Genomic DNA, 72,089 nt, shown 5'->3' with positions numbered 1-72,089 from the left:
GCGTCGTATCATCATGACAGTGACGTGCACAATGATGATCAGCTTTGCATCCAGCAATCTGGCATACTATTTAAACACCCTACATGTAGAGCTTATCTACCTCCTGAAAAAAAACTGCAGGTTGCGATGAAACAAACATCTCTTATTGCTCTATACTATCCACACCATGGCTAAATGTAATGATAAGAACTAGAACTTTGATCCTATGCTGTTTTAAATTAGATACGTGTCATTTCCTATTTAGCACCATGCATTACCACTTTGTAAATTCAATATAATATGTTACTATCTTTCACGTGGTGGTTACTTCTACATATTGGTTATTGTAATTAGAGACCTCCACATTTCATTGCAACTTTAATTTTGCAAATTGTCTCTTCAGAGAGAAAGAAGACCAGAACTCTAGTGCCACCTACAGAAAGTAGCATTCTTAAAAGTCAATAGTGATCCTTTAACAAGCCTCATCGCATGACTTAGGACATAAGCCAGAATCAGAAAATCAATTTGCAGACACTGTGTTTCAGAGTACTGCCCCTCGTCAGTGCAAATTGTGAGTTACGGTTTGGCTGGGTGAGAGGCGTCAGACCGATATCTAATATCTAAGGGGTAACATTTCTCCTTCCGGAGAGCAAAAAGTTAAGCATGTCACAGTGAGGAGACTTTTAATGCTGCAATGCTCCTCTGGGAAATATGCGATAACATGTGATAAGGCTCGTTAATGAGTCACTATTGACTTTTACGATTGCTATTTCCTGTAGGTGGCACTAGAGTTCTGGTCCTCTTCCTCTCTGAAGAGACAATTTGCATATTTCCCAGAAGAGCATTGCACCATTGCAGCTTTAAAAGTCTCCTCACCGTGACATGCTTAACATGTCGCTCTCCGCAAGGAGAAATGTTACCCCTTAGATACCGGTATGACGCCTCTCACCCAGCCAAACCAGAACTCACAATTTACACTGACAAGGGGCAGTACTCCAAAACACAGTGTCTGCAAATTGAGTTTCTGGTTCTGGCTTATATCCTAAGTCATGTGATAAGTCTCGTTAAAGGGTCACTATTGACTTTTACAATTGTTACTTCCGGTAGGTGGCACTAGAGTTCTGGTCCTCTTCCTCTCTGAAGAGACAATTAGCATATTTATCAGAGGAGCATTGCATCTTTAAAAGTCACCTCATAGTGACATGCTTAACATGTCGCTCTCCGCAAGGAGGAAATGTTACCCTTTAGATACAAACTTTAATTTTGAGTTACAATCTTCACATTTTGAGATTCTAATATTTCATTGGATAGTTATCTCTGGTCATACAGTATATGTTATTCATGCAATTGTTTGACTAAGGTCACGGCCCCAATATCTGTATTTGATTAGTATTCCGTCAGTATTCGGTCAGCAAGAGCGCAGCGATGACTCATCCAAGAGGTTACAAAGACCCCACAACAACATCCAAAGAACTGCAGGCCTCACTTGCCTTAGTTAAGGTCTGTGTTCATGATTCCACCATAAGAAAGAGACTGGGCAAAAATGGCATGCATGGCAGAGTTCCAAGATGAAAACCATGGCTGAGCAGAAAGCAAATAAAGACTTTACTTAGTTTAGCCAAAAAACATCTTGATGATCGCCAAGAATTTTGGGAGAATACTCTGAGGACTGACGAGACAAAAGTTTAACTTTTTGGAAGGTGGCCCATTGCATCTTGTGTAGAAGAAACATAGTATATCAGAAAAGGAACATCATACCAACAGTAAAATATGGTGGCGGTAGTTTGATGGTCTGGGTCTGTTTTGCTACTTCAGGACCTAGAAGACTTGCTGTGATAAATGGAACCAAAAATTCTGCTACCAAAAAATCCCGAAGGAGAATTTCCGGCCATCTGTTCATGACCTCAAGCTGAAGCACACTTGGGGTTATGCAGCAGGACAATGTTCAAAAACACACCTGCAAGTCCACCTCTGAATGGCTTAAAAAAAACAAAATTAAGACTTTGGAGTAGCCTAGTCAAAGTCCTGAACTTAATCCGATTGAGATTCTGTGGCATGACCTTAAAAAGGCGGAAACCCTCCAATGTGGCTGAATTACAATAATTTTGCAAAGATGAGTGGGCCAAAATTCCTCCAGAGCATTGTAAAAGACTCATTGCCAGTTATCGCAAATGCTTGATTGCAGTTGTTGCTGCTAAGGGTGACCCAACCAGTAGTTTTAGGGGGCAATGACTTTTTCACACAGGGCCCTGTAGGTTTGGATTTCTTTTTCCCTTAATAATAAAGACCTTCATTTAAAAACTGCATTGCATTATCTTTGCCTAATATTTAAATTTGTTTTGTGATCTGAAACACAAACATGTGACAAACATGCAAAAGAATAAGAAATCAGGAAGGGGGGAAACACTTTTTCACACCACTGTATATGTTATTAGTAAGGAGGAGATCTATATTTATTTGAAAGTTTTTTGCTTGTTTGTCCTTCTATGTCTCAATTGACTACAAAAACCAGTGTTTCTCAATTCTAGTCCTCAAAAGCACCAACAGATCATGTTTTCAGAAATATCCAGTGTTCCTCAACTCTAGTCCTCAAGAGCCACTAACAGATTTCCTGAAAACATGATCTGTTCATGGCTCTTGAGGACTGGAGTTGGGGAACACTGGTATAGACAAAAAAAGGAACTTGCTAAAATGCAATTAGTCTCATTTCACAGAGAATGCTGAAACCAGGTGAATTATTTGATTCAAGCACAATCACTGACAATTTTCTGTGTTGCAAGTCTATGCATTTTTTATATCAATTTAGAAGAGAAACAGAGGAAATGGCTGGTTGTGGTTCAGACTGTAAGTGTGCATTAAGGAAAAGTTGCTTAAATAGGTGATTCATATACTAGTCTTCAACTAAAATACATTGAAGTAAATAATATCAAATTAAGGAGCACAACTCAGTACATTTAGTAGCTGTCCATGTGCCAAGATATTGAAAATTTTGCCTGCTTTGAACCAGTGATTTTAACCGCCAATTACACCAAATTTATGGCATAAATACAATAATTTTTTCATAGTTCAAAGAACCAGAATGTCATAATCTTCTATTTACTTTATGTGAGCTTATTATTTGACACTCTATGCTCAGGTCTTTTCAAAAAATATCAGAGTCAGAACACAGTCTAAATCTTGTACAGTTAAATGATAAACTTTGTTTAAATAACTCTTCAAAAACGTCATTCAGGAATTATTTACAATACTACAATGCATTTGCAAATATATCGCATAAGTTAACACATACAATTGTGTCACAGTTCTTTTTTGTCTCTCACATTGTGGCAGATTAACAAAGATTTAGCCTAAACATAAGAAGTGAGTCTGTTCACTCTGTAACCATCTGTTTTTAATGAATATCTCGGGTCTGTTTCTCAGCTCAGAGTTTCTTATTGTGTTTCCGTGTTGCTTTTTTGGTGCTATCTGCATAATTGCTCAAAGATTTTTGTGCAAAATTAATATCCTGTGTATCAGGGAGTATAGCAGAGAGAAAGAAAAAACAGGGTGACAGAGTTTCTGAAATGAGGTGAAAGACAAATTCAATTTTTCCTATAGAAACATTGCCAGGAGGTGCATTATCTAGTAATCTACATTTAAACTTTAACCCATAGGGGGGCTTTTTGTGCTGGTTAATGACAATGGAAAAGGAGCAGAAGTCACTGTTCAGATTAATGAAATTTTGTTAAACTCAAAAGCTAAATTAAAGGAGCCTAGTATCTCAGTTACATATTGGGTATGAGAAATGATCTTTCGGTTTAAATGGATGCTATGCCATCAAGCTTTATTTGCATTTCGTACAATAATAGAGTTCCAGTATATGAAAATTTATACTATAAACTGGGAAAATTATTTTATTTTTTGAAGTTTAGTAGTGTTGAGCCACCCCCGTAGTGTTCGGGTTCGGTTCGTCGAACACCGGCATGTTCACCGAACGGTTCGTCGAACACCGTCGAACACCGTTAAAACCAATGGCAGGCAAAGAAAAACACATAGAAACACATAGAAAAATCATAGAAAACACCTTCAAAGGTGTGCAAAAGCTGACAAACTGCTCAGAAGACACAACTAACACATGGAAAAGTGACAAGTACATATAGTAATGCGAAAAGAAAAGAGGTGGAGGAGTAAAAGGAGGAGGAGACACAGATATAGGCATGTCATGCCCTTCTAAAATCAAGAAAGGCTGGAGTAAAAATCTAAAATCAGCCTACCAACACGCAGACGTCGTGACAAGAAAATTAAAAAAAGAAATATCTTTAGGTAGAATGGCGGTTCCATTCAGAACACATTCCTTACAAGACAAAGTGGTATCCCCGTTAGGAGTCGTGCCAAAAATGGAACCCAATACATTCGGACTAATCCACCATTTGTCATATCCAAGGGGCAGGTCAGTAAACGACAACATCGATGCGGAACCAAGTACTGTAGTATATACTGTACCTCCTTTGACAAGGCAATCAGGCGGGTCAAGAAGTTGGGAAGGGGCACCCTAAAGGCCAAAACAGACATTGAGGGGGCATTCCGGTTACTTACTACCTGTGCCTCCGAATAGTGTCCGCCTATTGGGCTGCTTCTCGGAAGGAGCATACTATATAGACCGCTGTTTGCCCATGGGGTGCTCCATATCCTTCTCACTATTTGAGGCATTTAGTTGCTTCCTCGAATGGGTCATCATGGACGTTTCTAAGGGGGCACATATTATCCATTACCTCGACGACTTCTTATGCCTGGGCCCAAAAGATTCGCCACAGTGTGAATACACACAGTAGTCCACCTGTGAGAAGGAGAGCGCTGGAGGGAGAGCGGACACCACAGAGCCGATGGGTTAGATGGAGAACGGAAGAAGGAAAGAGGGCGAGGGAGGTAAGCGAGTATGGTGGAAGGCTGACCTGAGCTAACCCACGTTCCTACTGGGCGGGGAACAGCCCTGGGAAGAAAAGCCGCTTGCTCATCCCTTTGAGGTTACGGGCGCGAGCGGGCAGAGGGACTATGCTGGAGTGCGGAGCCGACATGGCCAGGCCATTACTGCCCATGCGACCTCCGTGTTGCCGGGTTTGTGCCAGAGCTGCGGTGGACCCTGACGGCCAGCCCCCCCTCTCCCAATACTGGTGCCTGTCCGCTGGTGGGTCGAGACCCCCCCGCAGTGGAGGCAGGTCTAAGCTCTGTAATTTAAATTGGCTCTGTAATTTGAATGAGTACACTTTAAATCCTTTTACAAAGATCTATTGGAGGGCAAGTCTGGTGCCTGCAGCCACGGTAATTCCAGCTCCAGTAGCGTCCTCTAAAGCTGCTGCAGTTTAAAAGCTTTTATAAGGATCGAGCTTGGCGGTCATGCCGCAAGGCGTGCTACCGCCAGTCCCAGCCCCTCTGCCTTGGGGCGCCTCCCCGATGCTCTTGACTGAGTGTCCCGGGGGCCCAAAGCATTTCCTTTGAAAAAAATAAGTGTCCAAAGCACACTTGGTGTAGCTTGCTTAACAGCTGGGCTACTCTGCTGACTAGCAGACACTGCTACTAGGCCCAAAAGGATTTCCTGGGTTAGATGCAGTAAAAAATTAGAATTAGATACACAGGCGGTGTAGCTTCCTTCACAGGTGGGCTACTCTGCTGACTACCACACACTGCTACTAGGCCCAAAAAGATTTCTTGGGTTATATGCAGTAAAAATTTAGAATTAGATACACTGGCGATGTAGCTTCCTTCACAGGTGGGCTACTCCGCTGACTATGAGACACTGCTACTATGCCCAAAAGGATTTACTGGGTTAGATGCAGTAAAAAATTGTTATTAGATACACAGGTGGTGTAGCTTGCAACACAGATAGGCTACTCCAGTGACTAACAGACACTGCTACAGGCCCAAAAGGTTTGGCTGAGCTACAATTCACCAAATGCTGTGAAAAACACTTGCACAGCACTGGCACAGACCTGCCTGGCAAAAAGTGCTAAGAACTGCTGTAACCTAGCCCTCAAAAGGGCTTCAATTAGAACTAGTCCCTACTCCTTAAACCTATCTCTCTATGTAACTGGAAATTCGCTCGCAATTCACACAGTTATACTGTACAGCGCCCAGAGCAGCAGCAGTGCCGTCTAACACTCAGCTATAGCAGTGAGAAAATGGTGGCGACAGGGAAAATGGCTGGGTCCTATAGGGCAAGGACATGTGACATACACAGCCAATTAAAGATAGAAAACGCAGCACAACTGGACCAGGGTGCATGAGAGGAATCCAAGACCATGAAGTTAGTAGTAAAATCTCGGCACACCATTAGCTGAATATTAGTTAGTTTTTATTATAGCAGTCCACATCAAACGTTTCGGCCCTTTTACGGACCTTCGTCAGTGTACCAAATGCTAATGAGTTGGGGAGAGGAGGGAGGAATGAGGAGCACAGCGGTGGATACCGCATTTGTCTGTCTGGAGAGGACACTTCTATGTGCACAAGGACATCCCTCCAATGACACTGCGCTCCTCATTCCTCCCTCCTCTCCCCAACTCATTAGCATTTGGTACACTGACGAAGGTCCGTAAAAGGGCCGAAACGTTTGATTTGGACTGCTATAATAAAAACTAACTAATATTCAGCTAATGGTGTGCCGAGATACACAGCCAATGACACATGCCCATGCTTGTGTGAAAAAAAGCACTTTGCTGCGTGTGTGCGCTGCTGATAGGCTGACAGACTGCACCGCCCCACTGTAAATGCGGGAAAGAAAAAAAAATGGAGATCGGCATTATTTCTGCAGAGATCCATCCCCTGCCCCTCCCCCTGCCCACTCTACACTGAAACTGTCTATAAACATTGATTAACAGTAGTGATGAGCGAGCACTAAAATGCTCGGGTGCTCGAAGCTCGAGTCGAGCACATTGGAATACTCGGGTGCTCGACCCGAGCAACGAGCCCAATGTAAGTCCATGGGAAACTCGAGCATTTTTCTGGTGGTCCCCCCGGTGGTCTGCAGAAGGTCAAAAAATGCCCAAATCGATGGGGACAGTGCTCAATTAAACGTCAGGCAGGCAGAATATATAGGCAGACAGGCAGGCAGGGTATATAGGAGGGTGCATGAAAAACATAGCAGGGCACTTGGAACACACTAGTGCCCTCCAATCTTCATGCACCCTTCTCTTTAAAAAAGCCGGCCTGCAATTCAGCAGTGGCATACACCGGTACCTGACAATTTAGAACAGAAAGAATAGAGGATCACACATAGATTAGATAGATAGAAACATGTCAGTCACATATATAATAAGTACAGTGACAGTGTTGGTTACTGTACTTGTCATTTAGTGTTAAAATGAAGGATTAATTAAAAAAAAAATTGCCGTGGGGTTCCCCCTAATGGTAGTCTCTAGCGGAGGTTAAGTAGACGGCTGGGGCAGATGTTTGAAGCCTGGAATGGGGGTAATACCCACGGAGCTTCCCGGGCTACTAATATCAGCCCCCAGCTGAATACCTAGCCTTTACTAGTTATTAAAATGAGGGACCCAAAAAAAATGATGTGACGTCCCCCCTATTTTAATAGCTAGCAAAGGCTAGGCAGACAGCTGGGGGCTGATATTAATAGCTCAGGAAGGGTGCCATGAATACTGGCCCCCTCCCAGGCTAGAAACACCAGCTGTCAGCTGCCCCAGAAATGGCGCATCCATAGGATGTGCCAATTCTGGCACTTAGCCTCGCTCTTCCCACTGCCCTGTAGCGGTGGCAGTGGGGTAATAGGGTTGGGGTTGATGTCAGCTTATAATGCCAGCTGACATCAAGCCCAGGTTAGTAATGGAGAGGCGTCTATAAGACAACCCCATTACTAACCCCATAGTCAAAGTTAAAAAAACACAAACACCCAGAATAAAGTCCTTTAATTGAAAGAAAGACACATTCCGTTAATGTTCTAAATTAAACCCTACTTACCGAATCGCCCATTCCAGCTGAAGCCAACGATCTCCTGCAATAAAAATAAAATAATAAACTAACCTCATTATTACCTTTCCATGGTTCCCAGGACAGCTTCAGCTCTGCTACATTGACATGACAGGCTGGAGCACAGCAGAACACTGCCATCCAGCTTGACATGCCGCAGACACTGAGAAGCTCCTCAGTGAAGCTCCTCAGTGTCTGGCTGTGACGGCATCCAGATGAGCCGAGTTCATGTCCAATGAACTCAGCTCATCTCATGCATGTCACTGACATGGGAATCTCCGTGGGTATTACCCCCTTCTCAGGCTTCAAACATCTGCCCCAGCCATCTGCTTAACCTCCGCTAGAGACTAAAATTACGGGGAACCCCACGCCAATATTTTTTTAAAATAAATCCTTTATTTTAACACTAAATGACATGTACAGTAACCAACACTGTCACTGTACTTATTATATATGTGTCTGACATGTTTCTATCTATCTAATCTATGTGTGATGCTCTATTCTTTCTGTTCTAAATTGTCGGTACCGGTGTATGCCACTGCTGAATTGCCGGCTTTTCATGTTTCACTGTGAGCACTGTTCCCATCGATTTGGGCAACCACTGTAGTGCCACAACCACCATGGCTGTGGCATTACAGTGAGTGGCAGACAATCCCTCCATGATTGGTGCTCTAAATAGCGCCAGACATGCAGGACGGGGACCCGAGCTCCCGCCCGAGCATCTCGAAAGTACTCGGCGAGCTCCGAGCATCTCGAGTACTGAGATGCTTGGGCGAGTACCGAGCAGTGGCGAGCATGCTCGCTCTTCACTAATTAACAGTATTACTGTGAAAAAATCCAGTTACGCTTTTGGTGCACGAACAGTTATCGAACACAACCTCGAACAGCCGAATTTTTTGCAAATCATTTGAGATCGTTGAACGACTCAAACACCTCCCAAAACAGCTCGAATTTGAGATTGGCGAACAGTTCGAGTCGAACACTGCTCATCTCTAAAGTTTAGTAGGAAAATCAAAAGCGTCAAGTAATCTTATGCTCCCGCACAAAAATCTAAATTATACCCTTTTTACCATAACTAAGGATGAGCGAATCAATTCTAAAAAAATCAAATGTATTTAGACTTTCCAAAAATTTGCGGAGTCTAGCAAATCTCAATTTTTGGAAATTCGATTCATGCAAATGCAGAAAAATGGTGGCTAGTTATCCATCATTTTGTTGGGATTTATATTTGCCAAAAAGGGATTTATGTGGCATCCCGGTACCAGTTCTACTACTGCTAAATGAGACAGTTGTAGTGTTGTATTAGATTTGTTCCATTTTGTGCACTGAATTAGGGGATATAATACATTGCATTGTAAATTGTACTTCCTTACATTGTAAATTGTACTTTCCTGCCATCTACTGGCCAATGTGTGTATATGAAGTAATGATTATTCTCCTCACAACAAGTGGTGGCCAGAGCAACGGCTGGGAGGAGTCTCTCAGCTCAGGGCTCTCTCTCTGACTAGAACACTTGTACAAACCAGTTGTAAGTGGTTCCTTCTGCCTCAGGAAGATTGAGGAGAGACATTATTCTCTCATAGAAGAGTTTTCAATGCCAGTCTATGCTGAGGGGACAATTTTCCTCATATAATCTCCTTCACAAAAAGATTGAAGTGTCTTCCAGTCAGGAGAGATAACGCTGTATATGGACTCTCCTCCTCTCTGGTTATCCTGATCACTTCTAGCCAGGACCAGATCCATGTGGCTGCCACGCCACTGACTTTGCTTAAACCTACCCCCTGCAAGAGGGAATGTTGGGATAAAAACTGTGAGTACATCCACACTTTAGTGTGCTTTCCACAGAGAGCCAATCTGTGAAGGTCCCTCCATCAGTTTAATATTTCCTGGACTGTGCATAGCATTTCCTGTACAAGCAAGTGAAGAGAACTTTGCTCCAGCCGCCCTGGACAATAACAATACTTGTCTCATGAGGAGATAACCATAACTTGTTTATGCACAATATACTGTGAACTTTGCCTGTAAAAGAGACTGTACCTTGTTACCTCATTCAGTAAAATTGTTATGTTTACAAGTTCACCTGCGTGTTTGGCTGCTGGAGATTGCACAAACATCACAGACACTACAAAACCTGCACCCAGAAACCACCACTACAGGATTGCCCTCGGGGCGTCCTATGCCATCAACAAGTGCCAACTCCCACTTTTTAAATGGTTGTGGACACGTGGGAAGCGTTGAGGGGTCCAGCGACCCACTTCAGCTACCATGACATCATTATCTGCTGCCAGTGAGGCTAAATATCCTAGCTGGCCCTTCTGCAACATCTGGCGCCTCCCTAGTGGCCCACCACATTTATATGTGCCAAAAATGGATTAAAAACAATAAAATAACATACTTACCTCACCCTATGCCTGTCCATGCAGCTAAAGCTCCCTGCCGGTTCTCCTGTCATGCTGTAAGGCACCCAGAATTATGACTAGGAGTGGGTGACTTACAAAGTGAGCTAATTCTTGGTGTTATCCACTTGTTTTTCACTTGCACCTAATGTTTTTTTTCACATGTGCCTTTTTTAAAGTTTATTATATGTGTTCGCTTATTTTTTCTCATGTTAACCATTATGGGTGGAGTTTAGGTTTTCCAGATGTTTTTGATTAATTCAACAGTTTAAAATTTTTTCACAATTGTATTCCTGTATTCCACCTGGAGTGATAGTCATTTTTTTATGTCAGTTATTTTGTGCCATTTTGCACAACATATGAAAAAAGATCTCAAAACAGTCAAATACAAAAATAACAACCATTTTTTACATTGTACCAAATTCATAACCTACTAGCAACATTTTCAATAATTAAAAAAAAGGGAAGGAGACAAGCACACATAGAGTGATATTGAAAGGTACAGACGAGAAGGGAGTTATGAAGTTGCTCACCTGAAAGGGTTGTGATTATCACAACAGCAATAATTGCCCATGAATATTACAGCTGCTTGAAAAAGAGCTTGGTGCGAGCACGAAACGCGTAAAAATAAAAACTATGAAATTGCTAGTCCACTTTGAAACTGTTTCCTTTATACAGCAGCGCAGTCTACTATGAAACGTCAATCTCTCTAATAATTTTGATCAATTTGACGCAATAACATTAATGAATATCATAAAACTAGAAAGAAAAGTGACATAAAACATAAAAATGCAGTTGATGAATCAGGGTCTATATACTTATTGATGTAAAAAATACAAATACAGTGCCTTGAAAAAGCATTCATACCCAGTTAACTTAAATAGATTTTATTTAGATTTTAAGTCATAAACACAAAGTAGCAAGTATTTGTGAAGTGTAAAGGAAATAATACATGGTTTTTAAAAATATAAATCTGAAAATTGTGACATGCTTTTGTATTCATCCCCCTGTAGACTGATACCCATAAAAAATCACGAGTAACCAATTGCCTCCAGAAGTCGCATAATTAGTAAATTGAGTCCACCTGTGTATAACTTATTTTGAGTATAACTACAGCTGTTCTGTGAAGGTCTTAGAAAATTGTTTGAGAACATTAGGAATCAAATAGCATCTTAAAAACCAAGGAACACACCAGATAGGTTAGGAATAAAGTTGTGGAGAAGAGTAAATCATGGATAGGCTGCATTCACACATTGCGTATTTCCCTGCGTTTTTTTACGCTGCATATTTTCCTGATTTTTTACCTGCGTTTTTTTACGCAGGTAAAAAAGCACCTCCATTCACACACTGCGTAAAAAAGCGCAGCAAAAAACGCAGTGTGAAATGAAGTGTGACATGTGTAATATTTGTGTCTGTGTGTCCTGTGTGTACTGTGCGTCTATTTGTCGTATGTGTGAGTGTCCGCCTAGCAGTGTATGTACAGACAGCTTCTGGCTGCAGTACATACACTGCTTTAAAAGAAATAAACTATGGATACTCACCTATCCGATGGATGGGAGTGGCGTTCGCTCTGGTCCCGCGGCTTCCAGCATCTGCCGTGAAGCGATCAGCTGACTGTCAGCTGAACGGCTTGTAAATCAGCTGACCGGAAGCCGGTTACAAGCCGGTTAGCTTACAGCTGATCGCTTCACCGGCAGATGCTGGAAGCGCGGGACCGGACCAGACACCTCTCCCATCCATCGGGTAGGTGAGTATCCATAGTTTCTCCTGCGCCTCCATAAAAAAGCGCTGGAATTACACAGTGTGTGAACACCGCTGCGCAATTCCATCGCTTATAATGGGCACAATAGGAGAAAGCGCGGGACGCAGCAGCGTAAAGAATTGACATGTCAGTTCTTTACGCAGCTGTGCTTTCGCGCTGCGTAAAATCACACAGTGTCTGAACGGCAAAGTGAATTTCCCATTCACTTTGCTGGCAGACACAAGGCACATTGCGTATTTTGAAAAAGCGCGCGCGAAAATACGCAATGTGTGAACGCAGCCATAGGTTGTAAGAAAATAGTCCAAAGTCTGAACATCTTATAAAGCACTGTTCAATCCATAATCCAAAAATGGAAGGCGTATGGCACAAGTGCAAACCTACCAAGACATGGCCATCCACATAAACTGGCATCCCAAGCAAGAAGGGCACTAATTAGAGACACAGCCAAAAGGCCCATGGTCACTCTTGAGGAGCTGCAAAGACCCACATCTCAGGTGGGAAAATCTGTCCACCGGACAACTATTAGCATTATACTCCACAAATCTGGCCTTTATTAAAGAGTGAAAAGAAAACAGCCATTTTTGAAACCAAACTATCACGTGAAAAAAGGTGCTCTGGTCAGATGAGGCCAGAATAGAACTTTCTGGGCAAAATGCAAAAGACTGTGGGTGGCAGAAAACTAACACTGCACATCACCCTGGAAACATAACCCCCAAAGTCAAATATGGTGGTGGTAGTATTATGGTGTAGGGATGATTTTATTCAACAGGGACAAGGAAGCTAATCAGTGTTGATGGGAACATATATAGAGCTAAATACATTGCAATCATGGAGAAAAACCTGTTAACGGCTGCAAAAGACTTGAGACTTGGGCATATATTCACCTTCCAGTAGGACAACGACCCTAAACATACTGCCAGAGCTACAATGGAATGGTTAAAATCAAAGCGTCTAAGCATATTCATATGTTTGAATGGCCCAAAGCCCAGACCTAAATCACATTGAGAATTTGTGGCAATACTTGAAAGTTGCCATTCACAGACGCTTTTCATCCAATCTTACTGAGCTGAAGCTAGTTTGAAAAGAATAATGGGCAAAAATTTTAGACTCTATAAGTTCAAAGCTGGTAGAGACATACCCCACAAGGTCTGCAGCAATAAATGCAACGAAAGGTGGTCCTACAAATAATTGACTCAGGGGGGCTGAATATATGTCACAATTTTCAGATTTATATTTTGAAAATAGTTAGAAAACCATGTATCTTTTTTTTACATGTCACTAATGTTTTCTATTTTGTATAGGTTTATCACATAAAATCCCAATAACATACATTTAGGCTTGTGCGTATAACTTGAAAAAATATGGAAAAGTTCACAAGGTATGAATACTTTTTCAAGGCACTATAACACAAAAAATAATCCTGGGAAAATGTAAAGGTAACGTACAAGGTAACCTAACAGTACAGACATTTTAGTTACTTGTTCTTATAGTGCTATAAGCTCATTTACCCATTTCATCAGTGATGGTCATCACTAACTGCATCTTGCATCTAAATGGAGGTGAATCCCAATTACTTGACAGTTAAAAATTAAGTAGTTCTTTCATAAGCAAAGGATAGATAATGCAGATTAGACAACATTCAAATTCACCTGTTCACATGGCTTTTTCCAGAAAATGTGATTTTCAGAGAAGTTGTTCTCTGTGAATTAAATGTCCCTTATTATGTTTTGGGATCTCAGAAGACCCAAGAGCTTTCTAAATGTAGGATGTAGAAATTAAAAAAATCCTTACCCTTTTCTCACTGTTCACCACTTCGGCCTCTACACTCTCTGCCATCACCGATAGCAGAGAGATAGGTAAGTCATAATAACACGATATCATCATGATATCATACGCAGATTTAACTGGGGATTTCAGCTTGTGCAGCAGTCATAGAAGATTTGGTGAGGACTGGTATGGTGACTGTGAGGAGCAGAGGGGTCAGAGAGGTGAGCACTGAGGTTAGTATAAGGATTTATCTATTTTTTAAAATCTTTTAGTGGCTTTTTTAAGTACAGAAAATGGCAGCCAGTGGCTGAATCCACACAAAAGTGAAAAATATAAAAATCTGCATTTTGGCGAATGTGCATTTTTTTGTAAAATTTGAGTAGAATTCAATTCCACTGTAATATATTCACTCATCTCTAGCGTAGGAGAGTTGTTACCCACCTGCCCAGCACATGGCTTTGTTTCTTCCTTCCTCAGTGGTCGGGTGAGCCCATCATAAGATTGCTCTTGTATTATGTTTTTATCCTAAGTTTGCTGATTCTCAATTTCCTCTTCTATCATGTTTTCAGAGAACCAGCTTGTCTTCCCATAGTGTGAGGGATTCTCATAAGATTGCAATAGAATCATAAAATAAGACAACAGCAAGCTTTAATTTAGTGTATGTCCAGTGGAGAATGATGATATTTCTACCCATTACTCCACTTCCATCTGTTAAATGTTATTACTTAGAGTATGTTATTTTTCAAAATTAAAGCAAAGCAACACAGAGTATATGGTCCTGCCCTTATTGTTATACAGAATTCTATGCTGGTATTGTACAGTGAACACAAATTTTCTTTGTCTAGTATTTATTCTGTAAACCAGCTCATTATTATAAGGCAATGCAAACAATGAGAACTGCAACCCAAATAATTCCTTGTTTTGTGAAAAATGTGCAAACTGTGCTAAAAAAATATATATAAACACAAATTGAAGAAAAAAAAAGAAACTGTTCTACTTTTCCATTTTGCAGGAAAAAAAATCAATAGCAGTTTGGGACAGTAATGCCTTGGCAATTTTCACACGACATACTTTCCAGTCAGTCTGTACTTTGTGGTGCTGTAAACCAGCTGCATAAAATTGCTCCATCTCAGGACAGTGCTATTTAAGTGTGCATTGACGACTAATAACCGTGTTATTTTACCCAGTACTACCAAGTGGAATACAAAAAATAAATGCTGAAATCATTTGGGTTAATAGGGTTTATTGTGACTTGTTAAAAATGAACAGATATTGTGACACAGAAAAAAAAAGAAAAGAACCATAAAATGCTCTAGTAAATATATTTACCAAAATTATGTTACCAAAAGCTGGAATGCTACGTTTTGTGGCTATTAAAAGTTAAAGTGGGCTTGTGAGATTAGTTTTTCTTCCAGAAATGATGACGCTCTATGCCATAGGCTGTGTTAGGCATTTCATTTCAGTTCCATTCTTGCCTAGCGCCTACCAGACAAGACTTAATCAAAACTTGAATTGGGGAAGAGGCAGCACTGGACCTGGAGAGGGTGAGTATAGATTTGTTTGGTGTTCCCGATGTTTATAAACCTATAGGGAAATAAAATGAATCTCAGATTAAACCTTTAATTTCTTACAACAATGGCAATATCCCATTTGGATTTGGACCACCATATCGCATTTGCAGAGACATTTAGGTACCTGTATTTTCAAACCATCTGTGAACTAACTTAGTTTTATCAAGTAAACCTCTCAGATTTTGTCAGGCTGTAGTGAGAATTTTTATCCTAACAATTTTTCATCTAATTTTTTTACAATTTACTTGAGCAAAGTGGAAAAATTTGAATTGACCCGATAACAATTAGTTTTAGCCCAGAAATTTTTCATTTTCATACGGGGTAATAGGACCAATAGGTTCATACAATTCAATAGGTAATTTCTCAAGATTGTTGTATTAAACTGCTATTTAGACACATGACAGGCTGCGACAAGAAGGAGCACTATTTAACTTTCTTGTTCCATGAATTTAGCAGAAATATTTTATGGCCTACATGTAACATTTTACTGAACTTCTTCAAAGGGAATCTGTCACCCCGTGGGACTTATATGACCTACTAATATGGGCATACAGGTTATAGAAATGTAAATCTATTCCTACCTGTATGCCTCATATTAATGGTCTTGTTTTGTGAAATTTAATATTTTATCTTTATGGTAATGATCCCTTGTGCGCAGGCGCCAGCGAGTCACTGTGACTTCCACTACAGTGACCTCCGGTGTGCGCAACACTAAGGTTCTCTCCCCATTTCCTCTCTCTATGTCATCGCCAGGAACCATGTGTATGTATGGTTCCTGGTGGTGACATAGAGGGAGGAAGTGGGGAGAGAACCTAAGTGTTGCGCACGCTGGAAGTCACTGGAGTGAAAGTCACAGTGACGTGCCTGCGCACAAGATCCCTGCAGTACAATGCGCATAGACAGAAGGAAGAAGTGCACCTTGTGTAAAGAGTGAAGTGTGCAGGCACGGGATTTGGCTGCCGCAACTGAACGTCACAGGGCACTGTGAAGTGCAGGGTATGGGGAAGCCATTATAATTAACACAGGAGGCGGGGATTCCTTATGGTCCAGGGTGCGCAAGGGATCATTACCATAAAGATAAAACATGAAATTTCACAAACCAAGACCATTAATATGAGGCATACAGGTAGGAATAGATTTACATTTCTATCACCAGTATGCCAACATTAGTAGGTCATATAAGTCCCACTGGGTGACAGATTCCCTCTAAAATGGCTATCCAGCCTTTAGGCTACAAGTCTGCAGTCAAAACAAAGCAGAAAAAAAGGCTATAGAGAATCCAGACCAAGCCATAATAAGTTTATGGTCTACCCAATCCATCCATACAGCTTACCAAAAAACAATTACCAACACAAATAGAACTTGTTCAAAGTACACAAAAATACCAATACTTGTTATGCATATATAACATGTAAATTAAACCAATGACTACCCAAAAAATGGACCAAGACCTACAGTACGGTCAGGTACAGTCATGGCCAAAAGTGTTGACACCTTTGAAATTGTTTCAGGAAATTAAGTATTTCTCTGAGAAAATTATTGTAATTACAGATGTTTTGTTATACACATGTTGTTTTCCTTTGTGTGTATTGGAAGAACACAAAACAAACAGAGAGAAAAAGCTAATTTGGACATAATTTCACACAAAGCTTCAAAAATGGGCTGGAAAAAAATGTTGGTACCTTTCCAAAATTGTGGGTAAACAACTTTGTTTCAAGCATGTGTTGCTCATTCAAACTCGCCTGTGGCAAGTAAGAGATACTGTCAATATGAAAATAACACCTGAAACCAGATAAAAAGGGGAGAAGTTAACTCAGTGTTTTCATTATGTGTCTGTGTGCCACACTAAGCATGGAGAACAGAAATAAGAGAAGAAAACTGTCTGAGGACTTGAGAACCAAAATTGTTGAACAATATCACCAATCTCAGGGTTACAAGTCCATCTTCAGAGATCTTGATGTTGCTTTTTCCACTGTATGCAACCTAATCAATAAATTTACAAACTATGGCACTATAGCTAGATGTGGACGGCCGAGAAAAATTGATGAATGCTTGCAACAGAACTTTTTCCCATGTTCCAGTACACAATATAGTAAAACCAATAATGTTATTCAAAAGTACAAGTCCCCACATGGCCATATTGGCCAAAAATAAAAAGTTATGGCTCTGGGAAGACAGGGAGCAATAAATGAAAATGCAAAAATGGAAAAACGCAAGGTTATTATTATTATTATTATTTATTATAGGCAAGGTTGCAAAGGAGTTAAAAGCTATCAGGATATATTGCTTCCCAAATTATTGTCTGGCTGTGAAGAATCTATTAGGGAGGGTCGCCTACCAGATTCAATGAAGAAGGCTGTGGTGGTACTGGTGTTAAAACCTGTGAAGGATCCATGTTTACCAGATTCTTATAGGCCCATTTCCCTTCTTCCAACTGACATTAAACTATTGTCAAGATTCTAGCCAATAGGCTATCTAAGAAAATCACTAAAGTAATCCATGAAGATCAAACCGGCTTCATGTTAAATAAATCCACATCAGTTAATTTGAGACGGTTATATATGGGTTTACAGCTAAGCTCTGGCCCTACCAGACTACAGCGGTTCTTTGTCTTGACGCTGCTAAAGCTTTTGACAGCTTTGAGTAGAAATTCTCTCTGGTCTGTATTGAAAGGGATGGGATGAAGTGAAACATTTATTTCATTATTTAAGTTGTTATACGAGTCTCCTATAGAAAGGGCAGACAAATCAGGGTTGTCCCTTGCCGCCCCTTATCTTCGCGATAGCGATAGAACCACTGGCCTTGCTGGTACATGCTTCATCTGACATTACTGGCTTCCGATGTGGGTCTCTAGAAATTAAGATATCCCTGTATGCAGATGACATGTTCCTCTTTTTTGTGAAATTTGGGCACTTCCATTGATCCAGTGATGGATTTGATAAAAACATTTGGTAAATGGAGAGGTTTACTAATTAATTGGAACAAGTCAATCCTCATGCTCATTTGCAGCATCCCAGTACACTACTCTTTAGGTCAAACAAAAATTCAAATTGTTAAAATTTTTAAATACTTGAGAGTCATGATTTCCGCTAGGCTGCAAGATTTTTATTCACTTAATTTAGCTCCATTGTTGCTGAAATTCAGATCCAAAATAGACACTTTGTGCCATCTTCCATTATCATCAGCTGGGAGTAGAAATCATATAAAAATAATTCTTAAGCCGCAGCTTTTATATTTTTTGTATAATACCCCGGTTTGAGTTAATATGTTCTTTTTCTGTAAGATACATGGTATGTTTCGGGAACTCATGGAAAAAGAAGCTAGAATTAGACTTTAGACCTTACAGAGGGGAAAGGATGATGGTGGCCTTGCAGTCTCTAATGCATGGATTTATTTATTGGCCTCACAGTTGCAGCAGTTGCATGGTTGGAGTACAGCTGAGAGATGTGAGGCATCGGGATTATTATTCAAGGATGGAGCAAACTGGTACCTTCTCCTATATGTATTGGAGGCTGGACCCCCTAAAGTTAGTGATCCTGTATGTCCTACTCTAAATATGATATATAATGCTTGGGGTAGAGGGAAACATACAGAGGTGTGAAAAAGTGTTTGCCCCTATATCACACAGGACCCTATAGGTTTGGATTTCTTTTTCCCTTAAAGATCTTCATTTAAAAACTGCATTTTGTGTTTACTTGTGTTATTTTTGTTTTCATATTTAAATTTGTTTTGTGATCTGAAACATTTAAGTGTGACAAACATGCAAAAGAATAAGAAATCGTGAAGGTGGGCAAACACTTTTTTCACACCATTGTATTTTAGGTTTCAATGTTTAGAAGGAGTATACGCCATTGTGGCATAAATATAGTCTATCTGAAATGCATACACTATAGCGATGAGCGAGTGTATTCGTTACTATTCGCTATTTGCACAAATAGTACGGTATTGGGGATAATCGTTATTCGGCGAGTATTTGTGTACTTGCCTCGCAATATTCGGATGTCCCACCCTGCAGTTTTGGCAACTCCTTTGCAGCCACTAAGCATGCTGGGCTTCTTAACTAATCACAGTAATGCTGCAGACATCTTGATTACTGTGGGATTACTGTGATTGACTGCCGCCCAGCATCATAGGGTCTATTTAAGCCCTCCCCGCCGCCATTTTGTGCAAATTGCGTCTGGAGCCTGCGTTCTATAAGCATAGGGAGAGATCGCTGAGCTGCTAGGGAGAGTGTTTAGGCCTCGTGATCAAACAAAAGCCCTTGTAAGGGCTACTTGCAGTGTGTACTAGTTCAGTGTTTAAAGGTGCTGCTCACTAGCTCCATAATACCACCAAAAAATAGCTCTTTTCAGAGCTGAAGACTCACAACAAACTCAGAGTACAGGAGAGAGCTTGTGTATTAGCTAGGGAGAGGATAAAGTATTCTTCCAGTGTCCATCTTAAAACAGCTCTTGTCAGAGGCAAAGCAATATTTTTCCTGCACACACAGAATTAGCATTGTGTGCTGCCTTTTTTTTCTTTAAGCACTGGTCTATTTTCCCTGCTGTTTAAGGGGTCAGAGCCTGCTTTCTGTCCATATTAGTGTACGTTAAAAATCTTTGATTGCCCTGCACAAAGCAGTAGTCCAAACATTTCCTACTGCTTGCTACAAACAAGCACCAGGCCATTTTAACCACTATTTTGGGGTGTCAGCCTGCCTTCTGTCCATATTAGTCCACTTAAAAAATCTTTTATTGCCCTACACAAAACAGTAGTCCAAACATTTCCTACTGCCTGCTACAAACAAGCACCAGGCTATTTTAACCACTATTTTTGGGTGTCAGCCTGCCTTCTGTCTGTATTAGTCTACATAAAAAAATCTTTGATTGCCATACACTAAGCTGTAGTCCAAATATGTCCTACTGCCTACAAAGCAGGTACCAGGTCATTTTACTCACTATTTTGGCTGTGACAGCTAGCTTGGCTTGTGCCATCAACATCTGAAAATCTGTCAACAAAACTCAAAATGCCAAAAAAGCCTGTTGTTAAGGGACGTGGACGTGGAAGTGATGTTGTCCGTGGTGCACAAGAAGGCACTCAGTCTGTGACAAGTCAGAAGAAGCTTGATGCATCCACTATGTTCCTGGAAAAAATTCCCGGTCTGCAATGTAAACGTGTGTGGAAGCCAGTAGAGCGAGAGCAGATTCTGTCTTGAATAGTAGACAAGGCCTCTATGCATTTGTCATGCAGCAAGAAACCTTCCAGGACCAAACTGTCTACTCTGGATACACAGAAGGCTGGCTCATCCAATCCTGAAGCTGGTTCTCCTTCCTACTGCCATTATCAGTCGCAGGAGACATATGACCCCAAGCTTGACCACTCCGAGGATCTTTTTGGTATGTATCCATTGGTTGGCTCTGGCCTATCACCGTGCAGCATTGAAGAGGAACAAGAGGAGGTGGCATGCCTTGATGCTCAAGTATTTGAGGATCTACGGTCAGAAGAAACCAACTTGGAGGAACGTCATTTACTGTCTCCAGAGGTGGAAGCTGATGATGATGAGACACAGTTGCCATCAGGTCAGTCTTCAATGTCAACTGGGACTGACGATGAGATGGAAGACGAGGTGGTCGATGATGAGTTCACTGATCCGACCAGGACCGTTGGCATGCATAGCCATGACAGCAACACAGAGGAAGATGGATATGTAGCACCAACACAGGCACCAAGGGGTCGTGGTTTGCCCAGAGTGAGAACTGGGTCAACTGTTCCCAAGAGAACACCCACTGTGCACCAAGTCAGGGCAAGGGGGCGTTCAGCTGCTGTATGGAATTTTTTTTCTGAAAATCCTTCACAGAAAAACATTATAGTCTGTAGCATCTGCCATACCAAGTTGAGCAGAGGCCAGGGCAAAGGCAACTTAAGCACCATCAGTATGTGAAACCACATGGCAGCCAAGCACCCCAGAAGGTGGGCGGAACAACAGGGTACCAAATCTGCATCTGCGGGTCAAACCAATGCTGTGTCGCCTGGGCTATGTCCTTCAGAATCTGCTGTTCAGGAAGCAGGCACTCATACCTTCTGCCCACAAGCTGCGGTTGCTCATGCACAACAAACATCAACCACATCCACCGCCTTGTCCCAGCAAAGCATCCAATTGTCCATGCCTGAGAGCTTGGAAAGAAAGCGTAAATACCCAGCCACTCACCGACAGGCACAAATACTAAGTTTGAAGATTGTCAAAGTGCAAACTGTGGAGATATTGTCGTTTAGGCTTGTGGGAACTCAGTTTTTCCGTGATCTCTTGGCTGTGGCTGCCCCACTATACAGTGTTCCCATCCGCCACTATTTTGCCCAGTGTGTCGGCCCTGCGTTACACAAGCACGTGTTAAACAATCTGAACCGTGCTCTCACCAATGCCGTAACTGTCACGGCACACTGGGTGAACCTGGTAAAGGGTGGGACAAAGGCGCAAATGGGAACAACACACATCCTACCCACGCCAAGAATAGGGGGCCCAACTTCTGTCAGGGTTTCTGCCTCTTCATATTCCACTTCCTCTCTCCCCTCCTCCTGCTCCTCATCCTCTGCTGAATTACCCTCTCCATCACTGCCATGCTGGGACCTGTGCAGCAGCGCATCGGCAAAGCGGCAACATGCTCTGCTGAAGATGATCTGTTTAGGTTTGGAAAGCACACACTGCAGCAGAGCTGTGGCAAGATTTAAAACAACAGACCGATCAGTGGCTCTCCCCGCTGCACCTCCAACCCAGTCTGGTCATCTGAGATAATGGGCGTAACCTGGTGGCGACTTTAAAGGTCGGCAAGCTGGTACACATGCCATGCATGGCTCACGTGCTGAACCTAGTTGTTCCAAAATTTCTAAAACTTAACATGACTTTCTGTACCTACTTGAGAAGGTGCATCGTATTAGCGCCCAATTCCAGCATTCCTCTACCGCTTTTGCTGCTCTTACAGCGGTGCAAAAGAGCTTGAATTTGCCTAGTCACTGATTCATTTGTGACCTACCCACGCGGTGGAGCTCCACCTATCATATGTTGGTGAGAATTAGTGAACATCAGAGGGCAGTAGCTGAATACCAGCTTCAGCATGCCCATCAGACTTGAAGTCAGCCACCACACATAACAACTGTGGAGTGGGTGTGGATCGCTGAAATTTGGGAGGTTCTTGACAACCTTGAGTACTGCACCAACCTCGTGAGCGGTGATCAAGCTATTATCAGCGTAACCATCCCGCTGCTGTGTCTCTTGAAGCAATCACTGCAGAATCTCAAAGAGGAAGCTTTGAGTGCCCAGCATGTTGGTATGGAGCCAGGTTTCCCAATGGGTGTTACTACTCAGCCCAGACAATATTCTGAGGTAACAATGGGTGATAAGGAGGAAGATGAGGAGGGAGAGGACTTTTTTTTCTGTGCTACTGAGGGGACTCGTAATGCTACAGAGGGGACACCCAACCCAAGCTTCATGTCTGTCCAGCCTGGATGGGCTGGAGAGGAGGAGGTGAAGGAGGAGGAGTCCAGTCAGTGTGAGGAGAGGATGGGTAATGTTTCTACTGTTGGGGACACAGAACATTTGCCTTTTTGCAGCTTTACCCACATGGCACAGTTCTGTAGCAAAACCCTCTCGTGATACACATTTTATCCAACAACCTATACTGGTTGGCCACCTTTCTCGATCCACGGTACAAGGAAAAATTTCCTTCTCTCCTTTTGAAGTCACCAAAGAGTTTTACAATGGAATTGTTCAAGAGGACCGTTGTAGATCAGTTGCTGAAAACATCACCCTCAGACAATGCTGGTGACAGAGGTATCGGCTCTTTTCAACACCAAGGGATAATGGGGAGGGACATGAACAGAGGTGGGGGGAAAATGTGCAGAAGTTGGACAGTTTTCAATTAACCAGCACAACAGCAAGGGCTATCTGTGCCTGTAGCAATGCCGAGGGATAAGTTGCAGAACATGGTCAAGGGGTATTTAAGTGACCATACGTGCGTCCTTTCTGACTCTTCAGTTCCCTTTAATTATTGGGTGTCTAAGCTGATCACTTGGCCCGACCTCTCCTTATATGCCTTGGAAGTGCTGGCCTGCCAGGCTGCTAGTGTGGTGTCTGAGCATGTTTTCAGTTCTGCTGGGGCAATCACCATGGAAAATGCAGACAGACTTACACTAATTAAATTCAACAAGGACTGGATATCTCCACAGTTTCTAATTCGTACAGATGACAGCAAGCCAACCTAAATTCACCAAAAATGCAGATTAATGCTACTGCTGTCAACATCAACCCCTTCCCATAAAAAAAGTTTCCTTCCTTCGTCAACCATGACTCAGTACAGAGGGCTAATTTTTAGAAACCCTATGCAAATTGTGCAGTGGACAAACAAGGACAGTATTCTTACTCCAGCCTAACTACTATTTGTGATTGGAGGCCCTTGTGATAATGGCTTCCTGCTTCAACCATGACTCAGCACAGAGGGCTAATTTTTTGAACACTTATGCACATTGTACAGTGGACAAACCAGTCCAGGACAGTATTCCTACTCCAGCCAACTACTATTTGTTTTTTTTAACCATTATTCACATTTTATTAAGAGACAAATACAATCATTTGCATATATAAGTCTAAGTTAAAATTTTTAACCTTCTTGAAAGCACAAAAAGGAATTTATTTACACAAAGCAAAAAACTCACATAAAGGCCTAAAGTTTATAGCTAAAGAAAACGTTTTTTTCTCATGCTAAACTGTCCCTTTGTGCCTGGCCACAATCCCAAAGAGTCCAATTCAATACGAAAAAATCCGGCACCAAAGAGATATATTCCAAACCTTTATTCCAAAAAATTCTTGAATTTAAAAACACAGGCAAACCTTGCTGTATCAAGCCCTCCACCTCCAAAATATTTGCCTGTGTTTTAACATCTAAGAATTTTTTGGAATAAAGCTTTGGAACTAGTGATAAGCGAGCATGTTCGCAACTGCTTGGTGCCCGCCCGAGCATCTCACTGATCAACATGCTCGGCGCTCGCCGAGTATTTCCGGGGTTGATCGGCGGGAGCTCGGGTCTCCTTCCTGCATGTTTGGCACACTTTAGAGCGCCAATAAACATGCAGGGATTGCTTGCCACTCACTGTAATGCTGTAGCAATGTTGGTTGTGGCATTACATTGATTGGCTGGCCGCACAGCATCATCAGGACTATATCAGACCTAACGCCGCCATGCTCGTCACAGTCACTCTGGAATCAGACAGTGTAGGGAGAGGTGCTGCTGAGCTAGGGAGAGATTTGCTTGTTTCTAGTTAGTTGAGGTGTACCAAACTATATTAGAGACACATATCCATCTCAACAAACAGTCCTTCTGAGGACTAATCCCTCTGCAGAGTTATCAGGCAGGCAGTGTATATAGGTAGGCAGGCAGGGTATATAGCAGACTGCAGTGCACATAGGACAAGAGGCTCCATTCCAGTTTTGTCTGCTGCTGCTGTTAGATATTTCAAGAAATAGGCCCAGGTCTCAGGGGCCAGGAATAATTTTTTTTTTTTATCTTAATCCTCATTACTTGCTTTAAAAGCAATCCAGAGAACACAGTTTTTCTGCGCCATTTGCTTCTTGGTACTGCAGAATACAGTCAGGTCCTTTCCATATTACAGCGCTAAAAATCGAGCAACTTAAAACTGTGCTTTCTCTGTCACATGGATCACATATACATTTTCAGAAAATACTGCCATTTCTGGCCTCCATTAAAATTTGTTTCAGTGTGTCAGTGAAGCAATTGACACCAGTTTGCTGTTCAAAATAGTTACCTATAGACCATGTATCTAAAACTGTGGTTTGTCCGTCACACGAATCACATATAAGTTCGCTCTAAATTCAGTCATTTGTTGTGAGTGTGGAAGATATTGTCCTCCATTTAAAATGGGTAAGGCACGTGGCAAGGGACGGGGAACTGGACGTGATGGTGATGATGATGCATGCAGTGGCCGAGCCCGTGGGCAAGCTGAAATTGTACCACAACAAACACCCACATCTTGTCGCTCGACCTTCCTGTCTCAATTTAATAGGGGACCGCAGAACACCACTAATGAACACAGAGCAGTGTGAAAAGGTTATTGGTTGGATAGCAGATAATGCTTCCAGTCACTTAGCCGCCACCACCACCACCACCTTGTCTTCACCACGGTCAAGTCTCAGTAGCCGTGAGTCTGGACATGCCGAGAGCCCAGAGACAACTGATCCCACACTTGAACACTCCGAAGAGCTGTTCACTTTTCCATTTATAGATTCGGGCCTCTCGCCCGGTCCACTTGCAGCGGGGCAAGAGGAGATCGCATATAGCGATGCCCAAATATTTGCGCAGCCACGGTCATATTAAGGCGACGGTGAGAAAGTGTCACCAGAGGTGGACGATGAGAGACAATTGCCAGAAAGTCAGGAGGAGGACCAGGGTGTGGAAGTGGAAGACGAGGTGGTGGATGATATAGTAACTGAACCAACCTGGCAGGAGGACATGCAGAGCGAGAACAGCAGCACACAGGAGGGGGGGGCAGAGCACCCCAACAGGCAGGAAGAAGCAGCTTGGTTGCCGCAGATAGAAGGCAGGCAACCGTTCCCCATAACACCAACATGAAGGAAGTTGCCAGTACAACTGTTAGGTCTTCCCGAGTCCGGTTGTTTTTTAAAGACTCTGCCAATAACCCCAAAAAGGCCATTTGCAACACCTGCCAGGCCAGCATCAGCACGGGTGGCAAAACTAGCAGTCTGACCACCACCAACATGATCAGGCACATGGCAGCAAAGCACACGACTTTAAGGGCCGAACCCCAGGGTCCAGCAACAGTGTCTGCGGGTGGCACCATTGCTTCTTCCGCTGTTGTGCAAGCAAGCCAATCCCCTGTCCATGGTGCATGCGAAGATGCCTCCTGCCCTGCACCTGTCGTTGCTCATTCTCAAGTAGCAGCATCATGAAGCACGTCCTTGTCCCAGCGCAGCGCTCAGTTGTCCATAACCCAGTCCTTGGAACGCAAGCGCAAATACGCAGCCAACGTCCCACAGGCCACAGTACTAAATTCCCACATTTTACGACAATCCCCCAATTCGGTACTCGGTCCCCAGCCGCCACTATTTCTCCCGGTGTGCCGTCCCCGCATTACACAAGCACGTGTTCCAAAACATTAGCTGTGCCCTCAACAACGCAGTTACCGGGAAAGTACACCTAACCACGAACACATGGACAAGTGCTTGTGGGCAGGGATGGTACATATCGCCGACGGCACAATGGGTTATCATACTGGAAGACGGGACCCAGTCGGACCTTGGGACGGAACACATCCTCCCAGCACCAAGGATTGCGGGCCCTAGGTCAATCAGGGTTGCCCCCAAAGTCTACAGCTCCTGCACCTCATCCTCCTCAGCATCCTCATCCTCTTCAGCCTCCATCTCCGAAATGACCTCATCAGTCAGAAGCTGGAAGCACTGCAGTACTGCCTCGGCCAAGCGGCAACAGGCTGTGCTGAAGCTAATATGCTTAGGTGACAAACCGCACAATTCTGAAGAGTTGTGGACAGCTCTGAAAGAGCAGGCAGATCGGTGGCTCACACTGCTGAACCTACAGCCAGGCATGGTCGTGTGTGACAATGGCTGAAACCTGGTGGCGGCTCTGAGGCGAGGCGAGCTCACACACGTACCATGCCTGGCCCATGTGCTTACATCGTGGTTCAGCAGTTTCTCAAATCCTACCCGAAGCTGCCGGATCTGCTTGTTAAAGTACGCCACCTGTGTGCCCATTTTAGAAAGTCATCTACAGCTTCCGCCACCCTTGCCGTGTTTCAGCAGCGTTTGCATTTTCTGACTCACAGACTGGTATGTGATGTCCCCACGCATTGGAACGCTACACTGCAGATTTTGGGTAGGATTTGTGAGCAGAAGAGGGCAGTTGTTGAGCACCAGCATCAACAACGCTTTCGGTATTCAGTTCAGACTTCACACATAAGACCTCAGGAGTGGACATGGATGTCAGACATATGTACCATCCTCCAAAACTTTGAGGACTCCAACAAGATGGTGAGCGGCGATGACGCCATAATTTGCGTCACTATCCCATTTCCCTGTCTTCTGAAATGCTCTCTGCTCACAATCAAAGAGGATGCATTGCAGGCGGAGCATGATGAGATGAAGCAAGGAACCATACAGGGTGATTACACACAGCCCAGCCTCATCTCATCCCAACATGGATTGGGTGACAATGAGGAAGAGGAGGAGGAAGAACAGGAGCTAGTTTCATCCTCTATAGACGGTACTACCTGCACTGCTGTCACACCGTCTGTTCAGCGTGGATGGCCAGAGGACAGAGAGGAGGAGGAGAGCATGGTCAGTCATCCTCTTGGTGAGGACACTGAAGTCTTGCCTTTTAGCAGTCTGGCACGCATGGCTGAGTTTATGTTACGCTGCCTTTCCTATGACCCTCTCGTTCTCAAAATTTTGGGTGACAGTAATTACTGGTTGGTGACACTTCTAGACCCACGCTTCAAGGAGAACTTCATATCTCTTATTCCTGAGGTGGACAGGTCTACAAAAATGGGGCAGTACCAGAAGTCCCTTGTTGCGGAACTATTAAAAAAATTCCCATCTGAAAACGATGGCGGCAAAGGTCACACTTCGTTGGACAACCAAGGAGTACAGGCGAGAGAGTCACAACTTCAATCCAGCAGAGGCAGGGGAACACTGTCAAAGTTCTGGGAGAATTTTCTCAGCCCCTCCCATCTCACAAGCCCTGAGGTGAGGGGTAGTCTCACAAGGAGTGCAAAGTTTGGGAAGATGCTGAGGGAGAAACCTGGCCAACCGTACCAACGTCCTCCGTGATTCCTCTGTGCCTTATAATTATTGGGTATCCAAGCTGGATATGTGGAATGAATTTGCTCTCTATGCCTTGGAGGTCCTGGCCTGCCCTGTCGCCATCGTTTTATCACAGCGGGTTTTTAGTGCCGCTGATGGAATTATAACTGATAAGTGCATCCGCCTGTCAACTGAAAATGTTGACAGGCTGAGTCTTATAAAAATGAACAAGGGCTGGATTGGGCCAGACTTCTCAACACCACGGAATGATAGCAGTGCAACATAAACTCAAATCCAGTGTCTTTTTTGGGAGGTGTATTCCCATGCACCTCTTCACACCCATACATGGGTATACGCTTCCTGATTTTGTCTATTTGCTCTTGTCTTCCTCCTTCTCCTCATCCTCCACCACCATATCACCAGGGTGACCGTGGTCAGTGATGCAACACCCATATAATTTTTTAAAGGGTGTTTATGATGCCGTTAAAAGAAAATTTTTTATACAGTATGTTCATGTATACCCCTCAGGGGTAAATGTTTGTCAGCCCATACACTTACTTCATGGGCATTACAAGTTTAGGAGACCCGCTCCTTTCTAATAGGAACATTTTCTTATGAGGCCCTCCTCCACATCTCTTCCAAGGGGCATTGGAGTGCCTTCCAATTTTTGGCAGCCCTTGCATTCACTTCATAGGCAAACACAATGGGAGACCGACTTCCTAATAATGGTAACATTGTTTTCAGGAGGCCCTCTGACCTCAACGTCTCTTACAAGGGGCATTGGAGTGCCTCCAAATTTTTGGCAACCCATGCATTCACTGCGTAGGCAAACACAATGGGAGACCCACTTCCTAATAATGGGAACATTGTTTTCAGGAGGCCCTCTGACCTCCACATCTCTTCCAAAGGGGCATTGGAGTGCCTACAAATTTTTGGCAACCCTTGCATTCACTGCATAGGCAAACAGAATGGAGACCCACTTCCTAATAATGTAAACATTGTTTTAAGGAGGCCCTCTGACCTCCACGTCTCTTCAAAAGGGCATTGGAGTGCCTCCAAATTTTAAGCAACCCTTGCATTCACTGCATAGGCAAACACAATGGGAGATCTACTTCCTAATAATGGGAACATTGTTTTCAGGAGGTCCTCCTCTAAGTCTCTTCAAAGGGTTATTGGGGTGTATCCAAAATTTCAAACTGGTATTGGGGTGCGTCCAAATTTTGGGCTGCCCTGCCACTCACTGCATACGCAATAACAGTATAGGAGACCCACTCTTTAGTAATGGGAACAATAAAACATAGCCGGCTGATGGCTCTCTAAGAAAAGTGAGGGCCGACTGCTGGCACTTTAAGAATAGTAAAGGTCGCCTGATGGCCCTATAAAAATAGGTTTTGTGACTTTCAGAGTCCCTCCTTCATAAATGAAACATGATGTGTCTGATGATATCTCACACACCACATGGCCAGAAAAGGTTGTAAAATATTAAAATGACATTTCCTGGTGAATGCATTTGTCACGGTTGAAAGCAATGCAAAAGTGAAAAAATGCATCAAAAACGCTACGTGTGAACATAGCCCAAGATGTGGGGGATCATTTTTGTTTTTGGTTATTTATTTTGCTTTGTATACAAGTCATTACCCTGGAAAGGATGCTCCTTAACATATTTCCCAGGAAAATCCATTTTGGTTTCGTTTTTGTATGTTTTATTGTGAGTCTATAAAAGTGGCGTATTACCTCTAACAACGTTGTTGACAGAAGTGACCTGGGAGTCAGAAATGCTTCCAGGGGTCTTCCCCATGCTGTCCCCATGTCATTTGAGCACTGTTCCTATCGATTTGGGCAATTTTTAGACCCTCTGCAGACCGCCGGGGAGAGCCGTCTGAAAAATGCTCGAGTTTCCTATAGACTTACATTGGACTCGAAGCTCGGGTCGAGCACCTGAGTATTCCAATGTGCTCAACCCGAGCATCGAGCACCCAAGCATTTTAGTCCTCGCCCATCACTATTTTGAACATATCGCTTTGGTGCCGGATTTTTTCGTATTGAATTAAAGTTTATAGCCCCTGCGCTGCAGCTACAGGTAAAGTGAAATCTGCAAAATCCACAATATACTCATTTTACAAATGACCTACACTAAAGAGCAAGTGTCTGGCATTGCCATTTAATTCTTAAGGAGTAGAAACAGCATCTGCAATGGTCAAAAATACTGACAGCCGCCACACAGGAGCTTATAACTTTTTTTTTTCACCTGGGCTACCAGGTTACCCGGTAGCCCAAATAAAAAAAATATAGGACCGTTTGAGACTGCAGAGCATGAAAATACTATGCAGGCCAAAAATTTGCTTCTACAGTGATGGAAAATTCAACAAAAATAAATTACATAAACTGTGTCCCTAAAAGAAATTTGAGAATCCAGATTACAGATTCAAACACATTGGAATATTGAGCTTAAATGTAGAGATCCCGGATATGAAGAAAGGTGTGTGTGGAGGTCAGAGACACCAATTTTTATGTCACATAACAATTCTGCAAAATAATTCACAACAAAAATTACATGACGCTGCAACAGGAAAACACCAAATCAGGACTGCTAAATACATATTAGTAGTTGAAGCATCCAGAGAATCGCAAAATTCCTTTCTTGATTTCTTTCAACTTTGCCAAAAAAAATTAACATTGTACCTAATTCTGTCATAGGAAATTGAACAAAAATAGTTTCCTATCTGTAATTTGTCTTCAATCAGTAAAAAACTGATTTGTAAATGAGGACTCCGCTAGGTTATGAGAGCATCTTAGTGTGGTACACTGATTATTCTTCAACAGTCAGGATCCATATCTGTGACGTAAAAAGGCACAGTTATTCTAAGGCCCCAGGGACATGAATCAACAAATTAATGGGAATCCTGCAGAGCCAGAGGATTGAGAGAAGAAAGATACATATAGTTAAAACATGAGTATATTAGGATGTTGGGCAAAAGGAAACGGTAAGGTGAAGGGCAACACTGTTTCAGGAATTAATGGGTCCTTTCTGCCATTTTATCAATGATTTCCAGTGCAACAATCCCCTCATCACAAAAAAAAGTCCATTCTCGTCCTTATTTTATCGCCGAGAACACCGGTTCTTGAAAGCTTTTATTGTTTCGGCCATCATGGGAGCAACCTTTTTCATTTGTGGTTTACGTGGATCATGTCCGGGCTGGACAACACAGCTTGGTGTGGACACTGTACTACTAGTACTTGGTCTGTCAAATGAGGTTCCTCAGATGGCACACTGATATAACTGCTAGTGACTGGCATGAAGGGTTAAATCCTTGCTTTTTTACTGACAACTGCTGCTCCTGTTCCAAAAGTTTCTTGCGTTCTACGTACATCACGTGGGGGTTTCACTTCTGTATTCACAAATGCCATCTTGGCTTGTCGGACATTAGGCTTGTTTGCATGTGATGAGCCGATATTCTGAGTTAGCATGACCAGCCTGTGCTCTCGAGCTTCGTGGAGATGGAGATACAATTCTCTTCAGCTCTCATACTCATCTGGAATCTTATTTCTGAAATCTCTTTGACAGTGATTTCTCCAGAGTTGATCTGAGTCCTCAATCAGTACATGATTACAATCTTCTATCCGGTACAAGTGGTCTGGTGTGCATTTCTCCAAAACTGGCTTGAATAAGGTACACCTCCTACCTCATAGAGCAAGTCTATGTTGTTAGCCAGGACTCGGAGGCACTGCTTGTAGGGGGACATCATCTTTGGCAAGTAAGTGGATTTAGATCCAGAATACACCTGCAGCTTGGAGCTTAATCTGCGTCCAGTAAATCCGTTACCTTCATCCTCCTCTTGAGAGTACAGTGGAGCTCTCCTCCTATGAGGCATGGAGGGAACAGTGTCAATAGATGGAAGAGGTCGATAATTTGGCTGGATAGTTGGCAATGGTATATCAGGTAGAACAGAGACTTAGTCTATCTTGGACTCTTTCTTTTCCTTTTTTTCAGGCATTTGCTGTTTCGCTTTGCTTTTCTCTTTACGATCTACTTTACTCTCACTCTCTTTCTTGTTGCTCTCTTCAGGTGTAGAAGTCGATGTAGATGTTTTCTTTACAGTAGGTTTCAACTTTTTCTTATGGTTCTGGGGCTGGTCATAGCTGAGATAGGGCTCAAAAGACATTGTTGGCTGCTCAAATTCAGCTTCATCAGGTTCAGTTTCAGGAGGTGGCAGAGAGATCTTAATAGATTTCTTATCTTGTGTTCCTGAGTCATTTGAATGAGTTTTGCTCTTGACTTTTTCTGATTTTTCCTTGGTTACCAGTTTTTTTAAGATATCTTTGCCTTCTCCACAGGATCCAAGCCTATTTTATGTATGTCAGGTTTTGATTTCTAACTACTATTTGTGATAGGAGGCCCTTGTTATGATGGCTTCCTGCTTCAACCATGACTCAGCCCATAGGGCTAATTTTTAGAAACCCTATGCACATTGTGCAGTGGACAAGCCAGGACAGTATTCCTACTCCAGCCTAACTACTATTTGTGATTGGAGGCCCTTGTGATGATGGCTTCCTGCGTCAACCATGACTCAGCCCATAGGGCTAATTTTTAGAAACCCTATGCACATTGTGCAGTGGACAAACTAGTACAGTATTCCTACTCCAGCCTAACTACTATTTGTGATTGAAGGCTCTTGTGATGATGGCTTTCTGTTTCAACCATGAATCAGCCCAGAGGGCTAATTTTTAGAAGCCCTATGCACATTGTGCAGTGGACAAATCTGAAATGTACAGTGGTCCTACCAAACCAATATTTGTCATTGGAAGCTCTTGTCACAGGTTGTGCCACATTGTGACTGAGATAAGGGATACATATTCAATAGAAATTTACACTGACTGTTGATGACCGACTGATGGCCCTCTAAAAACTTGATTTGAGGTCCACAACTACTACAGTCCTCCATTGACTTGCACAAGTGATAAATTTGATATTGCATTTTTGGCCTGTTACATACAATTTACGTTAGGCTTGGTAGTTGTTCTTGTGTGTCTGTAAAAGTGGCATAACACTGCAACAAACATATTCCCAGAAACCATATGTGAGTCAGAAATGCATGCAGGCACATTCTCCAGGCTCTTCCCATTCTGTTTCATCACTTTCCCATCCATTTCAGCCTTTTCCTCAGGCCCCCAGACTCCTTTGCAGGGTCCAGCAGAAAATTACTCACATTTCCCATTGACTTACATTGTACTCACTATTCGGAACGAATACGCGATTATTATAAAGTACTCGTAATGAGTATACGATTACGAATATTACGGTAATCGGTCATCACTAGTGTTGAGCAAGCACTAAAATGCTCTGGTGCTCGAAGCTCGGGCCGAGCTCACTGGGATACTCGGGTGCTCGACCCGAGCAACGAGCCCAATGTTAGTCTATGGGAGACCCGAACATTTTTGCGGCGGCTCCCCCGGCAGTCTGTAGAAAGCCTAAAAAGTGCCCAAAACGATAGTGACAGTGCTCAAATGACATGGGGACAGCATGGGGATCGCCCCAGGAAGCATTTCTGACCCCCAGGTCACTGCTGTCAACAACGTGGTCAGAGGTATTAAGCCACTTTTACAGGCTCACAATAAAACGTTCAAAAACGAAAGTGAAAGTGCTTTCCTGTGAAATATGTTAACCCCTTAACGACCATGGGTCTTTCTGTTTTTGTGTTTTCCTTTTTTGCTCCCCTTCTTCCCAGAGCCAGAACTTTTTTAATTTTCATTCAATATGGCCATGTGAGGGCTTATTTTTTGCGGGACGAGTTGTACTTTTAAACACCGTCACTGGTTTTACCATATCATGTGCTGGAAAATTGGAAAAAAATTCCAAGTGCAGTGAAACTGCAAAAAAATGCAATTCCACAGTTGTTTTTTGGGTCCTTTTTTTACCACGTTCACAGATTGCTAAAACTGACCTGCCATCATTATTTTCCAGGTCGTTACGAGTTCATAGACACCAAACATGTATAGGTTCTTTTTTATTTAAGTGGTGAAAAAAAAATCCAAAGCTTGTTAAAAAAACAAAAAAAAATGACGCCATTTTCCGAGACCCTTAGCTTCTCCATTTTTCCGGATCTGGGGCCAGGTGAGGGCTTATTTTTTGCGTGCCGGGCTGATGTTTTTATTGATACCATTTTGGGGTAGATCCGATGTTTTGATCGCCCATTATTGCATTTTATTGCAAAGTTGTAGCGACCAAAAAAACTTAATTCTGGCGTTTAAATTTTTTTTCTCGTTACGCCGTTTACTGATTGTATTAATTCTTCTTTTATATTGATAGATCGGGCGATTCTGAACGCGGCGATACCAAATATGTGTATGTGTTTTTTTTTTATATATATATATATATTTTATTTTGAATGGGGCGAAAGGGGGGTGACTTAAACTTTTATATATTTTTTATTTTTTTTATTTTTTTAAAAACTTTTTTTTTACACTTTATGCTTGCTTCTATAGTCTCCAGAGGAGACTAGAAGCAGCAGTTGTTTGATTGCTTCTACTGCATACAAGCAATGAGCAGATCGCTTGTATGCAGGAGAAATGCTCACTTGCTATGAGCGCTGACCACTAGGTGGCGCTCATAGCAATTGAGACATGACAACCACAGGCGTCTGCTGCAGACCCTGAGTTGTCATGCCCACCCATTGGTGACCCGCGATCACGTGACGGGGTCACTGATGGGCGGGGCTTAGGACTCCCGGAAGTGCGAGTTAAATGCCACTGTCAGAGATTTAACATGTTAACAGCCGCGGGTGGATTGCGATTCCAATAATCAGCTGACATGTGGTCGCTTCAGTGCGGGCTCACCGCCGGAGCCCCCGCTGAACCAGCCTTCCCGACCTGGTGCGTACTATTACTGACCAGGTCGGAAAGGGGTTAAGGAACATCCTTTCCAGGGTAAAGACTTGTGTATAAGGTAAAATAAATAACCAAAAACAAAAATACTCCTCCACACCTTGGGCTATGTTCACAAGTAGCATTTTTTATGCGTTTTTGCACGTTTGTATTGCTTTCAACCGTGACAAATGCATTCACCGGGAAATGTCATTTTAACATTTTACAACCTTATCTGGCCATGTGCTGTGTGACACATGCATACAGTGCTAAAAATACATGGGAACAGCATGGGGAAGACCCTTGGAAGCATCTCTGACACACAGGTCACTGCCTAAAAGTGTGCCCATCAGAAGTGATCCTTGCCGCATCAGAAGGTGCAGACTTGCAACTATCCCCGTGCAAGTCCTTGTCCCAGGGCACTGTTCAATTGTACCTCCCCCATAACTTGCAATAATAGCGCAAGTATGCAGCCTGCCACCCACCCACCCCCAGGCTGCAATACCATACTGCTAGCTTGCTTGCACTTGAAATTGGGCCTTTTAGGCATGTGGAGGTGGAATCTGGCCACCACGTCATGGCTGCGTCGGTAGCCTGGTATTCATACTCAGTCCCCAGCCGCCCGGCGGCCGGGTGTCCACGCTTGGTCCCCAGCCGCCAGGGGGCGGCCGGGTGTCCATACTCAGTCCCCAGCCGCCCCGCGGCCGGGTGCCCACTCACAGTCCCCAGCCGCGTGGGGGTGGCCGGGAGTCCATAAACGGTCCCCAGCCACCCCTATTTGTCCCGGTGCGCCTTATACACAAGCGCGCATACCAAAACATTACCTGTGCCCTCCCCAGTGCATTTAGTGGGAAGGACAGCCTAACCACAAACACGTGGACAAGTGAATGTGGCCAGGAATGGTCCATCTCACTGACGCCTTCACACTGGGTTAATATTGTGGAAGCCGGGACACAGTTGGACACTGGGATGCAACACGTCCTCCAGACATAGAGGATTGTGGGTCCTGGGTCAATCAGGCTTCAACACAAAGTTCAGAAGGTAGACAGCAGCAGTGGTCGGCCTCCTACACAACGAGTAAATTATTCATGATCATGAGGCCATCCACTTCCTTAGCTTTCTGTTCCTTGGAATGCAAGTGCATGTATGTAGTAGCAGCTAGGCCTGAGGTGGTCAGCGTTTTGGCGCATATTCTACCTTCTTCGAGGATTGCTGGATGTTTTCCTGCTACTATCCCAGTTCTATGACTCCCGTTAAAACAAAGCTTCAGGTGATGAATGATGGATGAGGTGGTGGCAAAGGAGAAAGAGCAGGAGGAACAGGGACCATTCACATCAATATCAGGCCAGTCAACCACACATGTCTTGTAGGATATGTTTCTGTACCAAAAGGAGCGGTTCAGATACACAGTTATAAGGCATACAGTGAATGCAATGCCTACCAAAAATTTCGAGGCACTCCAATGCCCCTTGAAAGTGACATGGAGGTCAGAGGGCCTTAACTAAACCGTTTTTTCCATTTATAGCAACTGGGTCTCCTGTACACTGTTGGCCTAAGCAGGGAATGGAAGGCTTTCCGAAAATTATTAGGCACTGCAATGCCCCTTGAAACAGACGTGGATTACAGCGTATTAAAAACCTTCTGCCCATTATTGGGGAGTGGGTCTCCCTTAGTGTTCGCCTATGCATTGAAAAGCAAAAGCTGACAAAAATTAGGAGGAAATGCAATGCCCATTGCAAGAGTCGTGGAGGTTAGAGGTAAATAAAAACAACATGTCAATGCCCCTTGGAAGAGCTGTGGAGTTCAGAGTGGTTTAACAAGACGGTTTTAATGCCCCTTAGAAGAGACGTGGAGTTCAGAGTGGTTTAACAAGACAGTTTTAATGCCACTTGGAAGAGATGTGGAGGTCACAGTAGCTTAACAAGATGGTTTTAATGCCCCTTGGAAGAGATGTGGAGTTCAGAGTGGTTTAACAAGACAGTTTTAATGCCCCTTGGAAGAGTGGTGGAGGTTACAGTGGAATAAAAAGACAATAATAATGCCCCATGGAAGAGACGTGGAGGTCACAGTAGCTTAACAAGACGGTTTTAATGCCCCTTGGAAGAGTGGTGGAGGTCGCAGTGGAATAAAAAGACAATATCAATGCCCCTTGGAAGAGTGGTGGAGGTTACAGTGGAATAAAAAGACAATATCAACGCCCTGTGGAAGAGACGTGGAGGTCACAGTAGCTTAACAAGATGCTTTTAATGCCTCTTGGAAGAGTGGTGGAGGTCGCAGTGGAATAAAAAGACAATATTAACGACCCTTGGAAGAGATGTGGAGATCACAGTAGCTTAACAAGACGATTTTAATGCCCCTTACAAGAGCCATGCAGTACAGCATATTAAAAACATTATTCCCATTATTGGGGAGTGGGTCTCCCATAGTCTTTGCCTATGCCTTCCAAGCAAAAGCTGCCAAAAATTAGGACAGAGGAACTTGCAATGCTGGCAACATGGACTACGGTCAACCTGGTGGTATAGTGGTCGTGGAGGCTGAGGATAAGGAGAAGAGCAAAAAACAGCCGAAATGAGGAAGCGTATACCCATGTGTGGGTGTGAAGCGATGCATGGGAATACACCTCCTGAAATAACACAGTGGATTTGACTTTATGTTACTCTGCTGTCATTTGGTGGTGATGAGAAGTCTGGCCCAATCCAGCCCTTGTTCATTTTGATAAGGGTCAGCTTGTCAGCATTGTCAGTTGACAGGCGAGTGCGCTTATCAGTTATAATTCCCCCAGCGGCACTAAAAACACGCTCCGATAACACGCTAGCGGCAGGGCAGGCCAGGACCTCCAAGGCATACAGAGTGAGTTCATTCCAAGTGTACAGCTTGGATACCCAATAATTAAAAGGCACAGAGGAATCACGGAGGATGCTGGTACTCCCTCACCATCTTTTGAAACTTTCCACTCCTTGTGAGAGTACCCTGCGCCTCAGGGCCTGTAAGCTGGGCAGGTCTCAGAAAACTGTCCTAGAACATTAACAGTGTTCCCCTGCCTCTGCTGGATTGGAGTTGCGTCTCTCTCGCCTGTATGCCTTAGTTGGGCAGCGAACTGTGACCTCTGCCGCTACCGTGTTCAGATGGGAATTTTTTTAATAGTTCTGCAGCAAGGGCCTTCTGGTACTGCCCCATTTTTGTAGACCTCTCCAACTCAGGAATAAGAGAGTGAAAGTTCTCCTTGTAGAGGGGGTCTAAAAGTGTCATCAACCAGTAATGACTGTCACCCAACATTTTGACAATGCGAGGGTCACGGTTAAGGCAGCGTAAAATAAAGTCAGCCATGGGTGCCAGACTGGTAACGGGCAAGACTTCCGTGTCCTCACCAAGATGACAACTGATAGTGTTGAGCGATCACTAAAATGCTCGGGTGCTCGAAGCTCGAGCCGAGCTTACTGTGATACTCGGGTGCTCGACCCGAGCAAAGAGCCCAATGTTAGTCTATGAGAGACCCGAGCATTTTTGCGGCAGCACCCCCGGCAGTCTGTAGAAAGCCTAAAAAGTGCACAAAACGATAGTGATAGTGCTCAAAAGACATGGGGGCAGCATGGGGATCGCCCCTGGAAGCATTTCTGACCCCCAGGTCACTGCTGTCAACAACGTGGTCAGAGGTATTAAGCCACTTTTGCGGGCTCACAATAAAACGTTCAAAAACGAAACTGAAACGGTTTTCCTGTGAAATATGTTAAGGAATTTCCTTTCCAGGGTAAAAACTTGTGTATAAGGTAAAATAAATAACCAAAAACAAAAATACTCCTCCACACCTTGGGCTATGTTCACAAGTAGCATTTATCATGCGTTTTTGCACTTTTGTATTGCTTTCAACCGTGACAAATGCGTTCACCGGGAAATGTCATTTTAACATTTTACAACCTTATCTGGCCATGTGCTGTGTGACACATACATACAGTGCTGAAAAGACAAGGGATCAGCATGGGGAAGACCCCTGTAAGCATCTCTGACCCCCAGGTCACTGTCTAAAAGTGTGCCCATTAGATGTGATCCTTGCCGCATCAGAAGATGCAGACTTGCAACTATCCCCGTGCAAGTCCTTGTCCCAGGGCAGTGTTCAATTGTACCTCCCCCATTCCTTGCAATGCAAGCGAAAATATACAGCCAACCACCCACCCACCCGCAGGCTGCAATACCATACTGCTAGCTTTCACTTGAAATGGGGCCTTTTAGTTTGGAGGAGGCCGAAGCTGGCCACTACCTCATTGCCGCTTCAGCAGCGAGGTATCCATACTCTGTCCCCAGCCGCCCGGCGGCCGGGTGTCCACGCTCGGTCCCCAGCCACCAGGTGGCGGCCAGGTGTCCATACTCGGTCCCCAGCCGCCCTGATTTCTCCTGTCACCTTACCCCACACTTTTCTTAGCCTGGCCTGCTTTAGGGCAGCATTGGACGAGCCCACCAGAGAACAAGGCTCCTCCGGTGGGCCCTGGCTTCTCCATCAGGGGAGTTGAGAGTGCCTAGGTGAGGAGCATGATGATGATGATAGAAGTTAGCATCTGCTTTGTTTTCTTGGAATGCAAGCGCATGTATGTAGTAGCGGCTAGGCCTGAGGTGGTCTGCGTTTTGGCGCATATCCTACCTCCTCCGAGTATTGCTGGATGTTTTCCTGCTACTATCCCAGTTCTATGACTCCCGTTAAAACAAAGCTTCAGGTGATAAATGATGGATGAGGTGGTGGCAAAGGAGAAAGAGCAGGAGGAACAGGGACCATTCACATCAATATCAGGCCAGTCAACCAGATATGTCTTGTAGGATATGTTTCTGTAACAAAAGGAGCGGTTCGGCTACACAGTTATAGGGCATACAGTGAGTGCAATGCCTACCAAAAATTTTGAGCCACTCCAATGCCCCTTGAAAATGACATGGAGGTCAGAGGGCGTTAACTAAACCTTTTTTTCGATTTATAGCAACTGGGTCTCCCGTGCACTGTTGGCCTAAGCAGTGAATGGAAGGCATTCCAAAAATTATGAGAAACTGCAATGCCCCTTACAAGAGCCATGTGTGGCACCCCAGGGGTCTGGTCACCACAGTAATAGAGATATTACGTCGGAGAGCAAGTGGGAGGTTTCCTGGTCAGGATCCCTTAAACATGCAACATCCTCCTGCCCCAGTCCTGGGAGGGGAGAATTCTGCGCTTATAAACTGGATCTGGGGCGGGGTTGAGTGAGTCAGAGAACAGTCAGAGTCAGAGTGAGAGCAAGGTAAAGTAACAGCAAGGAGCTCTGTAGGAGCTAGGAGCTAAAGACCAGGGGCTGGAAGCTGAGCAGAGCTCGCCCTGGCAGAAGACAATAGGAACCGGACACAGGAGTCCGAAGCTGTGAGGACTTATATATCCAGCAGCAGAAACCAGCCGGCAGGGGGTTTCAGGTCCTCTGGCCATAGAAGCCCGGAGGCTCAGTCACAAGCAAGGGACCAGCACCGCCGTCGTGGAGCGGAGGCTAACAGAAGGCCCCAAGTCACCAGCCATACGGGTGAGCACTACACAGTACACTCAGGGACGTAGGCTACTTCTACCCGCTTACAGCAAGGTAGCCAGGAAGAGTGCAGACAGATGGGGAGGCCTACAACTCCACATGGCCAGGGGAACTCCTGCTTGCTCACAGACTGACCAGGCCTCTTATGCTAGCCAGTACTCCCGGGAGGGTCTACCTTATAATCATCAGTAAAGACCCTGAACTGCACTGCAAAGACTCTGAATCGTTCCTGCTGCGCTCGTGCACCATCACCCCCATCATCCACACTCGCTGCCCTGAGGCTATACTCCTCCCGAGGGGAGTTATCCCATTCTATGCTGCGCACACAACACCAGCCTCAGCGGTCTGCCTCGCAGCGGTGGTACTCCCTGACCGCAATCCACGGGTGGCGCAGTCGGACAATTAACCTCAAAACCTAAGAAAGACTGCCACTGGTTTGACCAGCCTGAGTCACGGGACCGGGTCACCGCCACGGAGACTACAGACCCCAGAGACCCGGCACCAGGTATCCCACACACGTGTACACACGGCCCAGGGGGCGCGTCACATGCAGTACAGCATATTACAAACATAAGTCCCATTATTGGGGAGTGGGTGTCCCATAGTATTTGCTTATGCCTTGCAAGCAAAAGCTGCCAAAAATTAGGACGGAGCAACTTGCAATGCCCCTTACAAGAGCCATGCAGTACAGCATATTACAAACATAAGTCCCATTATTGGGGAGTGGGTCTCCCATAGTATTTGCTTATGCTTTCCCAGCAAAAGCTGCCAAAAATTAGGACGGAGCAACTTGCAATGCCCCTTACAAGAGCCATGCAGTACAGCATATTACAAACATAAGTCCCATTATTGGGGAGTGGGTCTCCCATAGTATTTGCTTATGCTTTCCCAGCAAAAGCTGCCAAAAATTAGGACGGAGCAACTTGCAATGCCCCTTACAAGAGCCATGCAGTACAGCATATTACAAACATAAGTCCCATTTTTGGGGAGTGGGTGTCCCATGGTATTTGCTTATGCTTTCCCAGCAAAAGCTGCCAAAAATTAGGACGGAGCAACTTGCAATGCCCCTTACAAGAGCCATGCAGTACAGCATATTACAAACATAAGTCCCATTATTGGGGAGTGGGTGTCCCATAGTATTTGCTTATGGAACTGCAAAACCACACTTGTATTTCTCGGGCCTACACCAGACTATTTTCAAAAGATATATTTGTGTCTGAAAAATCAGGGAGACACTATTTTTTTTTTTTTACAGCAAAAAATGCAAAAAGCAAGATAATAGAGATTTTTTACCGTGGAACAGCAAAAGCAAACTTCTGTCTCTCTGGCCTACACCAGACTATTTTCAACAGATATATTTGTGTCTGAAAAATCAGGGAGACACTATTATTATTTTTATACAGCAAAAAATGCCAAAAACAGGATAATAGAGATGTTTTACCGTGGAACATCAAAACCACAGTAATAATTTACTGGTGTATAGCAGGCTTTTTAAAATATATATATATTTGCGGCTGAACAGTGAGCGACACACTCAAACTGTTTTTTTTAGATACAAATGGCCCAAAAGAGGATAATACAGATGTTTGTACCGTGGAACTGCAAAACCACACTTGTATTTCTCGGGCCTACACCAGACTATTTTCAACAGACATATTTGTGTCTGAAAAATCAGGGAGACACTATTTTTTTTTTTTTACAGCAAAAAATGCAAAAAGCAGGATAATAGAGATTTTTTACTGTGGAACAGCAAAAGCACACTTCTGTCTCTCTGGCCTACACCAGACTATTTTCAACAGATATATTTGTGTCTGAAAAATCAGGGAGACACTATTATTATTTTTATACAGCAAAAAATGCCAAAAACAGGATAATAGAGATGTTTTACCGTGGAACATCAAAACCACAGTAATAATTTACTGGTGTATACCAGGCTTTTTAAAATATCTATATATTTGTGGCTGAACAGTGAGCGACACACTCAAACTGTTTTTTTTAGATACAAATGGCCCATGGAACTGCAAAACCACACTTCTATTTCTCTGGCCTACACCAGACTATTTTCAACAGATATATTTGTGTCTGAAAAATCAGAGGCACACTTTTTTTTTTGGGGAGGGGGGGCACCAAAAGGTTAATAAGATGGGTATTTGTACATTGTGAAGGAGGAAAAAAAAAAGAGGATTTAGATGAAAAAAAAGGATTTTTCCTGGCCCCCGGGACCTGGAGCTAAGTCCAGGTGTTTCAGCAACAGGAGCAGCACACAGGACTGTAATGCAGCGTTTGCTGGTATAACCACTGCGTCTCCTATACAGCCTGCCTGCCTACCTGCCTGATATACCTGGGATGGATATTAGTCCTGAGAAGGACTGTTTGTTTCATCTGGCAGCCTTTACAGACCCTACACTAACTATTTTGCAGGATATATTTCTCCCTAAATCAGCAGCGCTGTCCCTACACTGTCTGATCCGGAGCGACTGTGTCCAAGATGGCGGCGCCCGGTATTAAATACTCGAGGTGACGCTGTGCGGCCAGCCAATCACTGTAATGCCCACAAACAACATGGCTGCGGCATTACAGTGACTGTCTGGCAATCCCTGCATGTTCATTGGCTCTGTAAAGAGCGCCAAACATGCAGGGCGGAGACCCGAGCTCCCGCCCGAGTAACCCGGAAATGCTCGGTGCTCGCCGAACATCCCGAGTAGCGTGATGCTCGGGCGAGTACCGAGCAGTTTCGAGCATGTTCGCTCAACACTAGTCATCACTAATACACTATAAGGTTTTAATAAGTGAAAAAGCAAGGGAATCTTTTTACTTTCGCAAATGATAAGATATGGAGCACTTCAAAGTTTGGAACAAATTCAGTTAAAATTTAACCTTCCTCAAAAATCCTTTTATCAATATTTACAACTTCATCATGCATATAAAGTGCAATTTGATGGTACTGATATTAATATTGATAACTATCCTACAGTAAATGTAATTGCCAATGCTATTAATACAAAAGGCCTAATTTCTTATATATATAAACTTTAATTATCTTCATATTTGAATAAATATCCTTTGAAGGTCAAATTAAAATGAAAGGAGGGTGTAGGCCCCATTTTCCTAGAACAACAGAATGAGATACTAGAATTAACTACAATTTTATCTTTATCAGAATTTCAGAGGATGTCTCACATTCTTCCACTCCACAGAGTACGTATGCAAAATCCTAAGTATGGTGTTTAAGACTGGAATACAAACACAGATGCATGACCAAGATGTGGAATGGATTGGGCGCAACTAATGCATAATGCATATGTTTTGGCAATGTCCTTCATCTGTGCCCACTCCGCAAGCGTGATTTGCACTACATGTGTACTGCGTTGGCACATGCTATGCAAAATAAGATACTGCACCAGGGGTCGTCGCTGCTGCCACAGTCGCTGCAACATCTGCAGAGTGGAATTCCACTGTGTCAGCACATCGAATATCAACCGGTTAACCGGTAGACCGAAAGACCTCTGTAGCGATGCAAGTCGATTATCCGCAGGGTGCGAACTGCGGAAGTGGGCACATAGCGACCACGCTTTCTGCAGCAACGCATCCAGGCCAGGATAGTGGCAGAGAAATTGCTGCACCACCAGGTTGAGGATGAGAGCCATGCAAGGCACGTTTGTGAGCTTGCCCCGGCATAGGGCTGCCACAAGGTTTGCACTGATATCACACATGGCCTTTCCTGGCTCCAGGTTCATTGGAGACAGCCATTAATCAAACTCAGCCTGGATATCTGTCCACAACTCTTCAGCTGTGTGACTGCGTTCTCCAAGGCATATTCATTTAAAAACTGCTTGAATGCGGAGTGCAGTACGAAGGTGGGGGGATTCTCTCTGCATTGTTGGAACACGTGTCTCATTAAGTCAGAGCTTGAGGGTGCAGGTGGAGGCCCTAGAGAAGTTGACGGAGGCAGAAGCAGTGGAGGAAGTGTTTGATACAGAGGTTTGTCCCGCAAACCTTGGGTATTCCAAGACATGTGGAGCAGCCCCTTCCCCGCCTGCCCCTACAGTCACCAGAGTCACCCAGTGCCCAGTCAGCGAAATGTAATGCCCTTGCCATGCTTGCTCATCCAGGTGTCTGTAGTGAAATGCACCCTGTCAGACAGAGATTTTGTCAAGGAATGGATGATGTTATCTGTGACATGCTGGTGTAGCACAACCACAGCTTTCTTAGAAAAGTAATGGTGAATGGGCAACTGGTACTGGGGGATTGTGACGGCCATCAGATTTTGGAAACTGTCTGTATCCACGAGGCGGAAAGGCAGCATTTCTGTGGCTGACAGATTGGAGATGGTGGAGTTCAAGCTCTTAGCTTTGGCATGTGTTGGAGGAAACAATATTTTACAGGACCAAAACTGCGGGGCCTAGGGCTGTCTGCTGTGCTGAGAGAGGGTGGAGTAGGATGAACATGACAAACTGCTGGACTGTGAGTAAGGTGCAAGCGGAGATGTAATGGTGGATTGAGAAAGATGTGGTGTGATCCGTGAAAAAAAAACAGCAGGCATGTCCACTTCCATAACTGCAGACGGGCTCTCACTCATTCCAACTGTAGCGGGTAAACAAGTGGAGGTTCTGTGGCCGGAGACCTGTGTAAGAGAACTTGCCACGGTAATGAAGGAGGAAGAAGCAGCAGATGCGTGTAACATCCCTGGCGGCATGATGGCATGGCTTACCATCTCCCACCATGCAAGACCGCCAACTTACCTATCAGTCCAGGCAGCACACTTTGCTCCAGTACTTGCTGTGTGCATGTCTCTTGTCTGATTGCTTAGGGCGGCGGCGCGGTTACTGCCTGATTCTTAAAGTTACAGTGTGTGCACTCCTAATGCGTCCCCAGCCTATTGCTGTGAGTCACTGGATACTTAAACCCTCTCCACCCAGTAGGAGGTGCCTGAGCAACACTTTCTTTCAGTGTGTTCTGTGCAACTGAGTTGCCAGGTTCTGTCCTTTATCTTGTCTGTTTCCGCCACCCTGGGGGCTGTATACTCAGGCCTGTTACCTGTATCTGTGACTTCTAGTCTGTTTCCGCCACCCTGGGGGCTGTATACCCAGGCCCATTTCCTGTATCTGTGACTTCTAGTCAGTTTCCGCCACCCTGTGGGCTGAGTTCCCAGGCTCGTTCCTGGATCTTGCTCCGGGTTCAGTTCCTGTCTGAACTATGCCGTAGCCCGTTACCTGTTTGTCTCTCTGTCCGTACCTTCCCTTTTCCTGCAGTGTCTGAAACTGCACCTAACTCCAACTCGTTGTCTCTGTACTTCTGTTTGTTAGTTTTGTGTCCACTCGCTACTTCATTATAAGTACCTTGTGTGTATCTGGTTCTGCTTGTCCCGTTTACCTGCCTCCATATCTACCTCCTGTGTTCTAACTATCTTCCTGTGTTTCCCAGTCTGTTCCATGTGAACAGAGCCCTGCCCTGTCTGCCTGCACCTTCTGACCTGCAGTTTCACTCTGCTCTGCTTGTCCACCACACCTGTGGTTTCGCTCTGCTCTGCTTGTCCTCCGCACCTGCGGTTTTACTCTGCTCTGCTTGTTCACCGCACCTGCGGTTTCGCTCTGCTCTGCTTGTCCACCGCACCTGCGATTTCGCTCTGCTCTGCTTGTCCACCGCACCTGCGGTTTCACTCTGCTCTGCTTGTCCACCGCACCTGCGGTTTTGCTCCATTCTGCTTGTCCACCGCACCTGCGGTTTCGCTCTGCTCTGCTTGTCCACCGCACCTGCTGTTTCTCTCTGCTCTGCTTGTCCACCACACCTGCAGTTTTGCTATGCTTGTCCACCGCACCTGCGGTTTCACTCTGCTCTGCTTGTCCACCGCACCAGCGATTTTGCTCTGCTCTGCTTGTCCACTGCACCTGCGGTTTTGCTCTGCTCTGCTTGTCCACCACACCTGCGGTTTCGTTCCAGTTTGCTTGTCCACCGCACCTGCGGTTTCGCTCTGCTCTGCTTGTCCACCGCACCTGCGGTTTCGCTCTGCTTTGCTTGTCCACCGCACCTGCAGTTTTGCTCTGTTCTGCTTGACCTCCGCACCTGCGGTTTCGCTCTGCTCCGCTTGTCCTCTGCGCCTGCGGTTCTGCTCTGCTTGTACACCGCAACTGCGGCTCTGCTCCTGTATCCCAGTCTGTACTGGTCCCTATCCAGTCTGCATACCAGCCGTGCCTGCCAGTACCCGCCTGTCTGCATACCTGCCGTGCCTGCCAGTACCCGCCTGTCTGCATACCTGCCGTGCCTGCCAGTATCCACCTGTCTGCATAAAAGCCGTGCCTGCCCGTTCCTGCATTCCCCGGTGTGGGTCAACAGCTGTGACCGGGGTCTGACCTGGAGTAGCACCTGGGCCACTTCCCACGTCCCTCCTCAGACCACGGAGTCGATTAAGCCGCAATGTGTTCATGGTCGGATCTGGCGAGGCCCCTAGTCACGCCCCTCCAGGCACTCCTCGGTTCGTGGCCCAGTGGGACCACTAACCACGCTCATACCAGTCAGTACTGGCGTGAGCATAACAATGCGGTTGATTGCCAGTGGTTGGCGAGGCCTGCTTGTCTGAATTTTAGCGCAGTGAGATTCCCAGACTCACCCATGTTGATCGCACATGTGTTGGTTCATGCATGTAGTAGTCAAATTATTGCCTCTATTGAGTAGTTTTATACAAGGTTGGCAGATAACATGAATTGGGTCACCCTTTGCAGTCTCAAAAAAGGCCAAGGCTATGCAACCCTTGCCGCTCTGCGAATTGCAGACCCGCGACCACTGCCGGTCACAGCCAGAGCTGTGGCTGAGGATGCAGTGCTTGTCGTGTTTGCATCAGTCCGTGTCTGTGTGGGAAGCTGCAACGTAACCTCCTCGTCTTTCTCCTCCTCCAACTGCTCTGCTGAGCTACTCAGCTGCAAACCTCTGGGTTCACACCAAGTTCGATCTACAGTTTTATCATCTTCCTCTCTGTTCTCACACTCTACGCTCTGAGAGTCACCCTCCTCTTCCTGCCCTGACAGCACAGTAAAGTCTGCGTGTGCCTCAGATATCTGAGTCTCATCAGGATCACCCCCCCCGGGGGTTAACATCTGGTGATGAGGGTCTGGACTGGATTCTGCTTGGACAATACTTCGTCCAGTCCCAGGTCCAACTGAAAAAAATTCTGGCCATCGGTGCAGATGCTTTCCTTCTCTTGAGTCTGTGAATCTTTGGAGTAGACCTCTTATGCCCATGGAACAGCTCTCCAGACTCGCCCATCTGTTGTTCCCCACAGTCAGTTGGGTGGTTGAAAAGTTGTGACGCAGGGGAAACAAGGGTAATTGAAGTGCCACCTCTGAGGACAGTACTGTGCGTGATGTTAAGGTTCAGGAAGAGGAGGATGGGTCACTTGAGGCAGCGCTTGCCATCCATTGGAGCACATGCTCTTTCTGGCCCTCATCTACAAGGCATCCTGCTGTGTGGCTGCCAAAGAAAGGGAATGGAGTAGCTTGTCCAGTAACAAAAGTTGTCAGCTGTCTTTGAATAGGATGAGATGGTGTTTGTTCAGTAGAGCTTTCAGCAATATTACTACCTACCCCACATACACCTTGATACCAAGCTTATTCCCCCTTCTACCACAACCTTGCTTTTTTCCCATTCGTGTTGGATGTACCCTTCCCCTCTTATAACTAGCTGTTTCACAACCCTAGGCCCATACCTGTCAGTCACCTGTCACCATATTAACAATCAGTATTTATTTGCTGAGTGTGGCCGGACCACGCTATTAGCAAAAAGAATGTAGATTCTGAAATGTGAAGTCCTGGCTGGAGCACAATATTAGCACAAATGATTTAGATACTGAAATATGGCCTGGTTTCGGGACCACGCTATTAGCACACAGAATTTGGATTGTGAAATGTAGACTTCTGGCTTGAAAAAAATATTAGCACAAAAGATTTAAATGCTGAAATGTGGCTTGGTTTCTGGACCATGCTATTAGCACACAGAATTTGGATTGTGAAATGTGGACTCCTGGCTGAAGCACAATATTGGCACAAAAGATTTAGATGCTGAAATGTGGCCTGGTATCTGAACCATGCTATTAGCTCAACAAATTTAGATTCTGAAATATAGACTCCTGGCTGAAGCACAATATTAGCACAAAATATTTATATGCCAAAATGTGGTATGATTTCTGGACCACGCTATAAGCACAAAGAATTTAGATTCTAAAATGTGGACTCCTGGCTAGAGCACAATATTAGCACAAAAGATTTATATGCTGGAATGTGTCCTGGTATCTGAACCATGCTATTAGCACCAAGAATTTAGATTCTGAAATGTGGACTCCTGGCTGGAGCACAATATTAGCACAAAAGATTTAGATGCTGAAATGTGTTTTGGTATCTGTACCATGCTATTAGCAAAAAGAATTTAGATTCTGAAATGTGGACTACTGGCTGGAGCACAATATTAGCACAAAAAATGTATATGCTAAAAAGTAGCCTGGTGTCTGGACAACAGAATTAGCAAAAAGGATTGTTATGATGGAAGGTTGATTTCTCAGTCACACAGGATCCTATCTATCTGAACTCGCTGACTGACAATCAACCACTTAGATAACTATCTGACTATCCTGTAGCAGCTAACAAATGAAGTAGCACTCTGCAACACTAAGTATGCGAACATGAAATATATGAAATCTGAATAGCAATACTCCTCTAGAAAATAGAAATAAATGAGAAATCTTAGCGCATAAATTGGCCAATTCTTGTGTACCTGGTAGCCACATTAAGGTGTTTCTCGATCCTGCTGCAATTAAAACTGCCTGTGGCCTAGAGGAGGAGTGCTCTGTCAGAGCCTACATATATAAACAGAAAAAACTGACCTGCACTTCAGAAACAAGAAATAGGTGTGTACAGGTGCTTACTATGAGCAGCTACCTCCATATACAACTAACAAATGAAGTAGCACTGTGCAACACTAAGTATTTGAAGATGAAATATATGAAATATTTGAATAGCATTACTGCTCTAGAAAATAGAAATAAATGAGAAACCTTAGCGCATAAGTTGGCCAATTCATGTGTACCTGGTAGCCACATTAAGGCGTTTCTCATTATACCAGGAACCTGCCTGTGTGAACCCCTCTCTAAGAGACAAAAGTCTGCTTGTGTGTGGAAATGCAAGATCCTGCTGCAATTAAAACCGTCTGTAGCCTAGAGGTGGAGTGCTCAGTCAAAGCTTATACATAAAAACAGAAAAAACTGACCAGCACTTCCAAAACAAGAAATAGGTGTGTACATGTGCTTGCTAGGAGTAGCTACCTCCATATACAGCTAACAAATGAAGTAACACTCTGCAACACTAAGTATTCGAACATGAAATATATGAAATTTGAATAGCATTATTGCTCTAGAAAATAGAAATAAATGAGAAATCTTAGAGAATAAATTGGCCAATTCATGTGTACCTGATAGCCATGTTAAGGTGTTTCTCGTTATACCAGGAACCTGCCTGTGTGAACTCCTCTCTGAGAAAAAAAGTTTGCTTGTGTTGGAATGCAAGATCCTGATGCAAGATCCTGACTGAGTACTCCGCCTCTGGCCACAGGCGGTTTTAATTGCACCTGGATCTTGCATTTCCACACACAAGCAGACTTTTGTCTCTTAGAGAGGAGTTCACACAGGCAGGTTCCTGGTATAACGAGAAACGTGGCTACCAGGTATACATGAATTGGCCAATTTATGCGCTAAGCTTTCTCATCTATTTCTATTTTCTAGAGCAGTAATGCTATTCAAATTTCATAAATTTCATGTTCGCATACTTAGCATTGCAGAGTGCTACTTCGTTTGTTAGTTGTATATGGAGGTAGCTACTCCTAGTAAGCACCTGTACATACCTATTTCTTGTTTTGGAAGTGCCGGTCAGCTTTTTCTGTTTATCCTTTAGCAGCAGCAGGAGCAGCCTCTCTGCACTGTTACACTGACAAAATGGCACCAAAACAACATGTCCACTCTTTATATGGAGAGGGACAGGTGACATTGGCAGCTAATGTCACAAGAGCACCACTATCCTAGCCAAAGTCCTAACAAAAGCATTTGTGGAAACTCAATCATTTACTGAACTTTGGCCAAATTTTGGTGATTTTGAGGAAAATGCTCGGGAATCCGAACACAAATCCAAATGTGCAATGTATGTGCCAACTTTGAGATTGGCGAATGTTTTCCGAACAAGATCACTCATCTCTAATTATGAGTCCTGTTTACACAGGACGATGCGCCTCCAAGAGCTATGATCTTTTGTGCTGCGCAAAAGATCTTTTCACTACTGTAAAACTGCACATTTTAGTGTGGTCTTGTGCAATAATCATGCTGTCTAATCAGCATCTTGATATGCCACATGATCTTTGAGTTCAGCTCATAAAAAATGGAAGCAAAAACAAAAGTGTTATCACGCTTCTACTCAAAGCAAGATGGTGTATGGAGAGACAAAAGTAGGAGAAAGCTCTGCCACTAGGGAAGGATACAAGGGGGCACCCCTGATGCCTTCCCTGCACCATCCTGAGCTTCCTAGCATCCCTAGACAGGTTTTTTTAATCCACTATGGCGATCACGTTCCTATCCCTGTCATACCCTATATACCACCCTGACTAGTGAGTAGGGTAGCAGGAATGCTAGTCCTGCTCTAACGTAATGACACAGAGGGGAAATATAAAGGGATAAAAGAAAACCGCAATCATACAAAAACACTCTCAAACAATCAAGTGAGAAACATGGAAGGAGAGGGTGAGGGTGAGAGGGAGAGGCAAACCAAATGGGAATAGAGACAGAGAGTTGTACACACAAGCCAATAACACTCAGATCTCCCCTGAAACAACTCCAAACACTGGCTTCTTTCTCAGCTCACTGCACCTGCTCCAAACCAGGTAGTTGCAAACTGTCACTGGTAACAACTGGAGCTTAGAGGAGCGTATTTAAGCCAGAGGGAAGTGATGAACAGTTGAGGAAACACAGGATGGAGAGTTCCAGGAGACAAACAGGGCTATCTAAACCTTGCAAGAACAGAGCAAGGAAAACCTGAACTGCTAATATGATGGTGAGGCAGTTCAAACCAGAGCAGATGTACGTGTAACCAGACACTGCAATCTTGTGGCTCCACTCTGGGCGGCATCCCTATGAAAAGTGTTGCATTTATATTTTTGCTCAGTGTACATGTCTTTTCCGAGCAATTAGAGGCCTGAAGTACTGAAATTCATGGCAAATTTATTTTAAGTGAATGAAATTTTTTTAACAAACATTCTGTAAATCTTGAAAATTTGAATTTCAAAGGATTCACTCATCTATAGATTATACCAAGTTATATAATTATTCCTTATACAGGGTGGGCCATATATATGGATACACCTAAATAAAATGGGTATGGTTGGTGATATCAATTTCCTTTGTGGCACATTAGTATATGGAAGGGGGAAAACTTTTACAGATGGGTGGTGACCATGGCGGCCATTTTGAAGTCAGCCATTTTTAATCCAACTTTATTTTTTTCAATGGGAAGAGGGTTACGTGGCACATCAAACTTTTTGAGAATTTCATAAGAAAAACAACTTTAAAATGGCCACCATAGTCACCACCCATCTGGAAAAGTTTTCCCCCTCCCATATACTAATGTGCCATAAACAGGAAGTTGATATCACCAACCATTCCCATTTTATTTAGGTGTATCCATATAAATGGCCCACCCTGTAGATGGAATACAGGATAACTTATTGAGTTCTGTGTGTCCACTTGCTGGGATACATAACAATCGATAATTTCTTACGTGTCCAGTAGTGGAAAGCTTAATAACTTTGCTTAAGCCATTTAATGATAAGTGATTCTAAAATATTGCATGAAACTAAATCTAGCCTAAAATAGTTTTTATTTTTAAGTCCCTGCAAAAATTGTTCAGTCTTACATGTTTTTGAACATTTAAAATGTGTTTTAAATATTTTAAATTTTAATAAATGTTATATTAATCAAACTCTGACAGCAGCATTTAACAGGTTAACAGTTGCGAGTGTATCTTTGCTACATCCGTGGCTGTTAAAGGCAGGTCCTGGCTGTATGTTATCCAGCGATCCCGCTACTGATTTGCGATGTAGATGTATGGCAAATTTCAGTAAGGGGCTAAAATGCTGTAATGCAAACGATGTCTGTGCATTGAGGGAAAAAGTGGGAGGATTTATCCAGTAAATTGCATGTAAAGTACATCTACCATACACATTGCAAAACTAGACATATGGTATGCTGACATAAAAACACCTGGAAGATAATCTAGATTTAAAAACTTTCATCTGCTGGATGAAAAACTGTAAATTTTAGATATGCTTCCTTTAACTGTCTGCTTCTGATAGACCCTACATTGGCTTCCAAATTTGGAAGACCCCTAAGGCCATTGTTCAGACTCCAGCTGTTGTAATGGAAATTAATCCCTCTCTGTAAATCGCTTGCAATTATAAAATTATAAAAATAAAAAATTGTATTCCTTTTGGGTATTAGAAAATAACTTCACCTATATCTTCAGTATTTTACATGCACCGGCTAAGACTGAGCAGTAAGAATGTGTTTAAAAACTTCCTATTTTCTCAGTTATAAACTATTTTACAAAGTTTAAAATTTAAGGTAAAAGAAAAATTGTTTAAAAAGCATGTTGTCAAATGTCAATTTAATGTGAAGTAAGGAATTGAATATTGTAGTAAATCAAAATTACATTCATGTGCAGTAATAAATATATGTATTTGACTATTAATCAATTGAATTACTTACCACTATGGGAAATACTATGTTGTTAACTTTTGATGGTTTTGTAAATGGTTAAATGTACGCATTGTTAGCTCATTTTAATAAATAGATCTGACTAGAAGCAAATACTAAGATTTCCAAATGCTCAAATATTGTCTAATTGGAACTTGCTAAAAAGTACAAAAAAGCAAATGGCATCAAAAACTTCAAAGACAAGTCTCCATTTTACGACTGAAGTTATTCAGCGATGTAAAGTCTTTGAAGAGGGACTCCTGGTGATCAGAAGCCTTTGAAATGATAGAAAACAGACATTTATAATTACACAAAGGTGCAGAGTCCAGCAGAGATAGTAGAGGACATTATTGAGGATGCTGAGGACTAGACATGGGCAAGACAAAATTTCAAATCTCAAAACTCACTTGACCTGTTATTTGATGGCAAAAAAAGAAGGAATGTTTTATACAGTCTCCAATAAGCAAGTCAAAATGATGCATTTACTTTAAATTGATTGACTTTTAGGTGGTTAAAGAGGTATTTGGTTTAGATATGTTGTTGTTAAAGAATATTTAAAAAGTCACATAACTACAGGTAGAAAAGGTGCTTTCATTTTTTACTTTCTAAACTATCTTAGCACTATGTTTCTTAAAGGGAATCTGTCAACAAATTTTTGATATTTATTCTGAGAATAGCATAATATAGTGCAAGTGAGCTCAATTCCAAGGATATATCACTTAGTTTACTGGGTGCAGCAGTTATAACACAATCAGAGTTTTTAAATGAAGGATGAAGCAAAGCTGAGAAAGCTAACCCCTCCCACATCAGGCTCTCTATGTACACAGAATATGTACAGTGCACTGCTTTATCACAGGAGGTCATACCAGAACTCACTCGATGCTGTAGTCCAGCAGTGATGATCTCCTAGTGATAAAACCTTCATTGCACGTAAACAACAGCACATAACCAAAAAAGTGTCACATCGTTGAATACAGTTTCTCAGCTCCTACCTCATGCTATCCCCAGATTACATAGTAAAAACTTGCTGACAGATTCCTTTTAAAGAATAAATACACCTTTATTGGGTTACTGAAGTGTTAACAATTTTTTTAAAACTATATTCAATTTTTTGTTTCATGTATTTCTTGTTTTCGTACTGCTTTATATTTAGAAGATTCTTACCTTTCAGATGATGTTCGGTCCCAACCACACTGTGTTAAAAAAATAACAAACCGCTCTGTACTCAATTTCCCTTGGTCCATTAGTGATTGCTGCTCCTGGAGTCAGGCATTAGCTTTTGCGATTATGTCGCATCAACTGCCCAGCAGCCAATCAGTGAGCTTAGCAGCCCTATTGTTGTAGTCAGAATAAGCGGTGAGATCACTTATTGGATGCTGTGCTGTCGACGTTATGTCAGCACCCCAGGCAGTACCAGACAGACAGTGCTGGAGCAGAAGGCGGATTTCAGGGGTAAGTATGTTTGTTTGTTTTTTTTAGCAAAATGGCTTCTCATTAGTTACCATGATAAAAAGAGAAAATGCTCTTCAGTGGTTTTACTCTATGGCTCTGGAACTACTGATAGAAAGTTAAATGCTTGAGGTAACAGTCATAGAAAAAAAATATAGTAAAAAAGCATATTCATGTCTAGCATTATGTCAAAATAGCACTCAGCAGTTTATATACAAAGCCACATTCGTGCAATTTTGTATCAAGATATTATTTTTTATCTTTTTTTACTTAAATGCATGAAAAATGATTTTTTTTCTGCTGAAAAGTGTGAGAAGAGCAAAAAATGACAAAAAAAATTTTTAAAAAAATCAAAACTGAAGATGTAAACATTTTAAAGTTGGTCATGTGAAAAAGTTTCAATTTGCAAAATGCAGGTATTACAAGCCTTAAAAGGTTTGTGCACACATACACCTTAAATATTTTCTGAAAGTAGACAACCTGATATTTGGCATCCAACTGTCATGTTGACAGTCCTGAACACCGTCATGTAACTTCTAACACAGAATTTAACACAAATGCTTACAAATGTTATTTTTCACCTTAAACTGGAAAACAAGCAGAGGTGTACAGTACAGCTGAGCAAAGTGATCGTCAGAACCCTGGTCCATCGGCAACATCGGTTTTCCATGGCACCCGGACCAGGGCACTGCAAACTTCCTGCTTCCTGCCGACATCTTTGGCACCTCTTCTGATTAGCGGGCCATTTTATACTACTTTAGCAAAGGAAAAGATCTATGGAAGAATAAAAAGAAGGCTAAAGTAAAATTCCTAGATGTTCAGCAAAGATCACTAATTTTCCTTGTTATACTTTGTAAGAGCAGATCGACAGTTTTTAAATTCAAAATTAACCTGTCACTTACTTGATGACATGAGTCTACGGTCAAGCTTAGGTGGCCATATAATAAAAAACAGCCAATCATGTCTGCAATTTGTGGCCACCCATGACTGGCTTCATGTGCAACTCCATGTTTTTGCCTGCAGACAGGTTTAAGAGCTACATGCTTTACCATGCAAACTAGTGAATGATGCGATACTAAATCAGCATGCAGAATATGGACAACACATTGAACAAAAATACGGTCACATGAAGCCACATTTAGTGTGAATTTACAGGCAGAATATTTTTTTTGCATAAAGTTCTGCAACTATCCCATTCATCTCATTTGGTTTTCATAATTTTCCACAACAAAATCTGCAGTGTGGAAATTCATCCTAAGGCATAAAACTATCTGAACACAGAAGTAAATTCAAAACTAAATTCAGTTACAGTTTTCCTGTGGAATACTGTAGCAGGGTCACTGATACATTCTTATCTGCATTATTTTCAACATTGTATTGACATATAAAAACCTTTTTACAAATGTGTTCAGTCGAGATGGATGCATTTATTTGAGTGGAATTCTACTCAAATTTTCAAAAATTAGTATTCTCCAAAACATTACTTTTACACAATTCTCTCCTTGCGAATTCAGCTTGTCATCATTTTGTTGAAGCATAGAGTGTAGAGGGATGGCAAAAGCTTAAAGTGTTACTGTCGTTTTGACTTAGAATTCATAAATCATTAGAACACATGAAAATAAGAAACTTTGTAATATATCATAATAAAGAAAACTGCATCTGTCCATGACTTAATTGATCAGTCATTATCAAAAATCTGTATTCAGTGAAGACAGACTTTACCATTACTGAAATAGGAGATGGCAGCTGCTACTGTTATAATTCTATATAGAAAGGAGGAGGATGAGGAGAGAAAAGCTCTGCCTCCAGCTCCTCTTTAAGTCTGTCTACATAAAATCTTATCAGTAGCACCTGCAGTTTCCTTTCTCAGTAATGGAAAATCTGTCTTCACTGAATAAATATTTTACTTCAGAATTTATATAATGGTTGATCAGTTTTATCAGAGACAAAAGCAGAATTCTCTGATAAGATATATTACACAGTGGCTTATTTTCATGTATAACATTGATTTACAAAGCAAAAAAGCATGCTCACCTCACCGCTCACCTGTCTGGCTGCCCCCTAGTGGTCACTGCCTGCCATCTAGTCCTCTGCGACTCTTCTTTCCGCCATTGTGCACCACATCTCCGGTGTCTTCACTCTAGGCCGGGACGCCTGGAATCAACCAGGCCTCCAAAGTCACTGCGTGTCATAAAGCTGCGACATATGTCGTAATGTTGTGACGTCATGGCAGTAAGCAGCGCAGGCAGTCAGCTAGGTGAGCGGTGATATGGGTATTAGCTTATCTTGTTGTTGTTTTTTACACCCTACATTTTTTATGCATTGGAGTCTGGTGATGCTTTGGCTTGGGTCACACCATTATGGGAACAGGATGATCCTATGATGCATTGTACACCCTTATTTCTGCTGGCTTCCATAGAGTGCTTCATGAACCATGTTTAGTCCACCCAGTCCCTGACACTCCAGCATAGACAAGGGACTTACTCTGTGGGACATTATGTTATTCAATTCTGTGTCCCTGTATGCTAAATTGTCCTGGAATAGAGAAGTTCTCCAGTTGAATTTCGATGCTGTTCTGTCCAGTTGGATCAAAGTTAGACTTTGATCCCTGGTAGTGAGAACGTATATAATTGGGCTAGGTATTTTGATGATGTTCTGTTTGTGTGGGATGGTACTATTAATGATCTTCATAAAATCATGCGTCTCATGAATATCAATGATATTAACATCAAATTGACCTACACTTTTGGACTTAACGTCAATTTTCTTGACATTGATAATGAGGTAACCCCAGATGGAGATATCCAAACTGATATATTTCGTAAGCCCACGGCTACTAATTCTATTTTGAGGGCAGATTCATCCCACCTTCCTTCAACTGTTCATGGCATACCAGTTGGGCAGTACTTAAGAGCATATAGGATTTCTTCAACTGATAGGGCATTTAAAAAAAAAAATCTGAACTCTATGCCCGGTTTAGAGAAAGAGGATACAGACATAGACAGATCAGACGAGGATATAGGAGGGCCAAGGAAAGTAGTAGGGACCAACTCCTTTATTCCTCTAGTGTTCAAAAGGAAAAATCAGACTCTAATCAGGTAAGATTGATAACTCCTTACAATTGCCAATGGAAACAATTTTCCAACATTATCCATAAGCATTGGAATGTCTTGCAAACTGACCCAGTTTTGGGGAAGATTTTGCCTGAAAAACCATGTATTACCGCCAAAAGATAAAAAAATTTGAAGGATTTTTTGGTTCGTAGCGAATATAAGCAACAGGAACCCTTCATTTAGGGAACATATCCTGGTTTTCTGCCCTTGTGGACAATGTAAAACTTGCCTTAATACCTTAGAAGCAAGGAATTCTTTAATTCAACTGGAGAAAAGAGATTTATATTCAAACAATTCCTTACATGTTCAACTAAGGGAGTTGTCTATGTGGCAGAGTGCCCTTGCCACAAAATATATGTGTGCATGACCACAAGGGAATTTCGGGTCCGTGTGAGGGAACACATACGTTATATCGAAAAAACTAAAAGTACCGATGAGGATGATCAGCTTAAATCTCTCCCTCAACATTTTAAATTTTTCCACAATTCCGATGCTACTCTCTTAAGATTAAAAGCTATTGGCCAAGTATCCTTGGGAAGTCCATGGGGTGATCTTTTTAAAATACTCTCTCAGGTAGAGAGTCGATGGATATACCGACTCAATTCTATCGTACCGTATGGACTAAATGAAAATTTTGGCTTTGGTTCTTTTTTATAGTCTTTTGTAGTTCTCTGTGTATTTTTATTTCGTTTTTTATGGTTTTAATTGTATTTTTCTTCACTTTTATATAGGGGAGACAGATTATCCTGTATATACAGTACAGACCAAAAGTTTGGACACACCTTCTCATTTAAAGATTTTTCTGTATTTTCATGACTATGAAAATTGTACATTCACACTGAAGGCATCAAAATTATGAATTAACACATGTGGAATTATATACTTAACAAAAAAGTGTGAAACAACTGAAAATATGTCCTATATTTTAGGTTTTTCAAAGTAGCCACCTTTTGCTTTGATGACTGCTTTGCACACTTTTGGCATTCTCTTGATGAGCTTCAAGAGGTAGTCACCGGAAATGGTTTTCACTTCACAGGTGTGCCCTGTCAGGTTTAATAAGTGGGATTTCTTGCCTTATCAATGGGGTTGGGACCATCAGTTGTGTTGTGCAGAAGTCTGATGGATACACAGCTGATAGTCCTACTGAATAGACTGCTAGAATTTGTATTATGGCAAGAAAAAAGCAGCTAAGTAAAGAAAAACGAGTGGCCATCATTACTTTAAGAAATAAAGGACAGTCAGGTTGAAAAATTGGGCAAACTTTGAAAGTGTCCCCAAGTGCAGTTGCAAAAACCATCAAGCGCTACAAAGAAACTAGCTCACATGAGGACTGCCCAAGGACAGGAAGACCAAGAGTCACCTCTGCTTCTGAGGATAGGTTTATCCGAGTCACCAGCCTCAGAAATCGCAGGTTAACAGCAGCTTAGATTAGAGACCAGGTCAATGCCACACAGAGTTCTAGCAGCAGACACATCTCTACAACAACTGTTAAGAGGAGACTTTGTGCAACAGGCCTTCATGGTAAAATAGCTGCTAGGAAACCACTGCTAAGGACAGGTAACAAGCAGAAGAGACTTGTTTGGGCTAAAGAACACAAGGAATGGACATTAGACCAGTGGAAATCTGTGCTTTGGTCTGATGCATCCAAATTTGAGATCTTTGGTTCCAACCACCGTGTCTTTGTGTGGTGCAGAAAAGGTGAACGGATGGACTCTACATGCCTGGTTCCTACCGTGAAACATGGAGGAGGAGGTGTGATGGTGTGGGGGTGCTTTTCTGGCGACACTGTTGGGGATTTATTCAAAATTGAAGGCATACTGAACCAGCATGGCTACCACAGCATCTTGCAGCGGCATGCTATTCCATCCAGTTTGCGTTTAGGTGGACCATCATTTATTTTTCAACAGGACAATGACCCTAAACACACCTCCAGGCTGTATAAGGGCTATTTGACCAAGAAGGAGAGTGATGGGGTGCTACGCCAGATGATCTGGCCTCCACAGTCACCAGACCTGAACCCAATCGAGATGGTTTGGGGTGAGCTGGACCGCAGAGTGAAGGCAAAAGGGCCAACAAGTGCTAAGCATCTCTGGGACATCTTCAAGATTGTTGGAAGACCATTTCCGGTGACTACCTCTTGAAACTCATCAAGAGAATGCCAAGAGAGTGCAAAGCAGTCATCAAAGCAAAAGATGGCTTCTTTGAAGAACCTAAAATATAAGACATATTTTCAGTTGTTTCACAATTTTTTGCTAAGTATATAATTCCACATGTGTTAATTCATAGTTTTGATGCCTTCAGTGTGAATGTACAATTTTCATAGTCATGAAAATACAGAAAAATCTTTAAATGAGACGGAAGTATGCACTTTTAGAGGAAGTCGTTATCAATCATGTGCGCTGATGGTCATCAGACTTCCCGTTAGCGGCACCAGCTGTTTACAATGTCCGGTGATCGTCTATCCCCTATATATTTTGCCTTTGTCATTTCAACCTTGCGTTCCCTGAGGAAGGTTGACGAAATGAGTGGCGGGGCGGCGGGTCGTCCCGTGGGTCAACTCATTCTTTTGATCAGGCAATGATAACTTTTTCTTCCACCTATTTGAGATGGTACTGAGGGGGATATTTATATTTGCACTTTGTTAGGATTCAGATCTTTAATGAATAAGTGTGTTGTTCTATGTACCTTACTTTGACTACACATTTTTGTGCATATTCTCATATTGGTACAATATAATCACTTTATTCTAGTTTCATCATGTATCCTTAAAATAGATTTCATACTCACTTTGTATCATTTCCTTGATGATGTGTGTGATCCATGTAGGAATTGAAGATAACCGCCATGTTTTGTGAAGTTACTGGTGTTTTTACTTGGTTTTAAAAAAATTAATTTTCCCTAATAAAATTTATATTTTTTGATCTAATATACTCTGTTTTTTTTCTGTGGATTATTATCTTTGGAAATTGTTGTTTATTACTGTTTGAGTTGGTGCTATCAAGTTACTACATATGGGATACTATTGTGGGACTTTGAGTTAATTTTTTATGCATTGGAGTCTGGTGATGCTTTGGCTTGAATCACACCATTATTGGAGCAGGATGATCCTATGATGCACTCTAAACCATTATTTATGCTGGCTTCCATAGAGTGTTTCATGAACCATGTTTAGTCCACCCAGTCCCTGACAACCCAGCATAGACAAGGGACTAACTCTGTGGGACATTATGTTATTCAATTCTGTGTCCCTGTATGCTAAATTGTCCTGGAATAGAAATGTTCTCCAGTTGAATTTTTATGCTGTTCTATCTAGTTGGATCAAAGATGAACTTGCTGTTAAGGATTTTTCATATTCCATTAATGATAAAATTTCTCTTACATTAAAAACACAGGCCTAGGGAGAAAGCTCGAGATTCCTATGTCCTATATCCCAGAGCTTCTTCAAAATATCCTCCCAGAGAGGCCGTACTGGAATACATGCAAGTCAACCATAAGAAATTGTCATCAGCAAAAAGTCCCCATTGCCTTACTTGTCTATATTATGGTGAATGGGATCATTCTCGCATAAAGTGTTCCAAACTCAAGGTCAAATAGGGAAACTTCAGACATTAGACAAAGGAGGAAGGATCACCTTGGGATTAACACTGTCCTCCACTGACAGGACAGGACAATGTAGGAGAGCTGGGGCAAAGCTTGTGTGGGTACTAGCCTCTGTTGCACTAGCAACCAGCTCCTGTTCCTCCTTTTCCTCCTCTTCATTCTCTACCTCTTCATCTGCATTGATGTCTTCATTGTTACCCAATCTGTGCTGAGCCGATGAGATGAGGCTGGGCTTGGTAGAATCTCCCTGTCTCATGTCTTCTTCCATCTTCACCTGGTCCACATGCAAAGATTCATATTTAATTGTGAACAGTTACTGTTTAAGTAGGCATAGAAGCGGGATCGTTGCGCTGAGTATGGAATCATTGCTGCTCACCATTTTTGTGGAGCCCTCAAAGCCTTGGAGAACCACACAAATGTCAAACATCCATGCCCACTCTTCAGTTGTTATGTGCGAAGGCTGACAAGAATACCGAAGGACATGTTGGAGCTAATATTCAACAACTAGCCTCTGCTGCTCACAAAGCCTTGCCAGCATGTGCAGTGTGGAGTTCCAGTGCGTATTCACGCCGTACACTATTCAGTGAGTTGATATTTGCATGCCGCTGCTGCAGCACTGCCAGACCAGCAGCAGCTGTTGCTGACTTGTGGAAATGGGCACTGACGCAGTGTACCTTGACCAGAAGCTCTGGAAAATCTGGGTATGATTTGAGAAATTGCTACACTACCAAGTTGAGCATGTGTACTAGCACATGACTTATTCCTTCCAAAGACTATACTAAGGACCAGGGGGCACTCATTACAGGTGAAAGAAAGGCGATTCCGTCACCCAAATAGGGAAGGGTTCTTTAAAGTCAGAACAGTTGGACTGTGGAATGCCCTACCACAAGAAGTAGTAATGGCAGACAGTATAACAACTTTCAAAAAAGGGCTGGACGATTTCCTCGATACACATTATATTGTGGGTTACAGTTAAATTAGACAAAATGTTACACTAATAGTAGTACATTTAATACAATAATAGTAATTACATAACTAGTATCCTAATTAGGTTTGATCCAGGGTTCTTGGACTGATCGCCTTTTCTCTGGGTCAAGAAGGAATTTTTCCCCATGATGCAAATTGGCCGAATGCGTCCTAGGGTTTTTGCCTTCTTCTGGATCAACAGATTTAGGCATAGGGATTTTAGTAATACTATTATTAGAATCATAAGAGTAATACAAAGTATAAAACTAATCAAACATTATAAACGGATTCATTTTTAATTGTAATAGTGCAGCAATAATAAAAATGGTAATAATACATTTGTGAGGCCTAGTCCGTGTAAGTTAGTAAGTTAGTGTAGGGAGTAGAATTGAGGGAGAAAGGTTGAACTGGATGGACCTAGGTCATTATTCAATCTACGTTACTATGTTATATTACACAAGAACTACAGGACGGATGTCATCAACCAAGGTATCATTTTAATCAGTGTAATGTTGCGCACCTGACAGTGTATGTAGTTTACTGAGCACAATCCTGCTGACAGGTGGCTTTAAGGATATACTGGGAGTTGAAGGTTCATGTGACACAAATTCTATGGGGCTTAGCTGACATTGCAATTAAAAGGGTGTCCCTTTTTAGAAAATTACAGTACCCAAGGGAAGTTTGTTATAAAAAAAAATCAGGCTTCACTTACCATCTCTAGATCCAGCGCTGAATCTACACCACTGCTCCCAGTACCTCAAATTGGCTGCAAAGATGATGCCATGTTGAAAGCGTTGAAGCCAATCAGTGAGCTCAGTGGCTCTAAGCAGGAAGTTACATCTATACTGACAGTACCACAGATCTCACTGATTGACTGCTATGCTGTCGATGAGTTATCAACGCTTTAGCCGATTCCAAACACTGGAACAGTGGCAGAAACTCCCCAGGGGACCAGATGATGATGAGTAAAAGGTGGTTTGTTTTTTATAAAAAAAACCTGCGCTTGGGGATCAGAATTTTATGAAAGGGACATATTTTTTAAGCTTGTTGCTATATTCATGTACTGATGGAGGTTCTGGTGATGTATCCCTGTACTGCTGATAGTTCTGGTGCTGTATTCATGTACAGATGGTGGTTCTAGTGTTGTATTCATATATTAATGGCGGTTTCAATGATATATCCATGAACTGATTGTGGTTCCATTTATGTGTTCATGTATTCCTGGGGGTTCTGGTGCTGTATTCATATACTGATGATGGTACCGGTAATGATGGCATCATTAACCACATAGTTGCTTTTTTAAACTATGAAAGTTTGGTATCGCCATACTCATATTGCAAAATACTCACCTGGAAAATCATATTTATGGGTCACTTTCACTGTACAATAAATACCTTAAAAGTAAAACCCCCAAAACAATGACAGAATTATGTTTCTTCACTGAAGGTTTCTATTGCACTACGGATAAGGACACCATTTTGATTTTCATCTCAGGAAGCAAAAAAACTAGAATTGTCCCTTGCTATATAGAAAGGAAGATGCTTTCTTAGGTGTAATGCTGGTTTGTGTATGCATACAATTTACATAGTTAGAAACGCAATATCAATGACCTGCAGGCATATAGAGCTCCAAGACCCATAGTATGAACAGACACAGTGTCATTCCCATATCAGCCTCTGTGTCATATATCACTAATCCAGCACTGTGCAAGCATGTGCAAAATACTACATATCAAAACAATATTGAGTGTACAAAAACAAATATGCTGAGCAGGAAAATAAAGAATACGTGGCAGGCAAACATCTCTAACTTATAATAAGCACAAGATTACAATTCTTATTATTATCATGCTTATGATACGGTGTCATCAAAAGTGCAAAAATAAGTGACACACTTAACACCAGGCTTGGACTGGCCCACTGGAGAACAGGCGAATCCTCCGGTAGGCTCCTGTGCAAGAGTGGGCCACCACCCTCTTATATGAGCAGTACTTGGCACTATATACTTGAATCATCGTAGATTGTGAGCCCTCGCGGGCAGGGTCCTCTTTCCTCCTCTACCAGTCGCTGACTCGTTTTGTTCAAGATTATTGTAAGTGTATTAGCTACATATACCCCTTTCCCCTTTTTCATATGTAAAGTGCCATGGAATAAATGATGCTATAAAAATAAATAATAATAATCACTATGTACAGAAAAAAGGCAGCATCTTACTAATTTAAAAATCTATCCAGTTCGTTGTTATATCTACTATATAATTGCCTTATCCCGTCTGTCTGTCTGTCTTTCTGTCTGTCTGTCTGTCCTGGAAATCCCGGGTCGCTGATTGGTCCGGCCGCGGCCAATCAGCGATGCGGCATTTCTGAAAAACATGGTGGCCGTTAGCGGCTCATGTGCGGCACGCAGGTCAGCAGCGATGCAGCCGGGAGATGCAGCCGGCTACTCGCAGCATAAGTCCCCCGACCGCAGGCGCCGCTGACCTACATGCGGCTATCGTCGGGAGATCAGCGGCTACGGCCACTGATCTCCCAAGGACAAGTGTGACGCCCCTCCCCTCCTCTCCCCTCCTCTCCTCTCCTCTCCCCTCCCCTCTCCTCCCGTCCCTCCCCCCGCTCGATCAGGACCCCGGCACCCGGCGTCATACTTACCCCTCCCCTCCCATCCTCTCCCCTCCTCTCCTCTCCTCTCCCCTCCCCTCTCCTCCCGTCCCTCCCCCCTCTCGATCAGGACCCCGGCACCCAGCGTCATACTTACCCCAAACGGGCGATGTGACTTCCTGCATGCGGTATTATATACGGGGGATGTGACTTCCTGCATGGGGCATTATATGCGGGGGATGTGACATCCTGCATGGGGTATTATATACGGGGGATGTGACTTCCTGCATGGGGCATTATAAAGGAGGGTCGAGAGACATATGCTAGAATACCCGATGCGTTAGAATCGGGCCACCATCTAGTAAATTTATGATTGAAGATAATGTCACATTTGTATGTAGGTGAAAAGTGGGCCCTTGGCACCCCAATCCGACACTGCTTAGCAACACTTATATACAAATCACAAGACCAAAGAATATAAAGTGCCAAAATAAAAACTTGCATTCACTTTCTTAGAAACAATGAACAATTGTGGCGTGGACAAATTAAAAACGGAATGTATAAAACGAACCAAGAAATGTGGGATTAGTGACCAAGCAAACAGCATGAGAATAAATGAATGTGGACTCATGAATCCAAAAAGGTAGAACTCAATATATGAATAAATATAAACACGGTCCAAATCAAAGACAATAAAATACACCAATATACAGTGTGTGTAAAAGCCAATATCAGCTAGAAATAACTTTCAAACATTATAAATATATATCCATGCTGCATATAAAACCTCAGTGGTGTGATGAAAATTCTTAGATGGAACAATGGAGGGCAGGAAGCCATACCATTGCACACAACAGGACACCTAGAATTGCAGGAATTTTCATTTAAAAGATAAATCCCTAACAAACCAATATCTAAGTCACCCAATTGATAATTGATATGCAAAAATAATAACAACAGGATAAAAAATAAATGATTAAAAAGATCAAAATAAAGAAAATAAATAAATCTACTGCATCATCCTACAAAATATATACACTGTGGTGTTGATTCATCAAGACCGACAATTTTCCTGCTTGTCTTGAGGGGACATGGAGGAGTCAGAAACACCTGATTCATGAACAGGTGCATGCTTCTTCATGAATCTGGAGCATCTGACGAGTGTCATGTGCCTCCATGCACCACGCCAAAAATCTTACTCCAGTCAATGACTGAAGTAAGATTTATGGTGTAAGGAATGACACAACTCATCATGAATTAGACAAGCTATGATGTCACTTCCCCCCCGTGCCTCCATCCTACCCCCTCTACATACATTTTGTCAGAGTCAGGAGAAACGTGCATGAAAATGCCAAAAGTTGCATGAGATTTGCGCAACTCCAAATTGCACCTACATTTTGAGACTTTTCAAAGCAAATTACTCTGGAATTCTGACAAAATTACTTTGATGAATTGGGGCTTAAAGGGAGTCTGTTACCCCCTCGGACCTATCAGACTTCTAATATGGGCATACAGGTGATAGAAATGCAAGTCTATACATACCTGTATGGCCCATATTAGAGGCTTGCTTGCTTTGAAATATCTTTTTATAAAATCTGTTTTCCTATGCTTGGCACCCGCGGGACCCCAAGAAATCCCCATCTACACACTTAATTTAAATTAAGGGCCCTGTGACGTGCACTATAGATCTGCAGATCCTGCGCATACACAATGTGCCTATAACGCAAGGCGTGTTTTTTTTCTCTTGGCCCTATTTTATACTGCTGGCTCTAGTGCACAGGCACCGGGAAGTCACTGTGACTTGCGCTCCAGTGACCTCCGGAGTGCTCAACAATAAGGTTTGGTTCCCACTTCCTCCCTGCATCCTGCTAGCTAGGAACTATATTGTATATATGTATTATGAGGCAGTGACCGGGATCGTATACGAGGGACGTTATATCTCCCCCAGAATGTTCACAGAGACCTATTAAAACCATTGGAGTGCATTGCAGTCACGGACACTCCTGCGGCTGCAATGCAGGAATGAAGGTGAGCATGGACCTAGTCAGGCTATCTGGCTAAGGCAGATTAGTAAAAACCTGGCAGGGCCTTCATTTCTGGGAGGAGGTCACAGGAGACAGTGGGGCGGCCTCCTCCCTCCCACCCGGGTTTTCCAGTGGCTCTTTCCACAAGTCCTTTAAAACCTCTGCACTAAGGATTAGTGTTGTTCTATGTTGGAACCTGCTAGGAGCATAGCAGGAAACCCTCAGCAGGACTGAGGGTGGCTGAACCCCTGCCTGGGATCCCTCTGCACCTGTCAGGCTCTGAGCGGCCGGCACGGCCTTCGCCCTCAGCAACCATTGTGTATGGACTTTCTGTTAACCCGGCTGCGAACCGGAGGACTTTCTGTTAACCTGTGAGTTGCTGAAATAAAAGCTGTTTATGTTGGACTTGCTTGGGTCACTGCCTCAGTTACTGCACGGTGTGAACACCGCCGCCTTACAGCATACACTTGTACATATAAATATTAGTGATGGGCAAGCACTAAAATGCTTGGGTGCTCAATGCTCGGGTTGAGCACATTCGAATACTCGGGTGCTTGACCCGAGCAACGAGCCCAATGTAAGTCTATGGGAAACTCGAGCATTTTTCAGGCGGCTCCCCCCGGCGGTCTGCAGAGGGCCTAAAAATTGCCCAAATCGATGGGAACAGTGCTCAAATGACATAGAAACAGCATGGGGAAGGCCCCTGAAAACATTTCTGACTCCCAGGTCACTTCTGTCAACAACATTGTCAGAGGTATTACGCCACTTTTACGGACTCACAATAAAACATATGAAAACGAAACCAAAATGGATTTTCCTGGGAAAAATGTTAAGAAACATCCTTTCCAGGGTAATGACTTGTATATAAAGCAAAATAAATGACCAAATACAAAAATACACCTCCACACCTTGGGCTTTGTTCACACTGAGCAATTTTGATGCATTTTTGCACTTTTGCATTGCTTTCAACCGTGACAAATACATTCACTGGGAAATGTCATTTTAACATTTCACAACCTTATCTGGCCATATGGTGGTGTGAGATATCATCAGACACATAGTGTTTCATTTATGAAGGAGGGACTCTGAAAGTTACAAAGTCTATTTTTATAGGGCAATCAGGCAGCCTTTACTATTCTTAAAGGGCCAGCAGTCGGCCCTCACTATTTTTAGAGAGCTATCAGCCGGCTATGTTTTATTGTTCTCATTACTAAAGAGTGGGTCTCCTATACTGTTATTGCGTATGCAGTGAGTGGGATGGCTGCCCAAAACTTGGACGCACCCCAATACCACTTTGAAAATTTTGATGCACCCCAATACCCCTTTGAAGAGGCTTAGAGGAGGGCCTCCAGAAAACAATGTTCCAATTAATAGGAAGTCTCCCATTGTGTTTGTCTTTGCAGTGAATGCAAGGGTTGCCAAAAATTTGGAGGCACTCCAATACCCCCTGGAAGAGACGTGGAGGTCAGAGGGCCTCTTGAAAACAATGTTCCCATTATTAGGAAGTGGGTCTCCCATTTTGTTTGCCCATGCATTAAATACATGAGTTGCAAAATATTTGGAGGCATTCCAATTCCCCTTGCAAGAGACGTGGAGGTCAGAGGGCCTCCTGAAAACAATGTTCCCATTATTAGGAAGTGGGTCTCCCATTGTGTTTGCCTATGCAGTAAATGCAAGGGTGGCCAAAAATTTGGAGGCACTCCAATGCCCCTTGGAAGAGACGTGGAGGTCAGAGGGCCTCCTGAAAACAATGTTCCCATTATTATAAAGTGGGTCTCCCATTTTGTTTGCCTATGCAGTGAATGCAAGGATTGCCAAAAATTTGGAGGCACTCCAATGTCCCTTGGAAGAGACATGGAGGAGGGCCTCATAAAATATGTTCCCATTAGAAAGTAGCGGGTCCCCTATACTTGCAATGCCCATGCGCTAAGTGTATGGCCTGACAAACATTTACCCCTGGGGGGTATACATGAACATACTGTATAAAAAAATTTTTTACGGGCATCATAAACACCCTTTAAAAAAATTATGTGGGTGTTGCATCATGCACCACGGTCACCCTGGTGATATGGTGGTGAAGGATGAGGATGAGGAAAAGGAGGAGGACAAGAGCAAATAGCCAAAATCAGGAAGAGTATACTCATGTGTTGGTGTGAAGAGGTGCATGGGAATACACCTCCCAAAAAAAGACACTGGATTTAAGTTCATGTTACGCTGCTATAATTTGGTGGTGTGGAGAAGTCTGGCCCAATCCAGCACTTGTTCATTTTTATAAGAGTCAGCCTGTCACCATTTTCAGTTGACAGGGGGATGTGCTAATCATTTATAATTCCACCAGCGGCACTAAAAACCCACTCTGATAAAACGCTAGCGGCAGGGCAGGCCAGGGTCCAGGAACAGTGTCTGCGAGTGACACCATTGCTTTTTCTGCTGTTGTGCATGCAAGCCAATCCCCTGTCCATGGTACATGCGAAGATGCCTCCTGCCCTACACCTGTCATTGCACACTCTCAAGTAGCAGCATCAGGAGCACGTCCATGTCCTTGTCCTAGCGCAGCGTTCAGTTGTACATACCCCAGTCCTTGGAACGCAAGCACAAATATGCAGCCAATGCCCCACAGGCCACACTACTAAATTCCCACATTTCACGACTGCTTGCACTCGAAATGTTTCCTTTTAGGCTCATGGAGACAGAAGCATTCTGCAAACTGATGGAAGCGGCTGTCCCTCGGTACTCAGTCCCCAGCCACCACAATTTTTCCCTGTGTGTCATCCCCGCATTACACAAGCATGTGTCCCAAAACATTAGCCGTGCCCTCAACAACGAAATTACTGGGAAAGGCCACCTAACCACGGACACTTGTACAAGTGCTTGTGGGCAGGGACAGTACATCTCGCTGAGGATATACTGGGTTAACAAAGTGGAAGCTGGGACCCAGTCGGACCTTGGGACGGAACATGTCCTCCCGACGCCAATGATTGCGGGCCCTAGGTCAATCAGAGTTGCCTCCACAGGCTATAGCTCCTGTAGCTCATCCTCCTCAGCCTCTTCCTCCTCTTCAGCCTCCATATCCAAAATGACCACATTAGTCACAAGCTGGAAGCACTGCCTCGGCCAAGCGGCAACAGGCTGTGCTGAAGTTAATATGCTTAGGTGACAAACTGCACAGTGCTGAATAGTTGTGGACAGCTCTGAAAGAGCAGTCAGATCTGTGGCTCACACCGCTGAACCTACAGCCAGGCATGGTCGTGTGTGACAATGGCCGGAACCTGGTGGCGGCTCTGAGGCGAGGCGAGCTCACACACGTACCATGCCTGTCCCATGTGCTTAACCTCATGGTTCAGCGGTTTCTCAAATCCTACCTGGAGCTGCCGGATCTGCTTGTTAAAATATACCGCCTGTGTGCCCATATTAGAAAGTCACCTACAGATTACGCCGCCCTTGCCGTGTTTCAGCAGCATTTGCATCTGCCGGCTCACAGACTGGTGTGTGATGTCCCCACGCATTGGAACTCTTCACTGCAGATGTTGGGAAGGATTTGTGAGCAGAAGAGGGCAGTTGTTGAGTACCAGCATCAACAAGGTCATCAGTATTCAGTTCAGACTCCACACATAAGACCTCAGGAGTGGACATGGATGTCAGACATATGTACCATCCTCCAAAACTTTGAGGACTTCACCATGATTGTCAGCGGTGATGACGCCATAATTTGCATCACCATCCCGCTTCTGTGTCTTCTGAAATGCTCTCTGCTCACAATCAAAGAGGAAGCACTGCAGGAGGAGCACGATGAGATGGAGTAAGGAACCATACAGGGTGATTACACACAGCCAAGCCTCATCTCATCCCAACGTGGATTGGGTGACAATGAGGAGTGGAGGAGGAGGAGGAAGAACAGGCGCTAGTTTCATACGCTACAGACGGTACTTCCTGCACAACTGTCATACCGTCTGTTCTGTGTGGATGATCAGAGTACAGAGAGGAGGTGGAGAGCATGGTCAGTCATCCTCTTGGTGAGGACACAGAAGTCTTGCCAGTTAGCAGTATGGCACTCATGGCTGAGTTTATGTTACACTGCCTTTCCCATGATCCTCGCGTTCTCAAAATTTTGGATAATAGTCATTACTGGTTGGTGACACTTCTAGACCAACGCTACAAGGAGAACTTTATATCTCTTATTCCTGAGGTGGACAGGTCTACAAAAATGGGGCAGTACCAGAAGACCCTTGTTGCGGAACTATTAAAAAAATTCCCATCTGAAAACGCTGGCGGCAGAAGTCACAGTTCGTGGGGCAATCAAGGAGTACAGGCGAGAGAGACACAACTTCAATCCAGCAGAGGAAGGTGAACACTGTCAAAGTTCTGGGAGAATTTTCTCAGCCCCTCCCATCGCACAGGCCCTGAGGCGCGGGGTGCAAAATTTGGGAAGATGTTGAGGGAGTACCTTGCCGACCGTATTAACATCCTCCGTGATTCCTCTGTGCCTTATAATTATTGGGTATCCAAGCTGGATACATGGAATGGATTGGCTCTCTACGCCTTGGAGGTCCTGGCCTGCTCTGCCGCTAGCTTTTTATCAGAGTGGGTTTTTAGTACCGCTGGTGGAATTATAACTGATTAGCGCATCCACCTGTCAACTGAAAATGGTTCGGCCCACAAAGTCAGGTGCTTTGCTGCCATGTGCCTGATCATGCTGGTGGTGGTCAGGCTGGTAGTTTTGCTACCCATGCTAATTCTGGCCTGGCAGGTGGTGCAAAGGCTTTTTTAGGGTTATCAGCAGAGTCTTTATTAAACAACCAGACTCGGAAAGACCTAACAGTTATACTGGCAACTTCCTTTGTGTTGGTGTTACGGGGAACGGTTGCCTGCCTTCTGTCTGCGGCCACCACACTGCTTCTTTCTGCCTGTTGGGGTGCTCTGCCCCTGTGT

General features: G+C 43.3%; 1 pseudogene; it reads right to left on the bottom strand.

Moving 5' to 3' along the window:
• Positions 1 to 31,348: 31,348 nt before the first annotated feature.
• LOC141258509 (elongin-A pseudogene) lies at positions 31,349 to 60,820 on the bottom strand (annotated as a pseudogene).
• Positions 60,821 to 72,089: the final 11,269 nt, after the last annotated feature.

Source organism: Phyllobates terribilis, unplaced genomic scaffold, assembly GCF_046119375.1.
Source record: "Phyllobates terribilis strain yellow unplaced genomic scaffold, ASM4611937v1 Scaffold_3__8_contigs__length_932513732, whole genome shotgun sequence".
Taxonomy (NCBI): Eukaryota; Metazoa; Chordata; class Amphibia; order Anura; family Dendrobatidae; genus Phyllobates; species Phyllobates terribilis.
The sequence above is the reverse complement of the archived record's forward strand: the minus strand, read 5'-3'. Positions and strand labels throughout refer to the sequence as shown.